The sequence below is a fragment of the Drosophila guanche genome, unplaced genomic scaffold (genome assembly GCF_900245975.1).
Source record: "Drosophila guanche unplaced genomic scaffold, DGUA_6, whole genome shotgun sequence".
NCBI classification, from domain to species: domain Eukaryota; kingdom Metazoa; phylum Arthropoda; class Insecta; order Diptera; family Drosophilidae; genus Drosophila; species Drosophila guanche.
The window spans coordinates 5,477,638-5,549,441 of record NW_022995748.1 but is presented as its reverse complement, the minus strand read 5'-3'; the positions used below and the strand labels follow the sequence as shown (position 1 = coordinate 5,549,441).

Below are 71,804 nucleotides of genomic sequence, written 5' to 3'. Positions count from 1 at the left end.
CTCTCCATCTTCATTTCGCCCTTTCGTAAGGTTGCTTTAGTGCAAAAGTTGTGTGGGGTGGATTAGACTAGACGAAAAGATAATTTAAATCGAAATAAATCTTCCAAAGTAATGGCAAATATTTTATATTAAAGGACATTTATATGCTGATAATATTTTTGCATAGATTTGTCTTTGGTGTTTATCATGTTGAAATGTCAATAGTTTCCCACCCAATGGGTATACCTTATTCCATCATCCGGCAAGCAGTTCGACCTCCATTTTATTAGCGTGTAAAGTTTGCCTTTCATTTCGTGTCGCCGGGTCGCCTTAAGTGGCCGAGTCTCTATGCACGTTTTCAATATATTTCTCATATTGTTTGGCCGTGCTCGGCGCGTGTTTATTTGCTTTGTGGTATTTATACACGATCTGGCTGCGGCTGCGGCTGTGACCATAGTCTTGCGGCTTATGCATAAGATATTGAAATGGCCCACTACTTAGCGACACAGGACACAGGGTCCAAGGAGTGTTATTAATAACGTTGAGCGTACAGTAAGGTGTGGCAAAGCCTTCATTCCTAACACTATCTGCATCTGGAAAGCCATTCCAATACCAATCCCCAAGGGATTGCCAGCTCATTCGCTGTAAATCTTTAATGTTTAGTTCTGGCTCCACCCCCCGCCCGAAACAGCGACAGTCATAAAAAATGCTCAGAGATAATTTATGTATCACGAATTTGCCTTCGCCTGTCAGCAATTTGTTTGGCATTATTAGCTGAGTTATGGGGCAACGCCCACCTACCGCTGATTGGTATTGGAAGCCCAGGCCCATGGCATGTCCTGACTCTGATTAGGAATTATATAATTTATATGTTGTTTGCATGATTTCATATAATTTTCCTACCATATACGTATTTCTAATCAAATTAAACCATAAAAATAAGCCACTGTTTTAGTTGATTAAAAAATGAATAATGGTTCAGTCCGCAGGATTGATAAAGTCAGCCCCAGTTTGGGTCTTTGTTTCGTCTGCAACAATGTGCGCAGACCCCGAATGAGATGAAAGCCGAAATCAAGAAACATAGTTCATCAACAGACTCCGAGCAACCCCCTTGGTAATAAAAAGTCACATCAGTTTTCTAGCTCTGACCGCAAACGTGCGAGGACCCCGAATGCATCTGTCTATTGCTGCTGGAGTCCATCTACGAATCCTGTCCGTCTGTCTGCCTGTCTGGCTGTGTGTGGTCTAATAAAATGAGTTGTCGAAAACGCTGCACAACAAGCAAGCTGCAAATATATTGACTGACAGGCAGCACTGTCGCATCGAATGAGAAGGAGTAGGAACCAGGAAAGAGAACGAGAACGAGAACGAGGACGCCATGCGACTGTTGAACATTGACTTGGAAATTGAGTGAGTGCCGCTCACTGCGACTATGTCCGGGTTGTATATGCTCATGTGTGTTTGTGTGTAAATGACTTTGCAAATGGACATGCCAAAAAAATGTAAAGCAGTCGCCTGGGCCTGCTGCACGGACTCTGTCCAACATGAACATTTCTCAACTCTACTTCGGGTGCTCTATATTCTCCTCTCTCTCTCTCTCTCTCTCTTTTCTTTTTTATTCCGGCAACAGTTACACGATGCCATAGGGGTTTGTGGGGTGGGGTGGGGGGGTACACTATTTTCAAAACCCACAACAAAGCGGAAACGTATTGACATCGAAGGAAATGGACTTAAGCCATGATTTATAGTTTACGGATTTTCCATTTAAGTTTATTGGTTTTCTGTAAATGCAACTAGCAAAAAGGCAGGCAGGAAGGACAGGCGGTCGGGCGGTCGGGGCACTGTGGGCACTCAAAAAAGACATTCAAGCATTGCAAGTGGCCAGCAACATAAGCTCATTGCAACGGACTCTCTCTCTCTCTCTTTCTCTCTTTTGGGTTGAACTTTGCCAACCCTCTTCCTATTTGGCTTACTCTTTTCGGCTGGATGTCCTTGGCTTTTGCAAGTTTTGCCTTAGGCGAGAGTCAGGGAACGGGTTTCGATTTATGCTTTTGAGTTGCAACTTTTGGAAATTGCTCATGTTTCACACATTGGCCTCGCCACTCGGTGCTGAAGTTGTGCGGAAAATAGATTTCTGCCGGCCGGGAGTTTCTCTCTGCCCGAGCAATTCCCACATCGAATGCAAAGCTGCAACTTTTACACTTGTCCCCGGCATCCGTTCGAAACAATGTCCAGCAGCAATTGGCAATTTGGAGTGTAATTTTTGATATACGCATATGTATCCATGGGAATGCAATTTAAAGATATTCCCCAAACAATTCACACAAAATAATGCGACATAATTTGTTAAAGGTATTTCTGTGGACACGATGGCATCTGTTATGAGCAGCGCAGAGCTGTGTACACAGCATATGGGCAAATCTATTAACACATTTTACAAGCAAATACTAAATGCCATAACAACTTGGCCATATACAAATACCATAAACTGACTTCCGCTCCGTAAACTCAACATCGGCACGCACACAGCTGCCATCCTGCCATCCTGCCATCCGCCTGCCATGCCCAGTGCCGAATGAGCTGTTGGCTCTGCTTTTGCTTTTGCTCTGCTCTGAGGATGGATGGATCAGGGCCGGGCCGGGCCGGGCCACACTTCTAAAATGTTTACACATTTAACAATTTGCTAGATTACAACTTGTAAGTGGCAGCCCTCGAGGCTGAGCCATAAACTTTCTACTGCCACTCTGCCCCTCCACCCCCCTCAATCGATACAATTTTCCATTGACCCTGTTTTGTGGGCGGAGAGAGACTTCACCTTGTGCTTCTGCAAGATGAAAATTAATTTGGCAAACGTCTTAGTTACACAACCAACCAAAATACCTAAGCAAAAGCAAGCAGGTCATGTTTATTTGAGAGCATAATTATGTGCAAAACAGCACTGAGAGAAATGACTTTAAGAGAATCTGTTTTGTGGCAGCAGCAGCATCGAAGAGCAACAGCAGCAGCAGCAGCGAAGAGCAACAACTCTTTACTCTTGACTCCAACGCAGAATTGAGCAACTGCTCTCTCCCCCTGTCTTGCAGTCAGTCGATCGGATATGGATATTTCTCTGCTGGACCAACATATGTACATAGTTATATATGTATGTACATAGTTGCTTACAATAGTTATTATTTGGAAGGTTGAGTGTTTTCCCTGTATTAATGTATTTTAACTTCATTTCTCTCAGTGCAAATGTGTGTGCCAAAGTGTATTTATAAGTGGTAGAGCATCACTGTGCGTGTGTGTGGAGACTCCTATCTGTGTGCATATTAGTTACACGTGCCAAGTGCTAGACGACAACAATATTAGGCAGCCAAAAGAGCTGACTGGGGCTAGTGTAGGAAATATGAAAAATCCATTTTGCTAGGCCATCAATCAAGCCACACTCCTCCCACACACAGTTGCTCAGTTTTGCAGGCAACTAATAGACATGCATGACCATCGGATACACCCTCATTCCCGCTCTCTTCAGCAGCTTCTTTTGGTGAGTGTGCTTATTAAGTGAGTGCCATATTTCATGTTAGCCGAAAGACGACAGAGGAGAGACGAAAATGTTCCCTGATAAATTTCTGTGTGACATGCGTGAAATCCGCGTGAAATGTGTGAATGCAAAGGACTCTGAGTGCGGTGCGGGTTTGTGTCCTTCAAAGTCTCAAATGTCACATAACTAAAACATCAAACGGTCGAGTGGCACAGTCACAGTCGTGGTCCCAGCCCAAAGCTTTACAAATCAAGTGGGGCTTTAGTCCAAGGTTCGTGGCGGTTCGCGGTTCGCTGCTCAAAGAAGTGTCAGGCCACGCATCGCCTGACAATGACTAAGGCCATGCACGAATATGTATCCACGGTATGTGCGAGTATATACGAGCTGACGAGCCGCCCGTGCAATGCATAAATGATAAATGACTTGCGGCCCCTGAATGAGAGATAGTGATGAAGTAACTGGGTGTGCCACGGCGACTGCCGCTCCTGCCGCTCCTGCGACTACTTTGACAAATGGCCAAAGACAAGCAAGGATGCTCCTGCACCCATAAGTTGTAATCGTAATCGTAGTCCTGGCATCCTGTCAGCCCTTTCTGCATGCGCTTCGTCGGCTTTATTATAAACTCGCATAATCGCTGCGCATTTGGCTCTGGGTCAAAGTTCTTTTACCCCCCTCTCCACCCTCTGCCACCACGCAATCATACCCATTGAACTTGTCAGGAGTTGCTTAGCGGAGGACTCGTTAGTGGATAGCTCCTCAGGGAAGGCAGAACACTAAACAATAGGGGCTTGAGGAGAGCAATATTCTCCATGGAAAATTTAGCATTCATTGTATGCAAAGATGATTAATGTGCCCCAGACAATCCCAGACTCAAACTCAAACTCGAACTCAGACGAAGTCCCAGTTCCAGTTCCAGTTCCAGAGAAACGAGGGAGCTGCTTCAACTTGTAGCCAGTTAATTGAGCGCTTGATGTGCTCGCTGGCAAATGCTTTTACCCATTTCTTGTGACAACGCCTTTTCAATGGCTTTCAATTGCAGTGGCGGTGCCTAAAAAATGAAGGCAGAGCGACACAGAGCCATGTCGAAAAGTCAAACTCAACAAATGGCAGCCAAAACTTCATTAAAAAAAGAACAGACTACGCCCTGTGGCCCCACACAAAGGGAAGCCCCAGCATCAGGAACGAAATCAGAATCAAAATCAGGAGCAGAAGGCGAGGCCGTGCCTGGGCCATGACTGCAGTGCACTCGTGTTTTTCTGGGTTATAACAATGCGGCAAGCAGAACTTGACTTTTAATGTTTCCTCAATTAGAAAGCACACAAAAGCGCCAGCCAAAAAGGTGAACTCGTGTGGCACGGCCCCTGCCCTGGACAGCAACAAAAAATTGACAGAGTAAAAAAAGGAAAACTTAAATGCGCATTAATAACAAAGTGCAGACCGCTCTGAGCTGGAGTAGTGGCAGCTCTTGAAGCAGAGCTCGGCAATAAAATACTTGCAAAATAGATGCAGCCAGGGGGCAGGGTTTGAATGTTGAAGTCGACGACTGTCGACGGGGACAACAAAAAGTAGCAGCCCCCCAGTGGGTGCCAAAACGGTTAGAGCAGCCAGCGATGACAAAAATTGTGATTCAGAACTTCAAACTCGGAGCTCCGAACTCCCCACTGCCTGTGTGGCTGGCTGGCTGGCTGGCTGGCTGGCTGTGTGTGTGTCCTGGAAATGGCAGCACGTTCGGTACACAAAACTGATGCAGCCACAACGGAGGGAGCGCGTGGCTGTCTTAGAAGATTGATGATGTGCAGCCGCAGAGGTGCATGAATCCTGCATGCAGTGTGCCTGCTCCTCCAAACTGGCATCTGCTTAGCCCCGGCTTAACTTTCTGCTGACAGCGCCTTGGCTGGCACTTGCCAAGTACTCCGAGCTGCTCCAGTCTCCTGCTTAGCTGATTTGGGGTGTGTTCCCTGCATTCATTGTTGCTGATTTTGAATTTGCACTTTTGCCATCATACATCATTGTGGCCGTTGCCGCACCCAAGGGACTTTCCTTGCCATTTTGAATGGCCCGTGCATGTGGCCAATTGTGGCCCTCAAGGTGTGATTGTTTGACGGGATTGAAGCCATTGACTTGGTGTTTCTGTGACCAGATACGACCTAGTCAATCATTGACTGCTTTCAATCCCTCTAATCCTTATCAATATCCAGTTAAACTCTATTCAATCTGTCTCCTGGCTGAAAGTTTGCTTTGGCAGCTCCGCTGCGGGCTTGAATAAATTCAATTAAAATTGTCAGCAATCGTCAAGTGCAAACAATTGACATTTTCTGCGGTTAACTCAATTATCAATTTTACCTGCCCACAGTCTTAAATAAACATTCAAAAAGGTTCCGCAGCGAAATCAATACTGGAAGCCAGTCCTCTCCTCAGTCCTTTTATTCGGTCTCTGCCTTGTCCTCCATCCCACTGCTGGTTCAACTGCCACCTGCAGCGGCTAAAAAATTACCTTTAGAAAATGGCCAAAGCACAAAAAGGGGTAAAAAAACACAGGCAGCCCTTTGCGACATGTTTTATTTGCATCCTCAGCCCAATCTATGGGATACCCTGAGAAAGAAAAAGCCATGGCAACTGCCATAGAAATTGTTAAATATTAGATGGGGGAGAATTTGTGGCTTGTAGTAAGGTAATCACATCAGTCCTGGCAAATAAAGCTCTTGTTGGATTTTCTCAATTTCTTAGCTGGGGTTTTTTTCTGCAGAATATCATTGGAGCTTCGTAATACATTTAATGCTACTGTTTTTAACGATGATTCACAGTTTTCACAGTCTGCCCTTATTTATTGTTGCTTAAATTTTCTTTGCAAGAAAAAACAAACATTTTTGAAGGATATTCAAGGTTCGTTTAACATTTTGCTGCATTTATATTTGGAACATAACGTGATATTGAAAGCTCTCTGCAAAAACGGCAGACGTAAGGTGCAACAGAGATGGAAACTATGTGTGCAAGAGACAGCGTCAAACAGTGCGAAAGAGAGAGCGGTGCACAGAGAGCGCATTATTTATGCATAAAATGCTCTTTGAGTCTGCCGCAGTTATTGCCGTTCGTTCGATTCCGTGGCTTTTGCATTTTACTTTTACTCTTATTCTTATTTGCGTTTCTCTTTTTTTGAATGCTGTCTACATCTGTATGTGTGTGTGTGTGTGTGTGGTTTGTCGCAGACTCNTTTTTTTTTTTTGTTGGGGGGGGGGGGGGGGGGGGGGGGGGGTGTAAGTCTAGCGTGTCACTGGGCAATTTTTATTGAACTTCAATGGAGCCCTTGATCTTTTGTGCCAGACTTTGTTCATGGCAAATGCTCGTTTTAGTAGCTTTAAAACTCGCAGCATTTCATTTCAGACTCGGCACCAAATAAATTTGCGAGAGACAGAGCGAGCGGGCGGTTCATTGAGCCCCATAACTCAGGCTGTTTGTTTAATGTTGTCAGCGGCTGTCCGGACCCGCACCCGCACCCGCACTAGATGGAGCAACTCCTTCTGGCTAACAATAACAATAATTTATAAGAATTGATTATGCTGAGTGTGCAATCGTAAATCGTCGCCAGTTCCCATAGATAAAATGTCTACTTCACTCTGCGGCTTTAAAGCCCTTTTGCGGTTTGATACAACTTTAAATAAATGATTGCAGCGGGCATCTTTTCTCTCTTGCTTTGGGCTCTCTCATTCCCCAGCAAAGTTACGACTTTAGCGGCTTTCAATAAAAGTTTTTATGCTGCTGCAGCAGATTTAATTAGAGCTATCAATCAGCTCCACAAAATAATCTCTATAATTTCTGCTTGACTTGAATTCTTCTCTCATGGAAAATTCACCCTGGGGGTTTATGGCTTCTCCGGTGGTTGTTTAACTAAATAAAGCCCGTTCTCTGTTTGTTTTTGGCCAGGCAAAAGTCTGAGACTTTAACAAAATTTGTAATTTAATTTAGTCAACGAAAAAATCAAAGCCATTTCATTACAAACAAATTGAAGACGTGTGAAATTATTTTTAGCAATTTTATGAGCCATCAAAAAAGGTACTTTGTCAGCCAGGAAACTTGTAGCGTCGTAAATTAAGTTTTTATCTATACATCCAAATGGGAAGCCCGAGCGGCAGCCCCAACTCTGGGAACTTCCAAAGTTTCCTCACGTTTTGCACGGGCCAGTCATAAAAGCAAATCCTGCCTGCAGATGGAGCCCTAGGTAGGCAGATGATGCATGAAATTAGAATTGAAAGTGTGACAAAACTTTGTCAAACAGCAAATACAATTTTTGGTGCAAGCTGCAGTTTCTCGTCCTGCTGCCATATGGCAGGAATCATGAGAGCAAACTCAATTACTAAGCCATAAAGAAGAGTCCTAATTGAATGCCATTGCAGTAAAAAAAGCATTTTGCTTGCAGTGCGCATTTCGGATAGCATTTATTCTGTATTTATGTGTGCGCAAATCATTTTAAAATAATTAAATTGCAAAATAATAAATAGGCAAAGGAATGGCTGCCAAAAGGGTCACCATGCATGGCGGGGAATGAGAGCGGCAAATAAAAACCATAATTCGTCTATAAAAATCTCGTAAAAAAAAGACGGCCCAGAAATGGGAACAAGCACAGCCAGGAACAAAAAAAGAGAGAGAGAGAGAGAGGGAGAACAGGCAGGACGAGGCCGGAGGACGAAAGAGACTGTGTGACTGGGGCGGGCACTTCTGTGTTTCATGTTGCGGCTGCTGTAAACCGAGCCACTTAATGACTTCCGCCATAAACTATTTTCGGTTCAGCTAAATTCCAACAACTTTATTGCCCGGCCTCCGCCCAAAAAAAAAACCAAAAACAGGACGATGCGAGTCGCTCAGGGAAAACGACAAAAATTGCCAATGTGAATATATATTTATATGTGTGTGTGTGTGTGTGTGTGTGTGTGTGTGTGTGTGTGGCAGAAAGACTTCCATGTAAGAAGGAATTTTATGTTTGCACAACATAAACAACATTATTTCTTATGGTGCAAGAGCCAGCCCAAGCCAGCGCCCTACCTACACGAGCGTGAAGCGGCCAGAACTCAAAATTAATGATGCAGAAGCTCTCAGGGAAATAAGTATCAGCCGTATTGAATACTTCATCAGTTCTTTAGATTGGTCTGGCTTTGGCCGCCTATATTTGTGGGAATTTATTAATTTACTAAGCTTGATCTCTCGCTGTTCTATTTAATGTTTGATCAATTAAATCGAACTTCAGTTGATTAAGCCAGAATTATTCGCCTCTTATGCTGTCTTGATTGCAAAGGCAAAGGCAGCTGCAACCATTTTGCATTCAAATTAATTATTTATGTTGCTCCAAAAACAACAAATTAAACTTTGATTTGCAAGAAAGATTTATGTGCCTGCCAACAGTTTCTTATTAATTGAATTTAATGAAATTAAACCTAAATTTTGCTTGTGTTATGTTCAGAAATTCTCAGAGGCGGCTATCAGCAGCAGTTAATCATCTAGAAATGGAACGACAATCGTCACGGATGCGGATGCGAGACACACACACACACACACATCATTTCCTGCTGCTGCTGCTGCTGAGTCCGTTGTTCTTTTTGACAAATTGAAAATTTAATTCGTAATTTCACAAGCACATAAACAGCTTTCAGGTAAATAAATGAAATTAAGCTGCCAACTCACATGTCCTTGGACAGAACTTGCAGTGCGTGCCGTCTGTCTGTCTGTCTGTCTGTCTCTCTGACATTTCCTTGGAACTGTTGTTGTTCTGTATCCATGCTGTGGCAAACAGGAAGTTCCTCCTTAACTGTGTCGCTGTGCTGTGTTTGCTTTTCCGGCTTGTTTAAGTTGCAAGCGTTTTGAGTTGAAATTGCTTGGATTTCGCACGGGACAGCGCACAGAAGCTCCTCCACGAGGAGCTACCAGTCAAGCTCAGCTTTTGGCACTTTTTCTTTCTCTTCACTTTGGCGCTGATTGAATTATTCCGCTTCACGCCACTGCCAAGGCAGAATATGATGGCTCAAAACGACGAAGAAGAAGTTTATTTTATATTATTACTACTTCAGTTGGGATCCGCAGCTACGTGAGACCTTTTCCTTTTCACAATCTCTTCCCTCTGCTCGTTTAACTGTTATTCAAGAAGAGCTTTCAATTGCGGAGAAGCTTTCACCCACTCTGCGCAGGGCAGGGAGAAAGAATTTCATTAGCAAGCAGACTAAACTAAAACAAAGTCTTTCTCGGGTTTCAAGCCAGCTAAGAGCCTGCCAACTCGTTGTAAAACAAAAGGCCCCTGGAAGGAATATATGTGTATGTGTCTGGTGTGCGGCATTTTATTTCATTTATTAAATAAACATTGTGCGAATGGCTATCAATCAAAGGCAAGAGCACAGCACAAGGCCTGCCTGCTACTCTGTAGTCTGATCTGCTACTTGAGTGCATAAAATCCATTGCTTTGTCTCTGAAACCCGTCTAGAACATGCTCTAAAAGTAAAAGGTATTCCCATTTCGCTTGTCAAGTGACAGGCAGTCAGTTCTGTTCCGCTCCCTCCGGCAAAAGCCAATGGACATTGGACATTGTAAATGATACTTTCGGTTTCGGATTGGAAAGAAAGAAAATATAGGCCTGGGAAATGCAGCAGCTGCTCCCAAGCAAAAATGGAAAAATGAAATAAATACCAAACAAAGCGAAGGCAAACAGCAACAGCAACTGTCTGCATTTCAATAAAGTCTGTCCTGTGGGGAAGTCAATTTGGCATAACTCAATTTCAGCCAGCAGCACATGTGCTTTGTAATGTTAATAAGTAATAGCTGAACGTGGAGATAATTTTGTGAAATTTTTGCAAAGACTGCCGGCAACATTTACCCCAACACCAGCAAGCCGGCAATCAGCAGCCAGCAACCAGCAACCAGAGGTCCACCGCCCTCCCACCATTTGCAGTGGCAAGAGTGGAGCCAACTTTGATAAGATAACATAATTTCTGTCGTTTGTCACTTGCTGAAACTGACAATTAGAAAAGTTTATCATACAAACCCGGGGGGGGGGCTTGTGGGTGGGGCGTGAGGGTTGTACAACAAAGGGAGTGCCCCCCGACTGCTGCTGGTCTTATTATGTCTGCATATAAAGCGACAGACATTTGTTTGCCACTCTGCCACTCGGCTTCTTGTGGCAGTGTGGGACCAAGCCCACCAAGGGCCAACTGTTTGCGCCTCAATAACTTTGAGCATCGAACCAAGTTTATCTCGCACGACAACGACAAGCGTCAGTCAAAGTTTGGGCGCCCCACCGCCATCCCAGCCTCCGTCTCTTTTGAAAAATTGCCTTTGACTTTCCAATACGAAGCTCTTCTCTGACTTCTTAGCCAGCCTCCTGTTCGTTCGTTCGTTCGTTCGTTAGTTGGTTGTGCCAAATGATTTGTTCGAAACAAATGACTTTAAGCATTTGTGAATGCCGTGGCAGCGGATGGAGCACCACAAAAAGCATCCGCATTCCCCCATCAACCGCAGCACTTGGGCTGCAAGTAGGCAATGCTTTTTATTTCCGTATGTTTTTTCGAGTGCATATTTGACTGACTGGCACTCTGCATTTCCACTGCAGTCATTCCCTCAGTCAGTCACTCAGCCATCCATCCATCCACTCACTCACATTTCACGGCAGTGGCAGCGGCGGCGGCAGCGGCAGCGGCGGCCGTATTTTGTTTTGCTTTATTTCTCTCATTCGCTTTTTGGCAAAAACAAATTTCACATTCCGCAAAGCGAAAAAGTGTGTCTGAATGAATGAGCGACTGCTGCAGGGGGGGTTGCGGGGGGTTACATTAATACAAAATGGAGTAGGCGGGCCAGAACAAATTGGAGTTTTCATCAGCCTTTTTGGGAGAGAGAGAGAGAGCCTGCCTGATAGAGCCTACTCAAATATATTAATATCACTCTCCAATTAAATCGAAAACTATGCCCAAATCATCACTTCAACTTGAATATAATTTGGGACTGCAAACACGAACTCTGTGAAGCACTTTGCCCCCTTCTAAGTGCCTCGAGCGTGGGGCTACGCTCCTGGATATATTTTTTATTAGGCACTATCCTGCAGCCATGAGTTGGAGCCGTTTGCGGTGACAGCAATTATATTAATTAATTTGTACAGCAAACAAACAGAAATTGCGCAGAAATACGGAGACATAAAAATGACGCCAGATTAATATCGCTGTCAACGGATTTGGGCAAAGAAAGGGGTTTAATTGAATATTTTATTTGTACACAGCCCCCCACTCTACCGCACTCTCGCAAAGGATCACATGCCGGCTCTCGTTTCACTTTGGATGTAATTTTGCATTAAGCGCTTATCCCGCTGGAATATAAATGACGTCATTTAAATGTATACAGCACAAACATAAAATGCTCACGAAAAGAACTGTTAAATTGGGTGAAATAATTGTGCGCAATTATTTAAAAAAAGAAAAAAGAGAGAACTACATCAGCAAACGGAGACGGCGACGACAGCAAATAAAATTAAATTAAGTAGCAAACGGATTGCATTGCATTAATGAAACAATTAAGAAGTTTTCGGCTGCCTAATGAAGCCTTAGAAGGGTGCCATTAATATGTGTGCTGCTGAGATTATTCATGTCAGACTCGTACTCGTACTTGTGCTCTAATGAGCAAGGGAATCATGTTGAATGGTGAATGTTGTGAATGGGTTATGTCGGGGTAAAACATCAAATTACATTCATTAAAATCGTAGCTGGTAAGTATCTTCAGCATAATTGAAAATGAGCATCGAGCCCTTACCCTGCCCCTACCCAACAAATATCAATGAGCCTAAACAATTAAAATTTGCCCGACACTGGGAGAGTCTACGTTTGTTCTATTTTCTAACGAAAAACAACTTTGATTTGGGTGCTTAGTGATGCCAGGCAACAGCATTCAGCCCAGACACTATGCCAGCCACACTCACACACATGCTGCGGTTGTGGGGCCAGAATCTTTTAGCCAGCATTTGCCGGCCGAGACCTCGGTCACAGCCGAGAAACCCTAATCACGCCGTTTGCGCCGGCTACGTGACCGGCCTCGCCATGGCTGAATTATGCAAAAAGCCATCAGCCATCAGCCGACGATGCTGGGATTGGCAAAAATATGCGCCCGGCATGGGAATGGCGCAACTTAGTGACGCAAATAATTAATTACGCAGCGCATGACGAAAATCTAGGTGAAAGTTTAGCCCTCCTCCTTCCACCCCAACCAAAGGCTGTTCTCGAATTTCATTTCCACCTTTTGGTTGGCAGCCTTAAACCTGATTGAAACAACAATGGATGGAAAATTTTATATTCTTCATTCAATTATTGGAGAAGAGAGTGAATGGTGGCCATTGACCTCGGTGTTGAAAGCGCCATCTATCGGCTATCAGAAGAACAATTACAGGGTGTTACAGGGAAGTTCAATATTTCTACAAACAAACACAGCAAAGCCGCGGTCCACCTGGCTTATGAGCAAGTGGTTAAGCGGCTAATGTATCCAATTCCTATAGAGAGGATACAGATGCTCGTATGGAAAATCTTTCTGTAATTGTGTGCGTGCGCCAATTAAAGTGGCTTTGACAGGGAGCTCCCCTACTTTTTGATTTCATTCCAGGGACACATATAATTAGCTACTGGCCAGAGCTGCCAGAGCTCCATCATCTGTCCGCTGTGCAGCTTTGGCGAAATTGCTTCATTAGGCTTTGGAGCGGAGAGCTCTGGACATGTTTGTGGACCAAACTTTGGTTTGTGTGTGCTTGTGTGCGCGTTGACAGCTCTATGAACCACACATGGAATTATAGAAAAGACCTTGTGGACTAAGCCTTTGGCAAGGCTGTAGTAAAATGCTGAGGTCGGGAATTAGTATCGATTGTTTGGCAAATGGTTGTTGATATAATTAATGAAATCTGTATATTTGCAGTGTATTCTTGGATATTAACTACGAAATTGCTTGCAGTGTTCCCTTTCGTTTTCTTCTTTGCACTTTACCGTTTGATATTGGTCACCGCTAATAGCATAGCCATGCACGCACCAAAGACAATAATGTATGTATGTAGATACATATGTACTTACATATGTAAGTTGAAAGAGAGACGCAAAACGCCACGCTGCCTAATTTCACCGCAAAGCGATCTCTCTCTCTCTCTCTCTTCGGTACTTGCTTTGGCCACTCTTCAATGCGAGCGAAAGTAAAAACAGTGCAAAAGCAAGCTTCGCTCAAAGAGAGACCCAAAACGCCACGTTGCCAAATTTCGCCATGGATCAAAAGAAACCAAAGACAATAAAAGAATACTTATGTACATATGTATGTATGTACATATGTTGTCTATGCACGCACCTTCTTGTCAACTGTCTGTCTCATAGCTGCGTTGTTGTTGGTGTTTGAGCGTAGGCAGCGTAGGGAGAACGATGATGTTCAAGGACAGATCAAAAGGGAGACGGTAAATAGAGAGAAAGCGCTACAACTACAAAGCTACAAGCTGCAGACATTGAGAGCTTGAAAGGGAAGGTCCAAGCAGTTGGGGGCAGGGGAGTGCTGCTTATTATACGACCTCGAAAGTGGACAGCAGCAAGGGTGTGCACCGTAGTGAGGAAAAAATGAAAGCTTAAAGTGGATTAAAGAGACTTTCTTATCATTATACCCACTTTTAAATAGACACTTTTTAATATTTTCTTTTAATTATTCTTAGTTTTCGCTCTGTATCTTTTTGTCTTATCTTCTTGCCATCCTTCTTCTCAGTTTTCACTTTAATCATTTCCGCTCTGTGTCTTCTTTGATTTAACCATTTTTAATGGGTTTCTGCTCATCAAAGCGTTGCATTTCCATTCACTCCAAAGCAGGACGAGAGCAGCGAGAGATCTGAGAGCACTTTAATTTATGTTCACACCATTTCACTTCCTCATATCCCACTCACGATTCACGAATCCAGTGCATTTTGTTTGTAGCTGAAACATACCGGGAGAAAGAAACCAAAAACGGACATGACCCAGCGCACTGTCCCCGAGGCCATAGACAAAACATGACTCTACCACACACACACACATACACAGATGTACTACGAATGCAGGAGTGTGCGTGTGGTATATGGGAGTGCAGATGTCAAAGGCAGATGCCGAACGAACACCTAAGCTCATGTAACGTCAACACTTGGAAGTTCAAGTAGAGACGCTTAACCTGCAGCCGCCGGCAATGAAGCTGACAGTGTACTGGCTGGTTTGATGCCAAGACAGCAACTGAAACCGAGTCTGACTCTGGCTCTGGCTCTGGCTCTGAAGTCCCATGGAGCTGGAGTAAATTAAAAACAGACTCAGACAAAACAGACGCATAGAAATGAGCGAGAGTTGAGACTCTATGGCCAGACTTAATGAAGATAAAAACCGGAGCCACACGCCAAACACTTGACAAAAAGAAACAACAAAACAAAAATCTGGCAAGAGATTGTGGAATCGTACGTTTGAAACGGAATTGAAATTGGATACGCATACATTTTGGGAATGTGTTACAAAGCTGCAGAAAAGTAATGTTTTAAAATGATGAAAAAATATGAAAATTAGACTCTGATTCCAAGAATAAATGAGTTCCCAGATTGGTTGCTTGGCCTAATCTTTAAGAAGTTTCTCTCAAAGATGCTCTTCTCGTAAGATCTCTTTACTTTTCACCCTTCGTTGCCTAATGTTTGGCGCGTGCTGGCGAAAGGGATGTACGCAGACACTCGTACGATACAAATAATGAACCCAATGTGCTGATAATGCCCAGCCCCAAACACTCACAGCTCGAGAAAGGGGCTGAAACAAAAAGGGACCTTGATAAATGATGCTCCAGCGAGCCGCTCGCAGCCTTGTAGTGGCTTGTTCTGCAAGTAGATTAGCATTGAAATCGAATGGAAAATGAAAATGTTTTCCACACACATGCATAGAGAAAGGAAGGAAAAAATAGGCAAAAACCCAGACTGGGTTTTCCTTTTTCCGCTGCGTGTGTGTGTGTACCGTTCTGGATGGCAATAATCAAATGAACTAGATTGTCATAAATCAAAGTTTGTTTGATGGTCGTTATTCGGACTTGGGTCAGAGGCATGCATAGATAAAATTTCGGCAAACAAAAAATGCTTTTTGCTCGCTGATGTCCGACTATTTGTCAGATGCTTGGGATGGGCTCGGGACACCCCCTAATCGATTGGGATGGGTTCCGGGTATTCGATTACGTTTGTTTTGGCCCCACATATTTAATGGATATTCACGTTATTTTGGGGTAAATCGAAATGGAAGCAGGAAACACTCACTCAAATGAAACTGAATGATGGTCGAAAAATAAAATTTGGTTGATTAATTAGAAGTCTGCTTGACCTCTCCAACTAGAACAAAGCCAATTTGATGGAAAGACGTGTGTGTGCCTCAAGCTTGGAGAGAAAAGTGCATGGGAGGCAGCCAACAAATCGACAGACAACTCGGAGAACAACCAACTGGACTGCCTCAATCCACAGATGCACCTAATTGAGCAATTTTGTGAGCATATAGAAAAGAGCTGAGGGCAGAGCTGTGGCACTTGCAACAACCAAATTGTGTCTAAACACTTTACATTGCAATTAGCAAAAGATGGATGGCAGGCAGAAGGGGGCTAGACACAAGTCATTTGGCCTAAGGACTGCTCCATTTTGTTGCATGTGGCAGGAACATATTGGCTGTGTGACAGCAGGTATTGTCGCAGATTGCAGGGGCTTGGGGGCCACGTCAAGTGGCTTGCATTGACCTGTCAAGTCGAGGGGTTAAGTTGTCTTTGAAGCTCCGACTGATTAACGCGCTGAATTAAAAAGCAAACTTTTTATTGAACAAAGCCAAAGAGGTTGGCGCTGGCGCAAGTCAATGACTTTTGTGCCTTTTTTGTAGCCGCTGGCCATTCATAATTACCGACAAGCCACCGCCACCGCCACCGCCACCGCCACCGCCACCTGCCGCAAAGGAAGAAAAGGAGTCGCTGCTGTGGTTATTTCAAAAAAGAGCAAGTCAAAGCCAGTTTCAGTTTCAGGCAGGGATGAGACGCAGAGATACCTCTTTGGAGAGTGCTGAGAATAATGAAGTGAAGGGATAATTAAAGTGCTATTTTGTCTCGAACATGCCCCATTCCCTAATGGGTATTATGTGCAGCCGAAAGGCATTCCGAACATGCAACATACAACAAAGAGGAAGTTGCTTTTGGTGTTGCTTTTGGTGTTGTGGGGCGCCTTTTCATGTTGTCTGCGTGGGGTGCAGTGAACCTGTGTATAGAAAATACGAAGAGAAAGTTCCCGGCGAAGGTAGAAAATTGTTAAAATGATTTCCTGCATTGCACGCTACAGAAACTTTAAATGCAACATGAAGCAGCTGCAACATGCAGTTCGTTGGCAAGTGTCTGCCACAGGAGTTGGGCCAAGAGGCCGGAGGAACTGGCAACAACTTGCAGCTGATTATGCAGCAGCCAGTCTAATTAAAAACAGTTAATGCCGGCATGTTGCCGTAAAGCGCACATTAAGCACAGTTGAAATTCCATTTGTAATGTTTAAGCACTTACAGGATGTATTGCCTGATAAATGCCCATAAATAAGCATCAAATTAGCAATAAAATTCATCAAAAATGCGCCAGCAAACAGCAAAGTTAACTTTGCTCAATTGAACAGCGCAGACATTTGGGCAAAAAAATATTCCATATTCCAACTTGTACACAGATCGAACAATGGCAAAAGTAATGCTAATCAATTATGAATCAATGTTCAAGAGCAAGGCAACATCCAAGGCAACATCCACGCACAAAAAAGCGCCGACGAAATTGTACAATTGTGCGGAAAAAGGACGATGGCTTAGGGCGGGTTAGCGCTACAGAATGGAGCCATACACAGACAGACGCACATATGTCGTCATTACGCCGGCATTGTGTTTGTTTTAATCAGCCATCAGCGGTGAATGTTTGCAGCCCAGCAGCCAAGGGAGCACCGAAAAAAAGCGAACGTCAAGCAAATCAAATCAAAAGCCAGACCCACAAGAAAGCATCGGGTTTTTCCTCGAGTATTGCCAGTGAGGGTTGCAGCGACTTGCCATGGGGTTTGCTCGGAACTATTATTGGGCAGAATGTGCTAAGACTCAGCCATAAAGATACATAAATATTCGAAAGGGTATGCCAACTTCGAGCTCGAACTGTGCCCAGTTGTCGACACTTGTTTTTACCGATTCATCGGTGGTGCCACATTCCCATGCTTTTTTTTCATTTCAATTCAAGCTGAACACCGAGCTGCCAGCCCGCTTGGACTTTTTACATGGCTGCCGCTTTCTTTTCTTGCTGCCTGCTGCCTGCTGCCTGCTGCCCGCCATTTTTATTTCCAATTGGGAAGCAATAAATGTGCGCGTGCGTTGGCAGAGACAGGCACTGGGGCGGCAGTCGTGCCAAACAATGAAAAAGACAAACAATCAGCAATCATGCCAAAATTTGTTTTCATTTTTGTGGCACATGATTGCCGGCACAACCGTTTGGCATTGATTGAAGTGTATTTGTTATGCAGCCGAAAAGTGTTGTTGCCACTGCCAACATGCCTCAGCCGCAGCCGATTACCAGCGATCCCTCAACTAGCGAAAACCCATGCTGGGCATGGCCATTTGGGTCTGCGAAGTTATAGTTTTAGGAAATATTCTGTGAGCAATTTCGAAGGAATTTACTTTGCCAATTCAAGTTGCTTGAAATTCCTTTGCTGGCGCTTTAAAATTAGCCGCAAAATACAGCAGGAGAGACCGATTTTAATTGCCCACAGAAACTGCAGAAGGATACCGATATTTGCTGCGACTTTGCGACCCGCTCCTAGGTGCAGGCATTAGCCATAATTTCAGTGCCGCGTGGCATGACAACCGCAAATTTTAGAATTATGACATGAGCACGCCACACGCCCACTGACACGCCCATTTATTTTCATTTCGGCATTAGCATTTCGGTAGCTCTGGCCACCGTGACAGGGCCAAAGAAATGCAAACAAATCCATTTATAGAAATATATGGCTGAGCGGCTGCAAGTGCAAAATATTTTCCCACAATTTATCCAATCAAGATTGGAAATGCTGGCTTTAATGGCTTTGTTTTGGCCAAAGTTGGCAACAGTTTTCTTTGCTTTTGGTGGCTTATGTTGGACAGTTTTATGTGGCAAATGAAAGTGTACAAGCCGTGTCATAACTACCATTTTGATTTGCATTTAATCACATTTGCGCATATTAAATTGGAACAAGCTGCTGGAATATTTAGTGCGGAGGCAAGTGGCATGCGACACGATAGAAACACATTAATGGAGCGGCCGGCCGCTGATAACTAATAATAAAATTGAGATGGGACACGCAAGGAAACGCTTTGCATTCGCCATTTGCCATTTCCCATTTGCCATTTGCCATTTCCATTTCCCGAATGGACACGCGACTGTGGCAAAGTCAAGCGCCAAAGCCTCAGAAAGTCTCAGGACGTTGCGTATGGAGAGGTGAAGAAGATCATTTGGAGGTGGTGGCAAATACTCATAAGGAAATTGTCATAAATAACCCAAGGATAATGGTTTGCTGGGAAATGCTTTCCGCTCTTTGTTTGGCTGTACCCTGGCAGCGCCTAGCGTCGGGGCATATTTATTTTGTAGTAAAATGCGTAAGAAATGTTTTACCACTCATAAGGATTTGAATGCAAGCACATTTCAGGCTTTTGTTCAGGTATATTCAGGGTATCCTCCAATCCCATAACTCCATCGATTCTCGTGCGGTATTTTGTGAGCTTTTGACACTAAATTCCGTTTGCCTTTTGCCGGGCATCGGACGGATGCCAGAGCTTCGACTCTGCCGACGACTGGCTAAAGTGAAAATCACACTATATTTCAATTTCATGCGGCATTGCGCACAGTGCGGCGGCGCGTCTAACAGATTTATGACTAAATTCGCATTCACATCCCAGCGGCTAATAAAATGCCGAGCTAAGCATCCTGTTTTTGCTCAGCCTTTACTTTGCTTTCCCCATTGCCTTTGCCTTTGCTTTAAAAACGAAAACTATTTGGGCAAATGTTTGCCCGCAGCTGATTGCGTATACGCAGCGTGTGCCCTAAAACTTTATGACTGCCTTTGTCGCCGTTAGATGCCTTTTTCTCCCAGCCCACACACTCTTTTTTTTTTTTTTTTTTCTCTCTGTGCGATGTTCTTGAAATATTTCTTGTGTCAGCGTTAAAATTTCAGCGAAGTGCTCGAGCCCTTTACTCGAGGGCGCTACAAAGAGTTTGCTGCTCTCACTCTCCCCTGGATCCCTTAATGCCAATAAAACGTTCACATGTCTGTGGAGCGTGTTGCGTCAACTTTTTATGTGCCACAGCTCCCCAGTCGCGGACTCAGTCTGTTTTTTTTTTGTTTTTTTTTGCATGTGACGAACTGTCTGAGTGCCGCGCTCCTGCCATGGGCCTGATAAGCAACACTTTTGGCGGCTTACGGCCAGGGCTGAGCTGTGGATAAGCCATTGCCACAGCCATTGCCATTGCCATTGCCACGGCTCGAAGCTCAAAGTTTATCTGGCACAAAACCTGGCAGCACTGAAAGGCGCCAAATGAGCGAACTCAGGCGCACAAAGCTCGCTAATTATGACGCGTGCAAAAGGGCTGTAGCGAAATGCTTACGCAGCCATTTAAGCAACGTGATGCAGCAACAATGATGCGTTAATTGCAGAAATAATTAATAATGTGGCCAGGCGGACAGACTGCTAGCAGCCAGAAACTATGGCCTCATAATACAGATCCTTACAGAGCGAAACAGTGGGTCCAAACGTGTTGAACTGGAGTCTTGAAGTCTGTTTTGAACCCTGGAGTATTTATTCCGTAATTATTTACAACACTAGAGTTCATTTTCGATGCACTGTGCGGCTGCTGCGGCACCCTGCCAACTGCCCTTCAGCTGTCAGCCACTTCAGTCTCGGCTGCTGAAGCGCCTCCAGATTCTGGATCTTTTGGCGTTTGACAAGTCGCTTATGTTGTGGTTCTCGCAGCGTGCTTAGAATGCGTTCGACGTCAAAGTGCTGTCAGATTTGTGTCAGAGCAGGGGCACCATTCTGTTGGCTTATTGCACATACGCCTGGTGGCTGCTGGCTGGTGGCTGCTTAATTCATATTGATGCCGCATTAACAATGTGTATTCTTGGCCGCTGATTAAATCGGACTGATGTTTTTTCGATGCCAAAGCAGCATCGAAACGAGCAACGAACAAAACGTCTTTGTTTGGCAGCAGTTCCCTAATTAAGCAAAAGTCCTGGCCGGGCCGGGACAACAATCGCTCATTGTTGGCGTTTAAGGCTTAATTACGGACAAGGCCAAGTTGGCTTTTGTGGAAAGTTTTCACCGACTTGGGCCAAAGACTTGCACTGCAATTGTTGCGACAGTTTCAGCTGGCTCGAGATTATTGAAACGTTTTTCTAATCAGCAGAAAGTGCTCAGATTCGGACAGTGCTCGGCCATAAACTGTGACTGTTTGACTTTACCAAAAGGCACTTTCGGGCAGAGCAGCTCCTGGTTGTGAGCTGACCCCAGAAGGTCAGCAAAAGCAGCTCCTGGATATGAATGTGTTCTAGCTATTTGCAGCAGGACTTGGCTGGAGGAAAGGAGAACTCTTCCCTGGACAGCTGGCAAATTCATTACAATGAAAGCTCTCCTCGGCCTAGGGTTTATAGCAGCTGCCTTCAACTATTCTGTTTCTGCGCTAAAATTATAGACACAAACTGAGTGCCAATCCTTCGCTCCTAACAGCAATCGAAGTGGACAACAGGAAGAGCTATTCGAGCTCTCGCTGGCTGCTGTAATTATGTAGTGAACTGCACGATGATCACGGAACCAATAAGCGTAAGTTGAACACTTTCAATGGCGTGCCAAGGCAAGCGGAAGGCAACACGCAAAAAGAGCAAAGCCCCAAGGAAAACGATTTTGAAAGTGGACGGCGACAGGAGGAACAGCATCAGGGCCACCGGTGGTAGTCCTGGTGTCAGTAAAGGATAGTGAAACCTACAAGCAAAATGAAAATACAATCGCTAGACGTGCACCGACTGGGCTGTCTGGCTGTGGCGAACAAAAGGCAATGGGGATTGCATCAAATGAAGCGCATAGTGTGGACTACAAAAGCTTTCTTCGATATAAGCGAATGCCTTCCATTGTTCAAGGCTCGAGCTACAACGGTGCACGCTGCGTATACGCACTGCACGTGCAACGTTCCATGTTGCTGGTTGGTTCGTTGCTGGTCGATGGTCGAAGGGCAATGTGCAACAAAAGAGAAATTGTTCCTGTGCACTCTGGCGTCGAATTTCAATTAACAAAATCATCCTAATCCAGATAACAGCTGGCAAAATGCAACTGACGCATAACCAGGAGCAGCAAGGAGCTGAGACAGAACAGAATCCCCTGGGGAAGAGCCTCTTTCAGCTTAAGGCCCTACCTCACTAATTTGCTTGTCAGCACAGAACAAGTATAACTCATCTCGCCAAGTTGCAGACCAACTACACAAGCTCCATTTACTACAAATCATAAAGAACCTCCTCGCACAGCCATGGAAACAATTAGAGCCAGCATCACGTTGATGGCAACAAAATTGTATTAAAATGCAGCAGCAAATGATAGAGAGTGGCGCGTTTTTAATTTGTGTAGCAACAGGAAGAGAGGTCAGAGAGAGAGAGAGAGCTGGAGCTGGAGCTGGAGCTGGGATAACATTACACAATACCCGAAAAAGGGAGCGATGCGAACCTCAACACAGCCCCAAGTACGTGTTGCTAAAAGTGCTACGTGAGTGTGTGTCTGTAGGTGTGTAGATGTGGGATGACTGTGACCCAAAATCATTAGCAATATGAGCAGCAGTTTGTATTAAAAACAGAGCCAGTGCCAAGGGGGAATGAGCTGTGATGTGCAAAAAGTAAAGTGAGCAAAATAAAGCAAGGAACAGAACTCAGCAGTACCCTGTAAACAATTATCGAAGTGATCAATTCCATGTTTTCCTGCTTTTTATTCCGCACTAAAGACTATAATCGGAGCCTATCAGTTTTACTCATTCGTTTTACTCGTTGATATAACCCAAGGGCTACGAGCTACCCTCTGGCCACAAATGATTCTGCTCTCTTTTATTTCTGGTGGCATGTGTGCGCCGGGCAAAAGGTTAAATTAAATGGCTAAATGATAAGCATTTGGGTTAAACTGCTGCCGAGCAAAACAGGAACGTGAATATATGCCAGAATGACTCCCTGCTTTGCCTTTGCCTTTGCCTTTCTCTGTCTCTCTTTGGCAGTCGCTTCTAATGTTTTTAATGGCAAAAGTTATAATGAATTTGTTAAAGAGCAACATGGAACCATTCCCCTGATTGTTTAGCATTTGATTTGTATTTGCATTGCGTTTCTGTCAACTTTTCATCTTGTTCCTTTTTTATTCCATGCTATTTTTTTGGGTGTTTTGTGAGCTCCGTTTCTGCGGTTAACCTGAAGCCGAGCCTGTCAGCAATTTGTGTGCCGTGCATTTTAATGGAGCCTTTCGAGCCTCCCCTTTCATCTAACTGTCTGTGTGTCTGTGTGTGTGTGTTTGGCATTTACTTAAATCACGCAAAATATTGTGCAAATATTTAATTATGCGCTTGTTAACATTATTTGTGTGCCCAGGGGAAAGTCTTGTCTGAATGGCGATTAATGCCAGTCTCGTTGGGGGACTTTGCGGTGGATTGTGATGATATCTGTGATATGCCAATCAAATAAATAACATTCCCATTTCTTTGACCATTTTTGCTGCGTTTCCTGGCTGCTTGGCACACAGATTTTGAATCAACTGCCAGCCAGGCGCACATAGTGCCTGATTTTTATGAATTTTGTGTGCCTAAGAAGCGGACAAAGTTTTTGGGAGTAAACAACTCGTTAAGCTAATGAAATTTCCGTGTGGCTGGGGTCCTCACTCGATGGCCGGCAGCTTATCACAGCTGCCGCATCAACAGGCTGCATGGAAAATTCAATTTTGCCACACTAATTGAATGGTTTATTTTGACAAGGTGGCCCCATGTTAGCTGATAACCCCCAAGGGGTTTGCCGCAAATATGCAGACGCACACAGACACACGGACACAGGTGAGTGTAAAAGGAAAGCAACAAAAGTGTGCCTGCTGCACATGGGTTTTGTGGTGCCAAAATTGATGGCCAGGCAAATCGCGTGCCACACACTCTGCACTCTGCAAACACTTCCCAAGCAGCCCTGTGGCTGAAGGGCAAGTGTAGGTTTGCCATGAGTTTGGAATTTGAATTTGATATAAAACACTGTTAGTCATAGTCAAGCCATTGTCAGAGATTTATGGGATTAGAAAGGGTAAACATATACTGAGAGAGCTGAGATTCCACTGCATGCCAACGCCCTGGCATCGGTTTATCTTTTTGTGTGCTGTCTGGCTGCGGTTGCAGCTGCATCTTCGGCTTGTTGTGGCATTAAGAGAGTCGTTGATCTTGCTGCTGTAGTGCCATGTGTTGGCAGCTTGGCTCTAATTGAAATATTTTTATTGCCATGGCCAAGACCCCCCGCCGGGCTGCGTGCTGTCATTAATATTCATTAGTTGCCGCAAACGCATTAGCAGATTGCAGCCAACAGTCCGATAAACATGGACAAACAGCTGGCTGCCTAATGCCTTCAACTTGTCCCCAAAACCGAGCCGAGAACAAAACATTTTATTTGCGGAAGTCATTAGGTGGTGCAACGTCTTGGCTCAGCTCGGCTCAGTCTTGGAGTCTTGGAGTCTTGGTCTCTGATTGCGCTTTACGGTGGCTATGCAAATTTGTTGTCGCCTCTTGCCGGGCAGCAAATGAAGTTGAAGCAAAAAGGCGACGTTGCAACAATGAGCGGCGGCTTGCTTTTACGGCTCTGCGGTGGCATTTGGCTTCCGGCTTAATTTAGCAAACGTTTGCGACTTTATTTTTGACAGTCACAGAGGACAGCAGGCAGTGGCTTCAGGCTGCCAAATGCAACTAAAGACATCAGTGGACTTCCACTGCCAAAGGCAAGTTTGGGAATTGTTTTGCAAGGTTTTCAAATTAATATTTCCGAGCCAACTTTGGCATACAAAAATCAGTTCTGCTTTATAGCTTTATAGCTTTAAGAATTGATTAGAAAGGACTTTCATTTGATGTGCTAGAAACAGTCAATTATCCACTTGCAGACACTCTAAACAGATTGCCATGGCCATGGCCCCCCCCCCCCCGCAGCCACATACTTTGTGTGCAAGGATATTCAGCGAGCGCGTTTTGTGCGGATACATATTGGCATATTGGCGATGTGCCGTCATTTGTTCATTAGCGCAGCGCATAAAACTCATCAATGGCAATTAACATTAACGAAGGCAATCAGGGCTGCGTCCCACTGTGCGTCCTTGAGCGCATTGTTTCGGCCTCTGTGCGCATACTCCCAGGACATTAATTATCTTATTGGCCCGTTTCCGCACTCAAAGTGGCAATATTTGAAAGTCTAGTGCCAGTGCCAGTGCCAGTGCCAGCTCCAGCGCTCTGGCAATCAAATCGCCACGGCCCGCCATTAGCCTTGTGTGGCCAAATTATTGAACATGATACTGAATATGAGGCAGTGAAATCAAAGCCACAAAAGAAATCCCAGTTTGCATATTAACAGCAGCTGCTGCCGGCTGAATAGGAGTTGGGCCTGCTGCCCATGGTCCTGCATATCCTTTGTCAAGCTGAAAATGCAAATTGCCATGACATGCCCTTAACCATTTACCACCGGCTCTTCCTTCTTTGCTCCATCCACTTCGGGCCTGGGAAGGCATAAAGCAAAACGCAAAAGGAAATCAGCCAAAGACATGCAAGACATGTGAGCAAAAGATTGGGCTTAAGCTGGGGGAATACCCTGTAGCAGGAGCCAACTAAAGCGAGTCACTTTTCACTCTAATTCAATTGAATTCTTCGAGAAGCTCCACGTCCTGCAACTGTTCGACATACCCTCACCTTACAGGATATGATTTTTGCAAAAAACATGAGCCAATTCTCCGGAGCTCTCTGACCGTACGTCTGCGGTTAAGTTTGCCCCAGCCACAGCCACAGCCAATACCCTACAACCAGCTGACCCAGGGGAGGTCCAAGGAGTGGCAACAAAAAAAAAAATAGAGAGAGAGAAATTGTTTGGGACGTCGTCGTCATTGTAGTCGCCGGGAACGCTGCGTGAACCCATGCAAATTTCTCCCTCAGGTAACCTTTGTGCTGTGATTGATTGATGGACAGAAGGAGCGAGAGCGAGAGCGAGAGCAAAGGCCAAGTCCGAGCCGCTGCAATATTGAATTTAATTTGTGGACACGCGTAGCCCGAGAGTCCTCTATGTAAATTTGCGGCCCGGAAAGTAAATTGAAAACAAAGGTGCACCATGGAGCCGAAGCTTTGATGCTGATTGCGTGGCATTAACAACTTTTGACATTGTTCTACATTGTTTCTGGGGAAATCAAGAGGTGGAATAAGGTTCGGCTCGGTAATCCCAAAATCAAAATCAAAATCAAAATCAACCAAGAGCTGAGCAGGCAGTCTTACCCTTGCCAGGTCCAATCAAACTGTCAGGGAAACTGTTGGACCGTTGGCCAATTCAATATATTGTCAAAATTAATTAAAAATTGTAATGAGTTCGGTGCGGCTTTGGAAATTGAAAGGAAAAAGCAAAAAGGGAAAAGGGAAAAAGGAAAAATCGGCTCCAACTTAAATACATTGATGTCGATTCATTTGTTTGGCATTTCGCAATTTGATTTAAAATTAAGTTGGACTCTGGTGTGAATTTCAATTAGATGCGGATTTCGGATTTCGGATTTCAGTTTTGCGGATTGTCAGAGCGGTGAGTGTGTGTGGCTGCGATTTGATTGGCTTGTCAGCGGGCACAGATTTTAGCTCTTCAACTGGCAATTGGCCATTTGGCAATTGGCTGCCCAATTCGATTTAAAGTGAAATTGCTTTAATAAAGAAAAAGTGGCGCCAAATCAATGGCTAAATATTGCACACAAAACACCGTGCAATGCCCCAAACTAAGTGCGAGTGCTCCGAATGAAAAGCCATTTACATACTCAGTTGTTCACTCAGCTGTCCTGCCAGCCACTCTCCCCTGGCAACCAACTGTTTTATGGAACCCACTTGATATGCAATACATTTTTGGGGCTGCACACTGTTGGACAGTGCTCCCCTGACAAGTGCAAAAACGTGTTAAGTTAGAGGGCAAACTGTGCCTCCGGTGCACAAAACAATTTCATCTGCATATGCACAAAAATATGAATTCCGGCAGGAGGACATGGCATATGAAATTTCGGTTCTCAGTGGGTGACAACGTGGGTTGCTACGACGACAACTCAAATGAAAGTGCAAGAGACCATTGAGCAAGCAGAAAGTGCAAACTTTTGTAGCTAATATTTGATTTCAATGCCTCTTTCCAAGGACTGCCAGTTGTCTCACTCTTACGGTCAACCCTCGCTCTCTCGACCAGCAGTTGACCTTTCAGTTGAAAGAATTCAATTTTTGTTGTGCATGTTGCACATGTCCCGATTCTGGCATGTGGACTATGAGAATTATTACAGCAATCTACATCCAAAGAGTCCTTTGACACACACACACACACTTCTTGTAAATGACCGAAAATGAGCGAAGAGAAACTCTGCTGGAGGTATTTTCATTTGGTCAATTATTTAAAGTATTTGCCGATTAGCTGAGCGCGTATTGAGCAAAGTTTTTCAATTAATTTTGCGCTCACCTTTGTGTTGCCTGGCTCAATGTGCTTCGTCGAGGTCCTTCGGGAGTGGTGGGAAACCAAGCGGAAATCGAAGCTTGGCGAAGAGCAATTGCGGTGGCAATTTGACAAATTGTCCAAGTGAGAGAGCCCTTTTGTTTTGCTCGGGATTCTGGGACCGCCCTCAAAGCCACCCTCCGGCTGTCTGACCAATTCATTTTATATGTAGTTTCGCCCCACGATTGCGGTCGGCGCCTGCAGGTGATAAATGGCAAAGAAATCATGAAATAATGCCACAACATACACCGGCCAGCATGTGGGCATAACTTCAGCCACTCACACAGTACATGGATTGAGTGAGTGTCCTTTTTCCTTTTCTCTCTGTCTTTACATAAGCGCATGTCGCGGTTTCCCCTGTACATAAACACGCACACTCCCATGTGCCAGTGCTTGACTCAATTATATGGTAATAACGAGGCAGCCTCATGGATACATATTTAATTTAATAAGCATTTGCATTTGCCTCTTTCTCTGTCTGTCTCTATTTGTATCTAAATCTCAAAGTGTGTGTGTGCGTGTGTGCGTGTGTGGTTGTCTCTATTTGCGGGATGAAACACATGGTCGCATATGCGAGATGTCTTGTTAGCAATTAAGGACACTCGCATGCTCCTAATTAAGAAAATTAATGTTCGGAATTTACACGCGGCAGCGACAAAGGCGCAGCAGCCGCTGCGACACTAATTACAAAACGAAATGCTGGATACACTGTACATACGGTGTGTGTGTGTGTGTGTGTGTGTTGTGTGTGTGTGTGTTAAGCTAAGGGCGGAGCCTACCGCCAAAGAGTTTTCTATGGCAAAAATAAATCTTTAGGCTCATCTTTTATGGTTTGCAACTGCAAAATATGTAAAGAATTGCTAAAAATTATTACTAAAAACTAATCATCATCAACGAATTTGTCTATAAGAACAGGTTCCCCTTAGGCAAACTTCACTGTATGCATTCCTGTCTTTTGTTTCACCAAATGAAATGTATTTCATTATGTTGTTTGCTGGCTGCTTTATTTGTACATATTTTTTACATTTTTACATTTTTACCGCTTGGCAAATGGCAAGTGGCAAATGGCGCTGACAGGCGGCTGGTTTTGGCCAACTCCCACTAGCATTTACCAACTGCGATTCGTCCGGTTAACAAATGTGTAATTAACGTGGGCTGTCTTGCTGTGCGAGTGACGTGCGGCAGTTACATGAATATTTGGTTTATTTTATGTAATTAAAATGAATTTGTGTGAAGTGTATTAATTAGGAGTTAAATGGGTTAAACACGAAAGAGTTCCAGTGCCATTAATTACGCTTCCAGCACGGACTTGACCTCTATAATGGCTGCGATGTTGACCGCATGAAGGAAACGGCTTTGTCCTGCCAGGTGGAAAGTTTCATGGAGCGAATAAATCAAATTATTGATAACTCTGTTGCACTTCAATCTACTCTCCTATGCCGTTGGTAGGCGCAAGCCCAAATTGAACTTTTGCATCCTTCATTGCACTCCTTCGACCATCTTAAATGTAGCACAAATTTACATAAATTCTCAGCTGCCTGCAACTTGTGTGTGCCCTCTGAAAGAAGAAAGGAATGGCTAAGGAGGAGACGCGGGAATTCAGCTGAAAGTTTAAACTTGTTGAGAAGTCCTGGTGCTCGGCTCTCGTGCCTGCTTTTGGCCGAAAGTGTACTCTGGCCAACATGTCGCCTGCTTATTATTGACTGCCACGAGCGCCATGTCGGCCCATTTGGGCCATCAACTAATGTTGTTTGCCAACTTCGTCCTGGTGCCCGTTTTGCATCTGCTGGAAAGTGTCGCCAGTTGGCCAAGAGCCCAGCGACGAGCGACGAGCGACCAGCGCATAGAACCTCCAGGCAAAGGGCAACTTTATCGTGCGAGTGTCGTCTCTTGGTGGAGTTCTCTTTGTAGCATCGCAAACTTGTAGTTTCTTTCTTTCATTTTATCTGCACTTCTTGCCATGCATTTCGTTTCCCAACTACATTTTTCTTGGGCGTCAGTTTCTCTTTATCGCCTGTCCGTCGAGCCTCGAACTTGCCCGAAAACTTTCGGTGCGTACGAATAAATATCTGGTGCATGGAACTAGTTGGATTCTTCGTTTTTTGTTGGCCATTTTATGGCTTTGGTCGTGCGCTAAGCATCTTAAGTAGGTACGGTGAGAATGTTCATTTAAACTTTGTGCTCTGCATTTGTTTATGGGCATGAAATTTGCGAGCAAGCAGCATCCACATAAGCCATATTAATTAGCTGGGTAAAAGCAAATAAAAGACGAGATGGGGGTATTCATAATTGCCATACAAATTTGTGCTTTGTGTTTGTCGATTCCGTTAGTAACCAATTCCGCTGCTCTGCACTAGTTCCTGCCCGCAAAAATTATAAAAAGAGAAGCACAGATACACAAAGAGAGTGAGAGAGAGAGCGAGAGAGTTGCTAAGCCAAAGCTGCTCCCTGGAGATGGCCGTAACGGAGTAAAGTGGCGAAATTAATTAGCCCCCAGTGCGGCAGCCTGATTACGCGCGAATTCGCCGGAGAACAGCGCCAAATCCCAGCAGTGCCAGTGCTGAAGCACGCGTGAGCGAAGCAGAGCGTAAAAATATATTTATCACGCGAATTTATCTTTCTCTTTCTCTGTTTTTTTTTTTGTTTTGTTTTTGCTCTGATTACGCGCGTAATTTTAATTGCATGCAACTTAATAAACCCGACTCGGGGAGCGCCACATTTTTAGCTAACAGAGAGTCGGAGCGAGAGAGAGAGGGAGAGCGTGGGAGAGGTAGAGCGTGGGAGAGCGTGGAAGAGGTAGAGCGTTGGAGAGCGTGCGAGAGCGTGGGAGAGGCGGACAGGCGATAAAGAGAAACTGACGCCCCCACCTTTGAACTGCACCTAAGCACATGTGGGCACAATGGCAAGGAACAGACAATGCAGCTGGTCGAGTAGATGGACAAGAAGATTGCCCCTTAATGCAGCTTTTGACTGGCCCTGGCCATTGATTAATATTGCAAGTACTCTCGCTTGTATGGCTGTGGCTTAGGCTGATTGAAGACCATCTGGCTGCCTGTTATTACCAATAATGAAGGAAGACTTACACCAAACTAAACCAGCTCTGCCTGTGCCTCTGCCTCTTCCATTTAAGGCCTGATGCCGCCATTGAATACTAATGTGAATATGAGACCTGCGCTTGTGCAATGAATATTTTGATCGATGCCTGACGAAGACAAACTTTCGTGGAGTGAAAACTTGAGAGGCAGCGAGCGCTGCTCCTGGAATTGATTTGATTTCACATCGACACACATGTGCGTTCGGCTGACAGCTACGCAAAATGGGAGAGAGACCGCGTAAAACGAAAAACAAGGAACAAAAAAGGGAACAGGAAACGAGCAGATATTCTGAGATTTACGAGCTACCTGCCCAGACGTTATCATAGACCAAGATTGATGGGACAGCCAGTGGCCTGGCCGCAGATGGATGCCATAAAAAATGAACTGCCGAAGCGTGTATTTATAATTTCCCAATTGATTTTTTTTTCTGTGGAAAAGGCATGAGCTGAGGTTGATTGGCAATTAGAGCTGCCAGCCGACAGGCAAGTGTCAGCCATGTGTCCGACAAACAATTGTTGGGTTTCTGCCCACCCAAACCCAAAAAATAGCCTTGAATATTTGATAAATTATAAAACTTTTAATAATGCTAAAGCCCGAGCAGCCCGAGCGTGGGTCAGATGCGTAAAACTTTTTAATTTGTCTTTTGCTGACCAGAGTGGAGGAAAAGTCCGCGGAAAGTGGGGCGAAAATGTTGCCAAGCATGAAATTGCCAGGCCCCGAAGGCTGAGAGAATGCAAACTGTCAGCAGATTTCCCTTTGTGACTTGATTGCCGACATGATATATTGAGGGCAAGCCACCAAAAAGAAATTAAGTCGCATTTAATGAGCGCCAACAGAAGCTCAAGCTGAAGCTGAAGCTGAAGCAGTACCGTACCCAGAATCTTGAAGCACTTTTCCCAGTACCGGAAATGGCATTCGAATCCCAGAAGCTGGCTGCGACCTTCATGCCATATGTGTGGGCATGCGATAAGGAGTCGATGTCGTTGCGATGGCATTCGCTCTCGCCTGCAAAACTGTTATAAATTATTTCCAAGCTATTGCACAAATTGAAGGTTCCTTTTAGCCTGGCTCTTTGTTTTAACATATAGATTGGATGCCTGCCAGGCAGACAGGCAGACAGGCAGCCTGTCGGTTCGCCTGCATTGCCGTGTCATTAAAATCTCTGTCGCTGCTTCCATTTTGCGGAGTGCATTTGCCGGATAAATCAAAATGTTAAGTGCGCTCAAAGGCCAGGGGAAATATTTGCAAAATTNGTTGCCGGAAAAAAAAAAATTGTGGGGGGCCCAAGAGGCCCGGGGAAAATATTATCAATATTTTTGAATTTATGGCCCACACTAAAGGACAAACCCCCCCCCCCCCCCCCCTGCTGAGGCCCAGGACAACCGCAAGTGTTATGCATCATTAACTTTGAGTCGCAGTTGCCGCTTGCCTCGAACAAAGTAAACATCTCAACACCTTGGCAAACCGCACTGACTAGCACACAACCATCGCCACCCTGGTGGGCCCAACACACCACAACACAACCACGTGTGCATTTGGTCAATTGGATGTGTGCTAAATAAATAATTATGATTGTCCATCAGCCACTTGACCGGAAATGAAAAGGGGTCTTCTTCGGGCTGGCCAAAAGTTTGTCGCCTCGACAATTAATATCAAAAATAGTTGTGGATCTCACTGCTCAGTCGTCGTGTGTGTGCACACACTTGAGTGCCTTGTCTCGGAGTTATTTATGGGTCAGCGGTGGTCAAAGAAGGTTGAATATGCATTAGAGTGGGTAATTCTGTAAGCAGTCCTTTCACCATCAAAGTAACACCAAAAACGACTGAAATAATAAACGTAAATCGAGGAAATCGTGGGCCGCAGCAACCTCATCAATTCTAATCAAGTTTGCTGGCTGGAGCCAATCTAGGCTGAAAATTAACCACACGAAAACTGCCATCTGGGGACACGGCACAGAGCCGTGACCAAGGCTGAAAAATTACCACAATACGCACAAAAACCAAAAACCAAGCCCAGGGGGACTGCAAAAGCAAATTTATCCAAGACACGCATGGCCTGGCCCTAGCCCAGGGATAGGCTTACACACACACACACACACATGTATAATTCATAATGAATCCTTTCTATTAGTCAAACGTAAAATGAAATGGTTTTTGCGGGTCCCCCGTATTGGTTTGCCCAAAGCCCACAGAATCCCACAGAGCTCCCAGCTCCCAGCTTCCAGCTTCCAGATCCCTGAGACCAAAAACGGAGCTCAAAGGCGTGGCAGCTTTTGTGGCATTGTGTCCTTGGAGGATTGTATGACAACTGGTGGCAGGATGGCTAAACTCCCCAACAATAGTTGGCGAAATCAAAGATATGCAAATTGAAACAGATATCCTGGCTGCCTTTCACTTTATGGTAGCAGCAGGCACACTATAACGACATTTCCCCCGGGCGCATCGGCTAAATGGAATGAAACAAATTTTTATAAATAATATAAAAGCTGTGGGGAAATTGTTTATACGACTGCACATAGTTTAAAGTTGAAGAAAATTATATTTAAACCGGACTCACATAAATTGCCACGCATGAGAAATGTCATTGAGTCCGGATTCCTTCCTGTATATGTTGTGGAGGCAAAAGCTGCAAATTGCCACGCATGACTTGGCTTAAATATACTTTTTGGCACTGCCTTTGGCATTTAACCGAAAACCATCAACACCAGCCTGCTGATGCTACAAAAACTGACCTTGTCCACAGACCTAAAGCATGGGTTAATTATGCCCAGAAATCCATTAGGGTTCGCCACCACAAAAGCCAGCCATTGACTTTGTTTTGCTCGGCGGCAGGAACCTGAAGAGTTCTCGGTATTTTCTAAACTGTTTGCCCTGAGCATATTTCCTTATTCTGATGAAACGAGCTTCCCTAATTAGTGGAAAGAGCTCCAAGAAGGAACTGCAACATTATTAAGGTGATTTTCAGTGAACGAAAAACCAACTTAAAACTCAAATTTATCTTTATTTCGTTAAGAGTATTTAAACTTCTTGGCAGTTTTTAGAATATATTCCATTCGAGTTCTTTTATTGCCACTCACGCTTGTGTGCATTTTGAGCTTTCAATTTCTTTTCTCTTGGCAGTTTTTTGTTTTTGTTGTTGCTGGAATTTTCTATAAATATTTTTGCGGCTGCTTTTTGCTCCTTACCTTGCTTTGGCTCAGCATTTTTGCTGTTTTGTATTTGAAGTTTGCCCCTTACCTGACTGGCACCCAACTTTTGCACACAGTTCGAGCTGTGCCATTGCACAGACAAAGTTGCGTTTCGTTCTGCGTTCTTGCATTAATAACCATAAATTAGAGTTCGATTGGCGATTCAATTACGGCAAACAGCCACGACTATGAGCATGATAGCAGCCGGCATCAGCCGTGTCTGTCAGCCTGTCAGTTGGTCGTCAAGCTTAAGGCGTATGCATAATTCGCACTAGCCACGATTCGCCAGCTGCTCCTAATGCCAATGATGACCGACTCACTGACTGGAATAGCCCCAATACCCACTGGCACACCTCGCCCACACTCCAGCTGGCCCATCGACTTGTCAGTCAATGCAAAAACTTGCCATGTTGCATATTCAGTTGGGGCAGTGGAGTCTCAGTCGGGGTCGGGGTCGGGGCACATAATTAAGCCAGCGAACGATCAACATACGCAATTTCGATTGGCCACAAAGTGCAGCGAACTGTTATGCGCCCTTTGGCAAGCCCCAAATATCCCCCAATCATCGCTTTCATCAACCTCATCTTCATTATCATTATGGAAATTGACAGCGGCCGAGGCTCGGAGTAGGAGCAGGGCGCAGCATTGCCCGGCGGCCACTGACCATATGGGCACGTGCTAAATAGCACGTAAACCCTGCTGATAATTACACTGGCTAACACAAAAATAAACATAAAAGAGGTGCCGACTAAGCGGAGGGTTTAGAGAAAATTTATTGAAGGAATATTTTTGTGGCATAAATGTGGGGATTTATGTTTATTGTTTATAAGTAAAGTTTATTAAGTGATGAAATATAAAATAACGGTACAAGAATTCGATTTCTGGTCTCCCACCTTTTACGGCGCTCTCTTGCGATCGGTTGTCCGCTCTCTCGCTCTCAATTCGCTCTCCTTCGTTTTCTCTTTGCATGCGCTCTCGCGTTTGGAATTCGTTTTCTCTTTGCGTTTGCTCTCGCGTTTGGAATTCGTTTTCTCTTTGCGTTTGCTCTCGCTTGTGGAATTCGCTGTGACGCGAATTTTGATCGCAATTTTGATTTGCTTGTGAAAAATAACCTTCCGATGTTCCATTGAACATTTTATATTATTCTCCACTTATCCACATTATTTCCTCATTGAACTTTCAGGCTGGCTGACCAGTGTCAGTGGCCAATTGGCATTTAATGATGAGTGCCGCATTAATGAAGCGCACAAAACGCACCACAAAAGACGCTACAATTAAAAAATCATCAGCAGTCGCCGGATTCGGTGGTGGGGGGTGGTAAAGTTGTAAAAGTTGCAAAGGAGCCGCAAGCAAAGTTGTACAACTGAATGGCAGACATCCGCATCCGAAATCGCCTTCGCAACGGCAATGGAAATGGCACAGTCCAAAAAACCCAAGACCAGAATGCAACAGAATTGCAAGTAACAAACGGCAGCCACAAAACGGACCGCAATTGACGCACTTCCACTCCCACTCCTCGCTCCACCCCAAAACCCCAAACCGCAGCCAGTGGCACAAACGAGCGACCTCCAAGCAAAGTCATATGCACAAACAGAGAGAGAGAAAGAGAGAGAGAGAGAGAGAGAGAGGCAGAGAGAGGGAGTGGAAAATCAAAAGCTTAACAAAACAAAGCGAAAGACAATGACAGCGACAGCGACAACAATTTTGCATAGTTATGCGAATGTTGCTGGCTGTTGCCGGGTGCCAAAATGAGCGCCGGCAAAAGGATGTGGCCGCCATTTACACACACAGATACAACAAGGAAAGGCTAACCCAGCGGTTGACCAAACATTGAAATACCCTTGAAGAACTTTGCTACAAGCTACCAGCAAATGTTGGTGCAGTATCTGGTCACACTTCCATGCATCTGATCAAACTAATAATACCCTTGGAAAGAGCATGAAAACACCCACACACACACACACACACACACATGTAACACCGCAAAAACCGAAAACCCGCCCACACACAAAAGTCGAGCCAAAAGCTGTCGTTGTTGTTGTTGTTGTACTTTTCATAATAACAATAAAAAGTTGTGTCTTTTTTTTTTGTTGAATTTGCAGGAAAACTTGAAATGATTGTTATGCAATTGTTGGTAACACAATTTTGTCGTTTTTGTCAACACTGGCTGGCAGCAGTAGTCCATGTCCTTCCTGGCATATTCTGCAGCTATCCCCTGTGTCCTTTTTCCTTCTGTGTGTGTTTACACTATAAATTCGCATTAAGTAGCGCCAAAAGTTTTATTGACTTCGTGTTCATGGCTTCGCTTGATTTTCCTGCCAGTCGAAACAGATAAACCAACAGCAAACTTTAATTGCAGAAATTTTGTGGCGAAAATTAATGAATGTACCCAGTGTCCCGACGTCCCACACTCCGTTCGACTTGTGTGTGATGCTGTGGACACTGCTGACCAAAAGTCAAATTGCCAAAGTGTTTGCTTGCCAGCTTGGCCAACTGTAGGATTTTGGACATTTTTGTTGAGGGAATGTCAGAGCATCGGAGCCCAGGGAGCGATTCAAATGTGTTTGATTTTGGCCAAAAATCAATGACTGAGCTACACAAGTTGTCAATGCAATCAGCAGGAGTGCAGGAAACTTTACTTGATTCACTTTCCTTTATGAAATCTCCGACTCTCAGGGAACACTTTAATGAAGTGCCTCGTCATGGCCATCAATTGTGTGTCAAAATTAACCAAATATTGTGAGCTTTTTTGAGCCAATTAAATGTCGTTGAAGAGCCTCATGAAAACGAATTTCATGTAACTACCCGCCGAGAGCTTTTACATTTATTTTCGATGCATTTTTCAAGCACTCAAACAAAACCGCATGTGCATCCATTCACCCATCCCTTTGGCAGTACTCAAAACAAAATCTCTGCCATTTGTGCGAAATTTTTGTAAATGAAAATGGGATTTGCATTGTAAGACATGCACAGGTGCACAGCTATAATTAATTTGGTTTAAAAATAAAATGTATGCTGGGAATTTGGTTCAACTTACGGCAGCAGTGACGTCAAGTTTGCCTTTGCTTTTGCTGCGCTTCAATTAAACTTGCAAACAAGCTGGCGGAGACCTGGTCGGGCTGTGACACGCCTGCCATGTAAAATGTGAGGCAATGTGAGGCCTGGGCTCAGCCCCAATGTTAGATCCGTTTTTAATTAAACTCAACTGCAAACAAAGTCATTCGGAAGTCGCACACACACTCTGCCCTGCTCCTTGTCGCTGCGGAGCTGCTTTTGACACGCAGCTGAGGTTTTGGCAGTGCATTGCACAGAGACACAGAGCAAACAGAAGGTATACTGGGAGCAGGGCCAAGGCAGTTATCCCAGCTGAAAGTTGTTTGCACCTATGTATGCTCAGACATCGTAGAAGTCTGCCTGCCACCCCTGCCTGCCTGCCTGTTATCCTGCCAAAGCTGCAGCTGCGCTTGGGATTATGACAAAATGCAATTTGCATTTGCAAAGACGTTTGTCGGGTCTTACCAGACGACAGACAGGCTGCAGTGACAGGCGCGTATTAATTTTAAATTGACTGTGAAATTACGCTGAGCGCTTTCCATGAGGCAAACGATGTGTCTGCCGTTCTGGGGGATTAATTATTATGGATTCCGACATGAGCATTATTAATGAACAATGTCCAATCAGATGGATATTTCTTACGGCAATTTCTTTGAGGCTGCCTTTGATTGATTTTATAAGTAGGCTCACAAGTTAATGACATTCAAATCGGCTTAACCTTTGGCTAGAATATAGAATATTGTGGCATTAAGTTGAAATTTGGCTTACTCCCCGGGCATCCCTTCATATTCATATTTTTTTGTGCGCTTTGAGCACAAATGCCACTAAAAATAGTGCTCATAATTTCCTTCCCGGCCCATCTCTTCTGACAGCTGGCTGTTGGCTTATAGTTCAGATTTCTATATGGCAGCGGGTATCGTTTATAGGAAAGAGTTTCCGCCAGCCAAATTGCCTCGCATATGGGCACATGGATAAAGCGACAACAGCAACAGCGAAATCTTGATTATCTTTTGTGGCGCCGCAAGCATTTTGCTAGACTTTCAGATATTTTCATTGCATTGAAGCGACTTTCGCCTGGCTGCGCATTTCAAGTGCCTCGGGGCCCTCGTGGCACTGGCACTGCAGCTACAAATATTTAGCTCGAACAACAAGGAGCTCCGCCCAGTGACATAGATTTAGCCGCCAGTAACAATAATTTTTATTATTATGAGACCACCTCCACTCCGCTCTGGAGTTTACTTGGGCCCGGAGCTGGCTGCAGCAGCACAGCCACTGATTACTCTCAGTTAGCAAATAACACTGCCACACAATGGCCACAAATGCCAGAGTGTAGCGCAGTGGAGTGGCATAGTGGCAAGTCCTGACAAGTCCTCGACGGGCGTAAGTCAATAAAATCGAACAGCTGCCATTAAAATCATTTAAATGTTATTGTCTCTCTGTGCCACTGACTCTCTTCCCTTCCCTTTCCGCCTGCCTGCCACAAGTTATTTCTGCTTTGGTGCCTCTGCGGCATGCCCGAGTTTCATTCTGCTGACGCAGTCCAAGTCTGGCAGTGCTGTAGCTGGAGCTGAAGTCAGTTTTGTTTTTTGTTCCCCACTGCCATCGCCAGCCGAATTGTGTGTCTGTCAGCAAGTTGCAGTTGAATAATACACAGGGGCGTAATTGCTTTAAATGTCCTTGTTTGAATGCGCAATGAGCCGCTTCCATTTAAAGGTAACCTACCCCAGGCACGAATGCCCGAATACCTGAACATTTATGCAAGAACTCTAAGATTTCTGTTGGGCTGTCAAATAATCGTCTCAAGGTAGGGTTAAACATGCAAGGAGTGGGCTAATAATTGATGCAATTTAAACATCATTTATAAACGGAGTTTCTGCTGTTCAATTTTGCAGTTTTTCGCCACTTAAAAGTCATTAAATGGCGCCATCGATTCTTTACAATCTTTTAAATGGAAATACACGGTTAAAGAGTCAACCCATAGGAAATCCAATTTTGCAGGTGAAAAGCAGCAAATAAAGAGAGGCAAGAGCGTACGACCAATAGATAGAAGAAAAGCAGCAAAAAAAGAAAGAAAGAAGCAGAGGAAAACATGAAATTTGTGGCAAAATTTGTTTTTAATTTTCCGCTCTACTTAAAACTGAAAATTGCAAGCGAGTCCCCAAAGCGAGAGAAACGAGAGACGAGTTAAAACGGGTTAGATAAAGAAGCTGTTTACAGTGGGAGCAGACTGGAGAGCAGAGGGGCTGCAAGGGGAATATGTCGAGGGGTTCCATGTGCGGCTGTTGGTAAGAAAAAAAAAGAGAAGAGAAATCGAATTTGCATATGCATTTTGCTGGCTGATGCTGCTGCGGATGCGGATGCCTTTCTTTTGTGGAAGATGTTCTCTGTGCAGAGCGGGCAAAGGGAGATCCTTGTGGCTGTTGGCACTGAAACTGGCATTTTTTCTCGTGCATCCTGTGCCTGTGTGTGTGTGCTTCTTTGTCAGGCATTCTGGCATTTTTTGCCTTCTATTTTGGCTTTAAAAACGAGATTAGCATTCCTGACTCTATAAGCCAGGCCATTTTGGGGGGCCTGCCGACCAACGCATGTTGTATTCCATGTATTTTGCAATTCAATTTCATTTGTTGGCCATAAATACGCACTCACAGATGCTGCTGGCACGCACATGCCCGTCCGCCCGAGGGCGCCTGTCCCCGGCCATCCAGCATCTCATCAGGCCCCGGGTTGCGGTACGCTGCGGTCCGATGGCCACAGAAAACGCGCTGCGCATACATTAATAAATCCAGCCGTGCTGCGGCCAGGCCATTGCCTTACTTTAAGTGATGTGTCCCCCCCCCCCCCCCCCCAACGAAGTGGATTCCCAGACACGTTTGCTCCCCGCTGCGTGTGCATTGCGATGCATTTGCGGAGGCTGCTGCGTGCCAACGAAATCGAATTTCCTCATTATAATGTGACATTTGAAAGCGCTTTGAGCGCTTTAAGCATCCCAGACGGAGAAATGTTTTTAGGACAAATTATGAACAAATAAGCAAGGCAAAAGCCAGAGGCACAAGTCTCTTTCTGGTGTACAAGTTTATGGATGCCACTCCTTTAGCTTACTTTTTTTGTTGCTGCTGCTGCTGCCAATTCGTATTTTGCCGTCTTCTTTATGACTTTGTTTCTGGCTCTTAATTAACAAACAAAAGCTTCTGGCTCCTGGCTCCTGGCTGCCTGCTCTGCCGTGTGTTTGATTATCCCGCTCATGTTTAGCCCCAAGACAAGCATTTACATGTGCGCGTGTGTGCGGCAGTTGTCTGAGTAAAAAGTGTTGCCCCGTGCCAGCTTTAAGATGCAGCAATAAAGGCTGAGCTAAAATGTACAAGAAGGTTGAATGGAAGCCTCGGAACTGGCGACACACGGCTTCTCCTTTGCCTGATTCAATCATTTGAGCAGCATTCTAAATAGTTGAAGTTAAACTGTGTGTTTGCCTTTGCTTTTGGGTGACTGCCAAGTTCGAATTGCAGCTCATTGGGAGACCTGGAAAACTGTCAATTTGTAGATTGGCGTTTAATGACAGCTCAAAGACACTTGGCCTGAATTGGATGAATTCTGTCGTTGCAGCAGGACCGAGCAGCTGTGCCAGAAGCCTGCAATTTGCAAACTCAACGGCGAGCCCAAATGCAGCTCGCTCTCTCCGCTCTCTCCGCTCGCCCTCTGGGGTGGTGTGGCCGCCTTTGGCAGGACCCGAACCCGGACCCCAATACACCTTAATTAAAGGCAATTATGCGCTCAAAGGCATAAATGATGGGCTGGTCTGAGGGCGGGCCAAGGGAGCTGCCAAACTGTTATGAGTTTTAGACCTGAGAGCTGACAAAATTGCTGCACACTGGCCAGAGCAAAGAGCCGGGCCAAAATCGGTTTGCAGTTTCTTTTTGGGTGGAAATTGTATTTTATTTTCCGAAGGAGCGTTATGTAGTTAAGCGAGTGCAGGTATGCCGAGAGCCAAAGTACTCCTAATGGTGGCCTGCAGGGCAATACTCCGTTGAGCATACGCCCGAGTGGCCTGTAAGCTGATTTGCAGAGCCAAAGCGGATAAGATGTCTACCAAGAAGTTGTTGTGTTTCGAGCCAAAAAGCAGTATGCAAATAGACCGAGTTCAACGAGCTAAGCTGCAATCAATATTCAAATCCACTTTGCCATTTCAATTTGATGTAATCAATTGTTTGCCATTTTTGATGGAGTAGAGACGCCACGCCGTTGAGTACTTTGACTCTCTGTCCACTATTTATTCTAATCGCACAGTTTTAATTTGTAGCAGCAGCGACTGAATCACATTCAGATTCAGATTCAGATTCATCCACTTCAAAATGAAATGCAAATCCTTTACAAAATCCGGCCGCACTCCAGTGGCCCGAACCCGAACTCTGTCGCCGTCTCCGTCTCCGTCTCCGTGTCTAACTCCAGAGTTCATTATTATGCTGCGGAAATACGAGTAACCTTTGTCTCGAATTAATTAAAATGGATTTACATGAGCTCAGCATGTCCACAGAGGCTACACCTTTGTGTCCTTTGACCATATCCTGGATGGGCAATGTTTTGCATGCCGATGCCTACCCGACATCCCGACTTCCTGTCGAGCACCGCAGATAAATATTTATATTTCGCTTTTTAATCTTTTGTAATTTCAAGTCGCGCTATTCACTCCCCTGTCTCCCTGTCTCCCTGTCTTGTGTGCTCAACTTTAGCTATTTTGCACTGCTCTCTGTTGACTTTTCAATTTGAAAGTTGAAAGCACTTAGGGTTATTAGAATGGGATTCCAAGGAGTAAGCTTCAAGTGGCTTTGGCTCGGGGATTTTCTGTCCCAGCTTAAGCGAAAAAATAAGAACTTCTAAAACGAGCATTTAAAAGTCAAATCAATTAGGTTTGATCCATGAGATTTCTTGTTTCGTTTCAAATAAACGAGTTTGAGCAAAATAATTCCATTTATTTGTGGGCCCTAGACACAACACCAAAACGAGGCGAATTCGCGTCACAGCGAATTCCAACCACGAGAGCGCACGCAAAGAGAAAACGAATTCCAAGCGCGATAGCGCAAGCAAAGAGAAAACGAAGGAGAGCGAATTGAGAGCGAGAGAGCGGACAACCGATCGGCGAGAGAGAAATCGAATTCTTGTACCGTTATACCATATTTAATCACTTATGAACCTTTACTTATAGGCAATAAACATAAACCCCCACATACATGTGAAATATTCATGCGAAAGAGTTGGAACTTATTTGAATACTCAAAACCTTACAATGAATCCATCAGAATGGCCTGCCAAGTGTCGATTCCATCACCTTCAGCCGAACTATGACCTCAAATATTGCTGGTTGCTGCCCAACCCACATCAACCCCCGGGCCAAGGTGGCCGTTTGGTGCCTTTTGCATCGAGTGAAATTAATTTCAATTTACATTTAAATGCAGTCGCCCGTCGACTGGCGACAGGCGGGTTCAACCTGTGACCCGACCTTGCCATAACTCAGCTCTCAGGCCCCTCCGCCCCATACTCCACCCCAATTCCTCTTGACTTGTGCACATTTTTAATGCCTTCCAACTTTACGCTCTTTTTTTAATACCATAATTGGCTTACAGACGAAGGTTAGCAGCAGGAGAGAGAAAAAAAAAAATAGGAAACGACGACCGAATCGCACACAAATTATTCAAGAAAAATTTTTGACAGCACTCGCGCTTTCCTTCTGGTGGTCCTGCTGCTTTTTGCTCCTCTGCTGATGGTTGGCACTTGAAAGGACAACCTTGAAATGAATGTCCGCCATTGCAGAAAAATGTTGGCAGCATTAAAGATTTATTAGCTAAGTGCACTCGCCGCTCTTGGCGTGTCGGTGGCCAGTCCCAGTCCCCGCAGCCATCGCCAATTGTTGGCCAATTTTGAGTTGGGTCACCGCAGCGGCGCCTTCTAGTTGGCCATTATTCAAAATATTTACACTAAAAAAAATACGAGAAACGCAGGAAAACCCAAGCCGGAAAATATGAAGAGTTTTTAAGGTGAAAGAAAACGCTTTAAATATTTAATGGAGTCCCAATTCATCGCATACTCAATATTAGTTTAATTCCTGTCTTCTTTTTTTCTGCCTGATTGCAATTGTGAATGCAGAAGGAAATTCTTTTGCATTGCGCATTCCCCATCAACAATTTCCATTTTCCATTCAGCCACGACTTCATTTGCCAGCGGAGCGACTTGGACTGGACTTGGACTTAGACTCAGACCCAGACCCAGACCGAGACCTCTCCGATCTGTGTGCATTTTCTGGCAACGCCTTGCGCTCTCTCTCCCGCTCTATGCTACATCAATTTTATTGACTTTTCCCATCGTTCCACTCGATTGAATGCACAATTTCATTAGCAGGCATGCCACAAGCAGCAGCAGCAGCATCAGCTCAGTGGAGTTTGGGGCCTCTCCCGTCCGCTCTCCATTGAACTGCATTTATCCAATGTCATCAAAGACAATGGAATGCTGCCAACAGTTTCAATCAATACTTTTTGTGCCACAAATAGTGGGCATAAGTCAGTCATTCTCTCATCCCAAAGTGGTCCTTGTCCTCGGCATAATCGTGTTAACAGCAGCCAGGGCCAAAGTTTTAATTCAATAAACGCAAGTCATGAACATCACCAGCACAATGGCGTCGGTAGGCTTCTTAATAAACTTCAAATCCCGACAGGCCGAGTTCCATTCTGGTTTATGGTTGCCTGGTTGCCCGGTTGCCCGGTTGCCCGGTTCCTTGTTCCCTGTTCCACTTTCCTGATTATGACTCTGCGGAAGCCAAAAAACTTTTAATTAGTAGGCTGGTCGAAAGTTTTTCAATTATTGCCACCTGCACTTACTTACATTAACCCGTTCGTTCCGCCCCTAACGACCAACTCCCCAGCCACCGCGAAAGATTAGACAAAAACCATTTTGATTTTAAATCAACTACCAATACCCAAAGGGCAGAGCCCACCACTAATGAGCTCAGCTCGAGGCAGGGTCCCAGCTAATTATGCCAGCAACGAGTGCAAATAATGCTTGGGGCCCCTCTAGAGTCGAAGGTTATCTGGATTATGGACTTTAAAGTTTGTGGTCCTTGCCTGAATTCGTCGCCCAGCCCCAGGCGGGCAGGCAAATAAATATATCTTTGGCTGCATGACAAATGCCGTCTAGACGACAACAGTCAGTGGAGAGCTTAGCGGGGCTCAGTCCCTCCGTTTGGTGGCATTTTTGATTGCCTGCAGACTGCATCTTTTGCCGGTCCTGCTCCCTAAACTACTCCTCCTCCTCCCGTGAGCACCAGATTGAAACGTTTTTGGCTGGTAGGTGCGCTCTTTTTTTCGTGCCACAAATCACTAAAGTCTGTCTATAAATGGTTGATGTTGATGGTGAAAGTCAAGCGGCTTTGGTGACTCTATGTTTTCCAGCTAGATAGGCACTAGAAAAAATGGTTTTAAAAGCAGAAAAAGACTCGACACACAGGGGAACAGGACATGGCGGCGAGTGCTTTCAAGAGTCTGTGGTACTGGCAGCGATTACAATCTGTTTTCCCTAGATATTTGGCTGTGCTTTAGGAATATTGTGAGCACATCCCAGGCTTCTTCCATTAGGCTTTGAATCCACAACAGTTGTGACTGGAAAAATATAATTTTATTTGGAATAAATATTTGATTTTAATTCTAAAAATCTACCATTCAACCAGATTAAAGGCTCTCTTTGCAGACTGTTCCCATGGAGAACTAGAAAGAATTAAAAATAAGTTATTCTTACCTTGATGTTGGAGAAATCATTACATTGTCCATAGAAGCAGGTCTTTGAGTGTAATCCTCAATTCCGCAGACTCTTTTATATTCATTCATTATGTGACGACTGTGTGTGGCTCTACTTTTTCTACTCTTTCCTAATCCTGCGCGTCATAATCATATATCAAAGCGGCACAAAAGCTACCACATAATGAGCTGCCAGCAAAAGACATCACGCAGCAGCATGGGTTGAGGGAGCGAGGGAGTTGCAACAACATTGCGTCTACTTCTACTTTGCAAATTACTTTCACATTGCATCCACACACGAACACACACACTCGATCCCAAGACCAGAACCAGCAGCAGCAGCAGCACCAGCACCAGACCCAAGTGCTGTTGTTTATGTAGAAGAAACTGTCATGAGTCTACTAAGTACTTGTGACATGGCCCATGCCACATGCATATGCAACATTTGCTTTCGCTGCGCCGACATAATTTGCGACGAAGTGCTCTACAAAATATGCAGATGCAAAAGGAGAAGCAGCAGCGGCAGGAGCAGGAGCATATGTGAAGGAAGAAACAGCAACGCCAAGCTGAGCAGAGGTGCAGTGGAAAAAAAGGCAAAATAATAACGGAATTCCTTTAATTTTCACACCACTGCAAGGCTTGTGGGTTGCAGGACCGCCCAGGACCACCCAGGACCACGACCAGACATGGTAACAGCCACAGACATTGACGACAGTGGCCCAGAGGCGAGCAAGCCGGAGCCTGGCAACTTGAACGGTTAAGTACTCCGCACACTCCCAGAGCAGTCAAGTCAACTGAAAACGTGACAGGATATCCTGCTGCTCCCACTCCTTCTGATTCTGAATCCTTCCATTCCCTTTCTTTTCTCACTCAATGATTACGCCAGCAGCATGCAAATGATAAAGCGAACGTGTCGCCTAATGTGCACCACATTATAATAGGGCATCTGGGGAGTTGAGGCCGGAGTAGTGCCTGCCCCACTAACAATTTAAATCCATTTGTATTACCTTCTACTCAGCGTGTTGCACCACATATCACGGCGATGCAGTCAATTAGGCTCATCATTTATTTACAAGCATGCAAGTCATCAAGTTGTGACCTCTCTGCACTTCCTCTCAAATACAAAACTCATTAAAAAGAGTTGCCATTACCCATCCTGCGAGCTGAGAGCTGAGAGCTACGAGCTACGAGCTAAGAGCAGACATCCCTTCCGCTGAACAAAGTTTCGCAGCATGAGAATATTTTTCGGGTGTGTCAACATTTACATAAAACTTATGACAAGCTCAAATTGAAAATTATTTTACGTGAAATGACAATTGCAACTTTCTGCAACCTAGAGTTGCGGAGGGTAAAGGCATATTGGTTTTTCCATATCGTCTTAAATGAATGATCAAACAATTGTTGAAGACTTACTTTCGTGGCTGGTTCTAATAGAGGTCTCCACATTTATATTTTCTTATTTTTATACCCGGTACTCGAAGAGTAAATAGGGTATATTGTATTTGTGCACAAAGTGGATTTTGTATTTGCAGATTTCAAAGCGAATGGAGAATGTACCAAATATGTGAAATCACCCTACACTGATTTAGTCGGCTTGCACGGAATTCCAGAGACGGATAGTCAAAGTGCTCGACACAATAAATGTGCATGCGATTTGTAAGTAGGAGAGCGAGTCATAAGCCACCAACACCAAGAATCCAATTGTCTTTCCTATTCACTCATACAAAGCAAAGAGAACGACAGAGCTGTCCCGCATTGTTTTGCCGTTACTTTGCTCTCTCGCTCTCGCAAGAAAACCAGGGAGAACCATAAAGAAAAAGAAACCATCAAGACAAAACGGCACATATTGATAGTTTATTTAAAATAAATTATAAATTTAACTCCCTTTATATTTTCCAATCGACTTTCCGATTGGATTCAAGCCAGCACTCCAGCAGCTCAACATTTTCTTATTCTTTCTCCTTTTGACTTTCTCATTAGTTAAATGTAAAGAGAGCGAACATTCCAGATTCAAACTGTTTCAAAAACGTATGTAGCTTCACCCTACACTGATCTGGTAAGCTAGCACAAAATCCCAGAGAGCAATAGGCCCAAGTGCACGTCAGAATATATGTGCATTAGTTTTGCGAGTAGGGGAGCGCGGCCTAAGCCACCAACACGCAGTTTATCTCTTTTGCAGCTTCCTCATCCCCATTCCATTAGTCAAAAATCTGTCAGCGCGCAGCGCGTTCGGTCCGGTACGGATTCGGTCCGCTAAAAATCGGAAAAATCGGGTAAAATACGGGAAAATTCGGGCAACTAAACGGGAAAAGGTATCGTGCAGCTGTGAAGTAATGTGCACTGTAAAACAACAAGTGTGTGTTAGTGAAGTGCAGTGAAATAGTTGAGCATTTAATGAGAAGCACAGCATTTAATGTGGTGCAATGGTTGAACATTTAGTGGACAAAAAATCCGAGATCATTTGCGAAATATGCGACAATATGTGAAAGTGAAGTGTTAGAAGTGTATTATTTTTTGTAAAAATATATGTACGTACATAGAGAAAAAATGTTCTAAATTTGCACCAAGGGCTTGCAATGTGCGTGTGTGAAAATGTGCCAAAAAAGGGCGCGAAGTTGCCCCCTCCCTTTACCAGGCAATCATATAAATGCGCAAGAAAAAAGAAGAGGCGCAAAAAGCAAAGAGCGAGTGTATGCGCTCTCATTTCAAGTGTCTCCTAATAGGGTGAGGCAACCCAATTCGTGCTAGTCTGACTCTCTCTCGTTGAGTGTGTGCGTACGAACTTCCATCCCAATGCCTCACCCTAAATTAATGTGCCCAAAATCTGTGCTCTTGTTAGACTCTTTCTCTCGATCCCGTTACATTTATTTCGTTTCGTCGTATCGTCGCGCGGGTTACGTATGCATGTGTGTGAAGAGGACAATAAGTACTTCACGACACATGCGAAAAGAAGATGCACAGTGAGGAAAAGAAGAATGTAAAAGGCAAGTGAAAATTGATTATTTATGTTTGCTTTACAGTTTATACTCTTTTTTCGCAAATGCTCGTATATTTTTCTCAGTGACGATTATTTTGTTGCTTTAGTTATTTTGTTTTTGTTTATGGCTTTACACTCTCGAAATTAACCAAAAACAATTCTCCTCACACTTGCACCTCTCGATAAGTGAGCGTGGATGCAGATATTTTAATATGGGTTATTTCAAAGGTTATTTCAATTTAGAAACAATTTTACTCATATTTTGTATCCCAAACATGTTGTCGTGATAGATTTAAAGGTTTTCCAGTTGCCATTTCTTATGCATTTGCGGTTTGATGCTGTGTTTTGCTAAATAATTTTACAAAAACAGCAGCAGCCTGACAAACAACAGTCATGATAAACGGTTGCTTTTGTCGCTTTTGTGGTTGTACGGCCTGTCTCTGGTGCTTACCTGTCACACAAATGGAATTTATGTCCGACTGCGGTCGGCCACATGGGCAGCAGTGGCTAAAAGTGGGTAAGTGGGTAAAAATTGCATTGATTAAAGTTTGTTATTTGAATATTCATTGGCAGAGACGACAGCTGTTAATGCCAGCGTAGCATATGAAATATTTATTTATTGTACGGCCCATTGCTATTATTTTTAAAAATTTAGTTTCTTTAGATTTATTTGTCGCATTTGCATTTCTAATGGCAACTGATATTGTTTGTGGTTATAATTAGAAATGTAAATGGCATTTGTTCGAATGGAATCTTTAAAAACAAATTTGGAAATGCAAAAACATTAAAAAAATAGCCACAAATGCGTGACGCGAATAAATTAATTATCATTAATTTTTGGGCAAACTTTATTTAAATGATAAACTGTAAAAACAGCATTGCAGGCATCGCTGCGTATGTGCAACAATTATGTTCATATTTTTGCATTGTGCTGCTCAGCATTTTTCGCATTATGCGGACCGTCCTTGGGGCCCAGCGGCCAACTAAGCAATAATACGAAATTAATTTGTGTTTATTTTGGCACAAATTATACGAGTGGAAAATTTATGTTTAGTGTGCAGAAAGCGAGCTGAACGGGGGCCGGGGTCAGGCCGCATATCAATTAAATGCATTTTCTGTCTCGCTTTTCGTCCAAATTGAATAAAGTATTTTCGATATTTATCGCCTGGATGGGGCCTATGTCGGCTTCCAGGATTTATGGCAAATTTTTAGCAAAAGACAAACATTTCAGTGTCCTTGAGTGTATCCCTCTCTGGCTCTGCAATATTTATTACACACAGTTGCACACATGAACATGGCGTTTGTATGTATATGTAATATCGAATTTTGTGGCCCACAGCCTTCTACCAGTTATTGTTTGGTTTCCCACTCCCCACTCCCCACTCTCCCCTCTCCACATACTGCTAGCTGGCTCTTTCTCTCTTTGTTGTGTTTTATGTGTGTGCTACATTTGTTTTCATTTACAAGTATTTCACTTAAAATTTATTTGCCATACACATTTTTATGGCTTAGCCCCGACTTTGGTCCCCCACTGACACTGCAACAGTGCGGACTTGGGGCTCTTAAATTATGTATTTGGCGAGTAGTAAAATTACAATTTATTTACCATTCTACTGTTTTATGGTAGACTCAATAAAAAGTCAAATATATAGACGCCACATCCACTGGAAGGTCAAGCATATGCTTTGCATATAACAAAGTAGACCGCTCGGCACGTGATTTCCCTGTGGCCGTTACGGCCATTTTAATTGGCAATTGGAAGAGTTAATCAAATGCATGCCGATGGCATTGTTTCGCTTTTTAATGGCCAAAGTTTCGGCGTTTTACCTTTAATTTCAATGAATTCATTTCGGCAACAGTTTGAAGCGACATAAAAACATTATTTGGTAGGACTAGCGCAATGGCAGCTGGTGCTGGTGCTGGTCCAAAAGCATCAGCCATTATGACATGCCAGTCGCTGCCTCCGCTTTGCTTTTGCCTCTCTGCCTGCGAGGGGAAAAACAGTTTTCTGCTCTTAGTGAAACAGAAAAAAAAAAAAACAACAAAACAAAACGTAAAAACCTTTGCCAGGCGCGTTGCTTTTAAAATCCTTTCGCTTAAGCTTTTTGCATTGCGTTTTTGCCTCTGTCTCAGGCCCAACCAACCCGTGGGAGCCCCAGCTCTGGCTCTGTCTCTGGCTCTGGGAGTATTTTATTGTGCAATTGTATTTGGTGCTCATGAGAAATTGTATGCGTGTAAAGACGCTTAAAACTTTCGCATCACTTTCCTACCCGATAAGAGCCCTGCTGCACTTGAGTCTCAAGTTTCATTGTTTGTCTGCCAAATGCCGGCTTAAAACTTGCTTGCATTTTTCGATTTAATTTTTTAATGTTTCTTACAGGACTGCCAAGCATCCTCTCGAGCACTAAGCCTTCCGAAGAGCTCTCCCAAATTGGCAATATTCATATAGCAAATCGATTAAAAGCACACAAAATATTGTTCAGCAATTGCAATATTTTAGTCATATTCTTTTCACTTTTCTCCCGTGGCATTTTATGGACATTGGAATGCATTTAGTTTAGAGATGATTGAAATTCTCCCGGACAACATACAAATATTCGATATTGTTTCTATTCGATTTTCAATTTATTTTTTATGGTTTTTTATTTCCTCTTTTGAGAGGATATCGGTTGCCTAATTCCGTTATTGCCTATTTCAAAATGATTTCCCACATTTGTGGGGCATAATAAAAGCAGCAGCATCCCGAGAGCTGTCAGCACATTTTGCTTCCAATTCAGCAGCAAGAAAAATTGTTCAAATGCTCAGAGAACGAATTGAAATTGGTCCGGACATGGCCAAGGCAAGTGCACTGTTTCCGGCTCCATTTAGATGTCCAACCTAATAAGCAACACCCCAAGAGAACATTGGAAATCCGACGCTTCGCCCATTGTGCACAGCGATGAAGGAATATTCTCTGCTGCAATTCGAAAGCTTGATGTCTTTGGGTTGAAACGAGTTAATTACGGCACTGCATTGGCTGTATAGCTGGGTAGCTGGGTTTCTTTGTTTTATTCCCCGGAGTGGATACATTTCTTTCGCTGGCAATTTTCGCGCCTTTGCCTTTGAGTGGAGTGGAGGAAACGATAAATAAAATGTTTGTCTTGGAAGCGACTGACAGCGTTTCCCCTCTTCCATTGGAGCCAACAACAATGTTGACACTTGCCAAACCGTAAAAATGTCCAGCATTTGCCTCCGACTGGCGTGTGGCAACAAAACCACCCTGACGAGCACGAGGACGAGGACCACTAAAAACGGAGAGTTATGTACCGCGATTTCTGCTGCTGCGGTTTCCCCATACACTAACAGGAATGTTGGGTTATATGTGGCATGGAAAGGGACTTGTCGGCATGTAAGGCATGTTATAATCGAACATCCCTTGTAAAGAGAGCATTGAACATTCGTTTCTTTGCAGCGTTGAATATTTTTCACTTGTTTTAGTTTCCGTTTCCGCCTTGCTGCTGGCAGCAGACATTGCGACGACCACCACAACAACGGCACGGACACGGACACGGACACGAAGAGGGACAACGGGAACGACAACTACAAGGAGAACGACGCGCCGTCGTCTGCTTTCATCGTTGTTAGCGTCATCAGGTCTGGGGCCGTCTCCGGCTTTGTGTTACGTTAAATCAATATTTCTTACCCATATCACTTGCAGTCACTTTCGAGCAGCAGCAGACCAAACCTCAACCTCAAGCTGAGCCACAAACTTTTCTACTTGCCATAAACTTGGCAAATATTAACTAAGCAAAAGTCAGCAGCGATTTCTCGTGCTGCTCGCACACTCGCAGATCCAACTGGCTTGCCTTGACTCTGCTTGGGGAACAATGACTTCGTGCATTTTGCACAAAGTTTGCAGCAAACTCCACTCATTAACAGCTGTTGTCTTTGGTTTACTTTATTTACTTTTTAGAAAGTTAATTATGCCCGGGGTTGGGTTTGGCATTTACCATTTTTCGTACAAGTATTTATCCTGCAATTAGTTGCACTGCCACTGGCACCCTCCAAAAATTATGAAATTCGCATTGCAAATGGCCTGAGAAGTGAATGTGTCGAATGCTGTGAAACTTGCTTCCCATTGCCAGTGGCAACTAGTTCCCAATGTGCCAAACTTTCAGCGAAATGAGCTCCAGCTGTCTGGCGGCGAAGGGCCAGGAGTATTGTGAAATTTAAATTTGGTTTTCATTACAAATGGAGGAAGTATTTTGCGCATTATTAATTGAGAGCCAAAGGGGTGCGAGTGCAGTAGAGCACAAAATGCTGGGCTAAAATAAATTAAAAATTACACAAGAATGCATTTGGCCCGAAAAAGTAGCGAAGAGTCCAAAACCGAAGCCAAAATGCAACCGCGAAGCCTTAACCAATGCCCACATATTTACTTTTATCTCAGCAAAAGCAGCAGCCAAAGCCAAAGCCAAACCCGAGCACGCACCAGCAAATGGGACTGGCTCCGACTCCATCTCCAGCCCCAGCCTTCAGCTTCAGCTTCAGCTTCGGCTCCAATGGCTGCCGCTTTGCTCTGGTCAGACTATAAATGAGCTGGGACTGTGGAGCTCCTTTGGCTCTGGCTCTGGCTCTGACAACGACGATGCTCTCAAATTGTCGGTCGTTTAAATACATTTAAATATAAATGCAGCGAGCGCGCGGCGCACAGATAAGAAAGCTCCAGTCATGGACATGAATGTGGTGCATGGTGGGAGTGGCACTGGCAGTGGGTTTGGGTGTGTGTGGCAGCTGCTGCTGCTGCTGCTCCTGCATGGGGTAAGTGAAAATTCTTCATTCATTCATTTTCATTCAACGGCAACTGCATTCTATCAGCGTGGAAAATCGTATGTGCTCGCTTTCCCCTCTCTCTCTCTCTCTCTCTCTCTCTCTCTCTGTCTCTCTCTCTGTGGTCAAAGACTTGCCGCAGCCATTTTAAACGGGCTGCAAGTCGGGGCGAGCGATAAACAAATATATATCCAACACTTGTGATGCGCATTTTAAAATAATGAACGTGAAAGAAAGCCAAGGGACGCGTGGCAACGACTAATGGATACCCCTTTTAGGAGCAAGAGTTGACCTGCCTATATCTGTGCTAGAGAGCTTTTCTCACACGATCCTTACTTATCCACCTTTAAGCCATCAACGGAGTGTACTACCTTGTCCATCCATTAGTCCTGCGCCTCATAAAAACCTTCTTCGTTGTCAGCGTCATCGCTTGGGCGCCGGCCATGACAAGCGAAAGAAAAATTTAATTACATATTTCCTCACAATACGTGTATGCCGCCCCACTATGCCCCCTCTCCACCCATGGTCAGCTGGTCCCTTCCGCGCTCAGCTGGTGTCGTCGGGTCAGCGGATGCGATTCATTTCGTTGCCGTAGCCGTGATTAAATTTTCATTTTAATGCACGATTGAAGAAGCATTCGGCGAATTTAATTGAAAAACTCAGCAGCAGTAGAGCTAATATTTGGTTTGCTGCAATGCTGGACCAAACCACTCGGATTCAGTCCGTGTCCGCGTCCGTGTCCGTGTCCGCGCCAGTGTCCGCGTCCGTGAGTATCCCACATCCGCATGCATGTCGGCGCTTTAACGCTTACACGAAACGAGCGCCGCTTGCCAAATGAGTTTCTGACGTGTGTTTTATGGAATGCTGAATTAATTTCATATCTCATATTTTGCATGCATAGTTAATCAGATTTGCTGCCACCAGAATGGAGCAGAGAAGATACTTAAACGCTTTTACAAATCGCATTAGTCCCACCCCCAAACGGGAGGGAGAGAGACCGATTATGGTAGCACTCGCTGTTAATGTGGCCCATTTGGGGTGCCAGTCGAATGTAACATTTGTCGGGTGTCTAGACTTTTGACTCTTGCTGACCTCTCTGCCCAGTACGACCATATTTGAGGCAATTAGAAGGAGCTGTTATTTGTGTCATGCCTCATGTCCACATGTCAATGACTTGGAAAACTTTTCATGCTGCTCGTACATTGTCTGTAGTTTACGTAATGGTCTGCCCATTGATTTGATATTTATGGACAAATGTGCAAACAAGTGAGAGACACTTTCATTTTCTTTCAACGCTGCATATAACAACATCGTTTGATGCCGCTCACCTTTAAAGTCCGGCAGTCTAGGCAGCTGTCTGTTTCAATCTCTTCATCACCTCGCCGTCAATTATGTGTGACACACAGCAGGACTTTATAAACTGGCACTTTGGAGGGCAACTCGGTCCTGCCCAAGGTCCTGCTCGGGGAGACACTATATTCATGCAGCAGCTTGCCCAAAGTGACATTTATTGGCTGTCAGGAAGTCTCCGAGACGGTGCGACAGTCAGACAGACCAGACAGACCAGACGGTCGCAGCCGGAGTGGGTCATTGGGAAAACACTTTGTCAGCCTTTGCTTTTCGCTCAATGAATTGATGTGTCTTGCATGCGAATTACGGAGCTCTGTCAATGTGTCTGTGTGTACATATGAGGGTGTGAGATGGATTGTGTGCTGCATATTTAAGCAGCCGACTGTCTGCAGCTACTCTCATCAGAGTCGATATAATCCGAAGACAGTCCTTGGCTGTCTGTTTGCATACTGCTGTTAAGAGTGCCAAGTGGCCGTCAAAGCTATTCTAATTTTAGAGCAGTCGCAGCAGCAGCCTCTTGTGGTCCATCATGGTTACACAATCCAATAAAAAAGCTGACATCTGTGCCACTGCCACAGATGTTGACTATCCATACCATGAACAATATTCCACGCCCAATGACGATCCATCATGGCGGCTCTGCCAAACAATGCCATTAGCTGCATTTCGCACAAAAATACTCCAAAGAGCACAGACACACACATGGCGGCAGTGAGCGTGTACACGTGCCAGACCCTACACAGACCACAATTAAGATAATGCAGAGTCAACAGGGAGATCGAGTGCTGCGACAGACGCCATGTGAATGTCGTTGAACTGTCGCTGATTCGTGTCCTCAACAAGTTTATTGGCAAGCGCGGCACGGCGTATGATTAATGTGCACCCTAATTGCGTGCTGCGACAATGTGAAGTGTGTGCCCCCCGATACGTTTGCCACTCAGCGCAAAGTCTGAGCCGTGCAGTTCGTTTGCCTCAGAGTCAAGTGTTTGTGCCACGAAATTTCCCCGTTGATTTGGAGTATTCAAAGGAAGAATTATCTTTCAGCTGTTCTCAGAAACTGTTCTTAGAGCGGCAGGAAAACCTCTGAGAAAGCAATCCAAGTATCGATTTTTCATGCAAACGTTGATGGCAGCTTCCTCTTATTTAAAAGCATTTCAAACAAATGGCTCAATTCGAGATGGTTATTTCCGAGTTAGCACAGCAGCTGGATTGAGGACTGAGGATGAAAGCTGTTTGCATATGTGCAAAAGTAGCTGGATGCAGCGTCAAACGAATGCAAACAAACAGGCAGTAAGGTGTACGGGGAAAATAGTCGCCTTAACTTAGTATATAATGCCACTTGAATACGACAAGTAGCGAGGGTCGAGAGGAGAGTTGAAGTTGTAAAATGTAGGGCACATTTTGCTCACATTTCAGCTCACATATCTTTAGGGATTCACCTTATATTTCAAAAGCTTAGAAACTTCCGCCTGTTCCTTTCATTTATGCTCTCACACGTATGCTCCTTTCAGAGCAAAATGCAACGAAATAATACGCCCAAGACGTATGTACCAGCGCCAACAATGGACAGCGTAACCCGAGAAGACGCAGGGATTGCCGGATGGATAGAGCCAAAGGCAAATACCAGGCGACACGTCAGGTGTGCCACCTGCGCAGCCTCCCGCATTGGCCCTTTTGTATGCAATTTGCCATTTATTCAATTTATATTTTCACACCCCATCCATTGTGTAATGCGATCTCGCGACCATGCAACGGACACATATATAGAAAGGAAAAAGGAATAATAAGAAATTCTGTGGCACAATAAGCTGCTTGTATCCAAGGCAGGGACAAAGGAAATGGCAAATTAAATTCAACCGCAGTCAAAATATCGCAAATATATAAGCAAATAATGCAATTCCATGAATTACATTTACTATTTATGGGCCATAATCAAATGGCATAGGAAGCTAATGTTTAGTGCAAGATACTTAAATAATTGATGGAAAATATGTATGTTTAAAATAATAAACAATAGTGGCACAAGGTGGGCAAGTTACAGACTGGCAACTAATATTCTTAAAGGTATTCACTTCAATTTTTAATCATTGATAAATCAATTCAAAGGGTGCTCCAATTTATTCAAACACAATTTATTGAACTGAATATTTTGTGTCAAGCGCAAATTTCTTTTCATATTTATTTATGATGTTTATCGTACAATAAGCCTGATGTTTTAATCCACCAAAGCGTTGGAGCATAAAGTCCGGTTTGGCCAGCCGTACATGGAATTAATCATTGGCGTTTCTTTTGTTATTTGACTAAATGTAATATTAATTCAATTTAAATTCATTATGCGATTAATTTATATTATTTTTGCTTTTAATCGATTCACAGCAGTGCAGTGTGCAAATGCGCTTAATAAGCTCTGAAAATGAAAATAACAATTAAAAAAGCACAGTGCAAACATAAGAGCGAGTTTGTGCTCCAGAGAGTTACGCTCCAGCAAGCGGACAAAATGCATAAAATAAGTTTTATTAAGCCAACAAATGGCACGAAACTCTAGCTTGGATTGCCCAAGTTTTTGGTTGCTCATAATATATATACTCGCCACGGCCACTCATCGAAGTCTTCACTCCACTTTTTGCTTACTTTCTTAATTAAAAATTTCATTTAAGCTCGCAAACAATGGAGCAGAGACGTCCGAGGCAACTAATGAAATGGAAAATGTGAGAAGCAAAACATAATCACCCAAGCATATAAGCTAAATGCAAATTGCTGAGCATAAGTGATTTTTTTTTTCCAGTTTCAAGAAGTATGTCGGCAAAGTTTCAGGCATTTCTCTGCCACTGCTGGCACTCAGTGGCGCAAAATGCAAGTGGTCCCAGTACGTCTCTGCATTCCTAAAATATTTATTATATTATATCATCATATTTATCATCAGATCTGTCCGCTCGTTCTTTATTCCCTTTGAGCTTCGTTAATTAATGGGAAGCGCACAGCTCCTAAGAGTCTCATTTACAATTCAAAGTTGTGCTTAGTACATTGATTGCAGCTTAATCATCTATCGGAAAATCATCTATAATCCCCTCAGATAAATCACGAGTGAGTGACGTGCACACAAATGTATGTGAAGCACATTTTCCTCTGCAAGCACTTTATATGTCATTTTGAAAGGGAGTTACACTTTCATTAAAACATCTTTTGTGGCCGCAACTCAGCCACAAATATGTAAATGGGTTTCTCTTTGTGGCACATTAGTGTGCATTAATATTATTAAAACTAAACAACAACGAAAAATGGGACTCATGTCCTGGAGCACTGACCCCATTCGTCTGGCCGGAGGGGACAGATTCAGATGGAGCTTGACTTGATGGAAGTCCTCTGTTGATTTGCGACGCCTTTTGCTTTTCGCTTTATGCGTTTTTCCCATTTGTTTGCATTTGCGTTGACACTCACTTCATTTAGCAGCCCACAGCAGCTGCAGCTGCAGCTGCAACATCACAAAGCCAACAACAGCAGCTCCTTCAACAGCCACGTCTCCTGCCACAATCCCTGCCACAGAAGAGTAGCAGCAGAATGAGCTGAAGGACTGTTGTACGTGAGTGCAAGTGGAATCCGCCCCCGGCAGCAGGTTAAGGACCTTCTTTTGAACTTTAAAATGTTTGCTTTTGGACATGTGGGCAGCAACGTGATGTCGGCACACATAATGCTTCGCTCCCACGATACCCTATAAATGTCACAAGATACATTTCATGGAACCTCTCAAGCAATAGCAGAAGTATTTAAATTAATTTATTTTTATATAAATCGAAACTGTATTGATGGTAAATGCTCCTTTTCAAGTCATTCCCATTTCAATATCGGACTTGGGGTATTGCCATCGTCGACTACCTTGCCCGAAGCACTCACATATTTATTTTGTCTCTCTCCCGTGCCTCTCTCAGACTCACCCTCTCATTGCCCCTCGCAGCAGCTCACCCTCTCATCTCTATTTGTGTTTGTGTTTGCTCTGTGGTTTCAGCATCGTTCCAGTCCATGCGACGCTTTTTAATCTTAAGCGCCTTCCATTTGCCACAAATGTCCAGGCCTGTGGCAGCCAAGCGGGCACCAACTGCATCTTGGGCCACCAACAGTCGGCTGGCTGTACACATATATGCCAACCCTTTGAGGAGCCGAGCCCTTAACCCGCCTCACCTGGGCGACTTATGGGCGGCTTATGTGCTCGCAAACCAATTAAAATGGCCAACGCAATGGCAAGTCCTGAGACACTGACACAATGCCAACAAATTAATTTCAAAGGATTACGACTGCGAATGGAATTTTATTTAGTTGATCTGGTCTTAGCATTTGGGATTTTTTCGGTGGTACTAATCTGGGCAGACCCAATAGTTGGAAGCCAAGTGGGAAAGAGATCCACTGATTAAATTTGTATTCCATTTCCATGAAATTTGTTCAAGTCTTTGGAGATATTTTGATACAAACTGTCTGATTATGCAGCTTGCTGCAGAGATGTTTTGTTTTGTGCCTGGACCAAAGGACAGCAAAATGTGCATTGTTCCACCCACCAGCCACCACCCACCACTTGGGGACTGTGACACAAGACTTAAGACCAAGACGGAGCCTGTTCCTGACCGGCCCTCGAGGGTTCAAAAGGGCTCTTAACCCGCTGCTTGAGGAAAAACACATCCAAGTTATTTATACACTTGCAAAGGGTACATCTGCAGCGCAGAGATCATCAGCTAGTCTAGTATTGAGAGTATCCTTTAAAAAGTTATTCCAAGTTGAATTCAAATGGAAAGTGGAATGGCAGAGTGTATAGGGCTTTCATTTCTTCTTGTATTTGTGTGCGTATTTCCCTGACAGAAGTGGCATGAAAATAAATTAAAAATGTGTTAGACACACACACACACACATGGAGACGCATAAAGCCACAGACGCGTAGACATAGGCGACTCGGACACTTATCCTGCCCGTCGCACACACACACAAAGGCATATTAAGGAACGTGACTTGCACACACACACACACCAAGATAAGAGTGAGAGAAAGCCACAATACATACACGTATTTAGCATGTTATGAAAAATGTATACACAGACTGGGAGGGAATGGGAATGGGAATGGGATTGGGAATGGGATTGGGAGACGGGAGACGGGTGCTTCGCCTCGTCGCCATTGTCTGTCCCAGCACGTAGCAGTGCCACGCCCAGTCTCCGCACCAGGATTGCTTTTAATGACAAAAGTTATGACGACAAATGACTCGGTTGACTTTCACTATGAAATCAGAGCCGAGGCTAAAATCTGCCAGAGCCCGTGCCAGGACTTGTGGCACAATGGGACCGGACCATGAATCATTTCCCGTTGACTTCGCTTTGCTTTCGGAAAATTCACTTTTGCCACTCTCGCCTTGATTTGTAGTCCGTTAAAAAGCGTTCTTCATTTATCATAATGCAAATTATAAATTAATTTTAAACGAAACTCAAGCGAGCGTCCAACAATGCTGCAGATAATGTTAATGTTTTAATGCCTCGCCGATAATTATTCAAGTCGCTGCATTTGCGAAAAATTCACGCACAACCACAGACTCGGCCGCTGTGTGCAAATTGAATCTGTTAATCAACTGCATTTAGACTTAATTGAAAATGTGGATAGAAAAATAAAGAGAAATTTTTGTGTGTTTTAAATGAAATTTAATGAATTGAAGCGAATTGCATGGCCAAATTATGCAACGTGTCTCCCGGGGGCTTATCGAAATCAGACAGTTATTATTTAGGACGACAAACAGCACACATATATTTCAATGCTGGCACTGGATACAATTTTAATACATTTAAACTCTTTAATATATCCTGCTGACAGCACCATGAAATCCATTCACTGATTGTTTGAAAGTTCTTCATTGATTTGTGCTCGCCCCAAGGCAGTCATAAGTCGACTAGAGCAAATAGAGTTTGCCATTTTGGGAATCAACAAATTAAATTCAATCCAAACGAAACTTCACACTGTTAATTAAGCTCGACCAACTTATTTCAATACGACAAATGGCTTCGAGGCACAACACTCTCCTTTGAGCCGACAAATCAACGGCAAATGGACAATTGTATCTGCGATACTCATGTACAATTTATGTACTTATGAGCAGAGTATTACATCTTTTGTCAATAAGCAAGTGGAACTAATAATAATTGTAAAAGTAAATCAGCAGACAGCTTGACAAGGCTGGCGGCAGCTTGCTCTAAATTGATGTTTTCATTTGGGGAACATTATTTACCGGACAACCCAAACAAGTGCCTGCGGGCGGCCCTGTGCCACAAATTGCGTTAATTCAATTTTATTACGCATACGCAATGTGTGTGCCATGCACAAAAAGACATGCACCATGCTAATATCTGCATTGCGACAGGCTTGAAGTGTGCTTTGCAAGAGAGTGTTGACTCAGTGCCAGCAGCCCCTGGACAGTGCAAGGGCAGCAATTAATTAGTGGGGTTTTGTTTGATCATCTACGTACACGGACGCTCGCTAACAGAATCACTGAGAGAAAAACTTATAGCTCAAAGGCAGTGCAGATTAGATTTTGATTATGTTTAGAATTGATGTATAAATATGCCAACCAAACACAGCAGTCGTTGCGTTTGCTGAGACAATAATAGTAACCACAAAACAAGTCAGACAATTCCGGCGACAGAAAGTTTTTTGCAGGAAAAAACAAAAATGCTTACTTTGGAAACAATCAGGATCCCTAAGATCTTGTCCGCAAAGAAACTGCTGGCCAATAAGCACATTATTCTCGGCCTAATCATTTTAGTGCTCTTTCTGGTGTTCTTCATTCAAGCGGGAAATTTCAAGCCAAAAGCAGCTGTGGCACCGAGTTCAGACAATCAGCAGAATGGGGAGGATTATTCAACTGAGGAAAGGTTCCTAATCCTGGATCCCAATTACGGTCGCGAACTATCAGCACACAAAAATAAAGCGACTAAACCGACTGTGCTAGTCACAACAACTAATACTCCGAGACCGGGATTGTGGGAGAGAATTCAGCGGGACATGACCAAGGGCGAAGCGGAGTACAACTTGTTCAATAATTTGTAAAACCATTTAAACTTTGTTCAACTCCAGGCCATGATCGAAATTCAACAATATTGCAACTAAAATGATAATAATAAGAAGTTATTATTCCGCTGTTAATCAAATCATTTGATTACCACCATTTTGCCTCAGATCATCCTCAAATATTGTATATTTGATTTGCAAATTTAGATAAAGTTTTGCAGCAGAACTGCTGAAGAGACTTCCACCAACAATTTGCCAACTAATCGCTCTGCTTCCACCCAGTCATATCCATTCGAAGAGCCAAGGTAAATATCTCCAGCACCTTGTGCATATTTTTGTATAGTTTTTAATATTTTATGGGCTGAATGAAGGCGCTGAATGGTGCGGTGCGGTGGTGCCATTTGTGCCTTTGTGCAATTGCTTTTTGCGGATATTGTTTGTTAGTTTTACTTTGGGGATCTGTGGGATCTGTGTTGGTTTACGCTGGCTGTGTTTTTTGCATTGTACACGATGGTTCTTTTGTTTTACACGGCCTGCATTGAGATTGTGGTGGAGGAGGCGGCTCCTGGTGCCGTGTCCTATTTGTATCCTGTTTGGCGGCGGCAACGGCTGCACACACACACACACACAGTCGCATTTATGTCTATTGGCGCGCGTCCATTTCCATTTCATTTCCGTTATTGCAAAACTTTTCGTATTAAATATATTTTTCTCTCGGCGTTTGCTTCATTTCGTGGCCCTTTGCCGCTGCCGCAGCCGCTATTTCTGTTGCTGCTTTTTGCACTTTAGCAAAGTTGTTTGTTGCTATTATTTGTGGTACTTTATGCGCCGTGCAGCCATTATTGCAGTTGTTTCCCTTATTGTACAAGTGCGCGCATAAAAATCGCTGTATTTCCATATAAATATTCTGCCGACTCGCCTCATTTATTGTGGCCTACTTGCGTCCGAGAGTGCCCGGGCCACTGGCTCACAAATTGACATGCAATTAAATGAAAGCCACAAGCATTTGTTATAATTGTTACAACCCAAGTCCCGGTGCAATTTTGCTCTTGGCCAAATGCTGACGCTGATTAGGCCAGCAACTAACCAACTGTTTTTATGTTAGCTGCAATTAGCATTCTGCACTGCAATAAATAAAATACAACTAACCACAATACCCCAAACAAAACGGCCCAGCGGCTTTTCCCCATCGGCGGAAACGGCAAAGTTGGCCAAAACAGTTTGTACTCTTTCCGACTTGAATTTAATAATAAATAATGCCAGTTCAATTATTATTTTTCTGCCCGTCAAAGGCTGAACTTGGAAATTGATGTTAAACCTTTTATGGCATTCGTTATTAATACTTGATTAAAGTAAATTACAAAGGCCATGGCAGGTTAAATATTTAATTTTCACAGTTTTAATTGCAATGCAAAATTAACCAGCCGCAAACTTTTACTCTCTGTGCTGAACCAACTTCGTTTTAGAGTTGTGTCTCTTCTGGCCATAGTTTTTCCACAGCATTAATGACAAAAATGTTGGCCGAGGTCAAACCCCATTTAAAAAAGCAACACCAAGACCCCAGAGCACCTTCATGCGGCTAATTTGTATGTATTTGTATTGCTATTGCCATAAACTAAAGCACAGCGTCCTGGAACCAGAAGGACATGCGATCCTCTCGGAACAGCTTCTCGGGCACCCTCCTTGAGTAATTGTTCATCAGCGAACTGTAGCGTCTGAAGTTATCTTCATCGCCTGCCTTGAGGCGTTCGGTGAACTTAGCTGCCTGATCGATCAAAGATGTTTCCTCAGCCAAGGTCTTTACCGACTTGATTTTGTTGGCTGGCTTGACCTTGTCCTTCAACGAGGCCTTTGATGACGCAATTTTCGACTTGAGAGTGGCACTTGATTCGTTCTTCTTTGACTTTGGAACAGTGGAAGTAGCGTCTTTGGTCTTGGACTGCACCGAATGTTGGGATAAGTTCTCGGAGGCCCTTTCAGTTGGTTTCTCAATCGTTTTGGAGGTGCGAGAAGACCTTGACACGTCCTTTGAGCTTGAGGCCTTGACCGACTCCACCTTGGAATGTTGTTTAGCCAGCTTGGACGTTAGTGTGACGCTCGAATCGGTGGTCGAACGAGGATTCAATTTACTGCAAGCTCTGCTCGAGGATCTTCCCAGAGAGGCAGCGGTGCTCGACTGGGCATTGCTCGACTGTGATTTTTTGCTCTGCTTGGAGGCGGAACTCGACCGTGACTTGATGCTGGACCCTGTGCTCACCCGACTGCGAGTACTTGCCCTTGAGACCTTGCTCGCCTTCGCGCCGACACTGGACCCTGATGTCGATCCATTTTTGGCCTGTCGCTGCGACCTCACCGGCAGCAGCGTTTTGACAGACACTTTGGACTGGCCCTTCGATGTTGAGTCTATGTTGGACTTGGAGTTTGGCAGCCTCAGCTTTGAGATGCCACCCGCATCGAAGCGCTCCTCATCATCCAGGGCAGCCGCCTGCTGCTTGGCAGCGGCCATCTCCTCGTTGATTGCCTGCGATACGGCCACTTTCCCCATTTTAGACTGGCCAAGTTTCAGGCGGGATGCAGGCGCCGACTCCTGCGAAATCGATTGCTTGACGTACCCCTGCTTGTCCTGTGGCATAATGGCAAACACCGGCGGCGGATACGTGGGGCTGGTGGGAATTTTGAACTCCACCCGTTGGCCGCTGTTGGGCGGACCAACATTAAAGGGATTGAAAGGCTCGCAGTCAATGTCGGCCATGTTGACCAATTACCAATTGCTGCCAGAAGTTTTTCTACTAACGTGTTTGGTCCGGGAAATGTTAGCGTTTCCGTTTGGGTATTTGTTGGAGCCAAATTTAATTTTGTAGTGCTGGAATTTCAAAATGTAATGACACACAAGTCTCCGCACACTTTACCTAAACGTTGCTTGAAGGTTTGCCTTTGGTGAGAAGAATACTCTAAGAAGTTTTCGGTTTAACCATTCTCTACAGTTAATTGCGTCATTCTATAATTCTAAATGGTTTTTATTTTTATTCAGCGCTTGAGGCTGAATGCAGATTTTTCAGTCGATAAATTGCTCAGCAACTTTGTGCCTACTTTTAATCACGATTAGCCCTGGCTCCGTGTCCTTTGTTGTGTGCTCTGGCATCGTCTAGGCAGCGCACTTCAAGTCCTTCACTCATTTTAATTAAAAATGCCACCCGGCAAGTCTCTGCGGCGTGTATGTGGAGTGTACGTGCTGATAAGGCGTGAGATCCTTTGACTGGCAGTGCCATAAACAACTCTTCAAAGTCTGTCGCCTTCTCTGGCATGTGGCAAATTAATGAGCACTTATACCACGACTCTGGGTTGGGCATCGCAGTAGGCTTTGCTCTTGCTCTGGAAAGTATTATTTTGGCGAAGTCGAACATCGAAATTGAGCAGCGACAAGTGAAAAGGAATCATGTCCAGGTCACAGCAGCAGCAGAAAATGCCGCAAATACCGCCCGACGGCCTGCTAATATATGGCAGCGGCCTCGTCTTTGGTGGCAATGTTTATCCGGTTTGGATGGTGGATGGTGTGCCCATGCAGGCGGCCGCCGGTGCTCAACAGGCTGGCCAACAAGGCCAATCCATGGCCCAGAAACCAGTCAAAGCTCCTGGCCAACAACTGCAGAAACAGCAGCAGACTGGACCGAGCAGCATGTCCCCCCCCCGCAGCATTCAGAATCCTCCAGACCAAAAACACGAGCGCGACTACAGTACCAGCCGCCACGGAACTCCGAGCCCGGTGGTTTTCCACTGCAATGCCCTGCACCAGCCAATCCACCCAACATTCCTGCATGCAACAGCAGGGGGCCACAACAGCAGCATCAACTCCAATCAGCCATGGGCGTGCATTACGACTACGGATACACGACCCAGGGCAGCGATATAGAGGGCTGGAGCGGGTATGTCATGATGTCGCCAGCGGATGCAAATAAACCGTACTCATTTGGCTGGAGCGCCACGGACTGGGGCTGACATGTTCCGTGGCCAAAAGTTGGAATATTTTCACTTGTTTTAGGAGCAAAGATATCGCGAAAAACAACAAAATTAAATTTGCATGGCAGAATTAGCTTTAATCACATCACTGCTCTGCCCCGCCTCTTTGTGTATCTCTCAACTGGCAAATGTTCCATCGCATGAGTCTCCGAGTTCGCGGACTAAGAGCTTTTCAACTCCTTGCGCAACTCCAGTGCGTGATTCAACTTTCTCTGGGGAATTTCTGCATTTTTCATGCACTCATTTGCAGCAAAGACTCTTTTTTAGCAAGACTTTTCTTCTGCTTACGCAAAAGTTTGCCATAATTTGCCGTAACTTGGCCGCCTTCCGTTTTACACATCATCGAGCACTGACGCAGCCCCGACTCAACTCCCTTTTGGGGCTATGCCCAGTGATGGGCACACCCCAACCTGGGCGTCATTTAGTGGTAAATTTCCTTCTTAGTTGCCAACGAACGTCATACGTGACATTTTGCAAATTCCGTTTTATCTCTAGCTCTGGGTGTGAGTGTGTGGGAGGAACTCCTTCTGCCCCTGGCCGATGCTGATGCTGATGCTGATGCCACTGCTGCTGCTGCTGCTGACACTCTGGCAGTGCCACGGGTGCAGGTTGTCGCACAAGTACCATTATTAGGTTGTAGCTGGCTGTGTTGCGGTCTTAGAGTTTTTTTCTACTCTCTACTGCCAGACACATGCTCAATGAAAAAGGGATAGATGCAGGCAAATATTTGCTGCAGGAATAGAATCTGCATTAAATTATAGCCATGGATTTGACAAAGGTATTATAAGTATTTGTTTGGGCTGAGATTATAACTAAATTATAGAAGAGACACCTTGATTTGACGAGAACTTAATGGCAATCGTGTGTAGATTTCTTTCCACAAATAACTTCCCTTTGCTGCACGTCGCTGCAGCTAAGCCCTGACGTCGGCAGGCATTTAACATAAGAAACTCAAACCGCAACTTGCATGTTGCCACACACACACTCTCTCTCTCTCTCTCTCTAATGATGATCCCCAAAGTCAACTTGCTAAAGTAACACACACACGCTTAGAGAGCGGTCTCATAAGCACACAGTGGTATTAACGCCATAATTCGTAAGTTACAACGCACAGAGAGAGAGAGCGGAGCGTGTGTGCATAGACGCCAGAGAAAGGATTAAGTTATATTTAAGTTGAAAGCGCTTCTTTGGCACTGGCAGCAGCCTCGGCAGGAGCCCAGCGGGATTCTAGAAATTCACACACATGGAATCTGGAGTGGCCATGCAGATTTCAACTGCCAAAGGCTGACCCAAAAGTAATACCCAGCTGAGCGGAGTTATTTTTGCCGAAAAACTAGCCCTCATGGCTTACCGCTTAAAATAATCGAGCTTCGAGCTTCGAGCCTCGAGCAAGCCATGAATGCAATATATGGCTGAAGTTTAGGCAATTCCATGTCCCGACCACTGCTCCGTCATTTGCAGAGCTTCACTTATGTTTGCCATATTTTTTAGCCCACACAAGTCACAGGTCAAGTGTTCATTTCGTTCTCTTATTTTAGTTTCCTTTGTGTCGTTTTATTTTATGTGCAAACTTTGCTTGAAAGTTTAATTTTAAAGAAAGCAAAGAGCGGCAAAAAGAATAAAAATATATCAGATTAATTGACTTTGAACGTCTCCAGCAGACTGGATTTAATTGCGAGTCAGTGGCATGGCATTTAATTGTTCTGTTCTTAGGCAAGGATGTACAAATAAAGTCTGAATAAAGTCTAAGCTTTATCAGGCAGCCAACAGAATGTCTGATTCGATTTTTCAACTGTCATATAAAATTCAAGCTGCCGCCGCATCATGGCCCACGCTTTTTAGCACTTTGCCGAAATATGGTTTACGACCCAACCGTGTCGAATAAAACTTATATGTCTGGGAGCCATAAAGCCCACAGTCACAGCGAGGATACAGTTCCAGATTAATCTGAAGGAGGGTAGAGAGAAAAGAGGCAGCCAACTTGTTGAAGTGTTTATTGTTTAGAATTTTCTTATTTTTCGTGTATAAAAGAGATACTCAGACGTGTGCTGGTAGGCAGGAGTGGTCTTATCTAAACAAATACGCAGGAATCAAAGCAATTCCTTTCAACACAGTAAATATTTAACAAGCTATTTCACATTTTATTTCAGCAATGGAAAAGACCAGAGCAACGAAGAAGTCATTGAGTCGCGCCTCGCGAGCTTCGAAGAAGAAATCTTCCTCATCCACAGTGAGCAACGAAAGCTCCAGCGTGGACGCCTTGGTGCAGCCGAAACCCAAGCCACCGCGGGTCTTTCTCTATATCCAACTGAACGAAATTAGCATGCTGCCAGAGACGCAGCATCCGCTGGAGCTGCACTTGTGCCATGCCAAGAATACGCTGCAAAAGATGCAGGAGCGCTACACAACGGAGACAATTATCTACCAGGACGAGTTCGACCTGCAGAAGCCCGTCTTTGCCATGGGTGTAATGCAGGATGATATCGAGGATATGAATGCGTTTAGCGATAATCCCTTGGTGATTACACTTTACCAACGGGTGCCCAGGCTCCCGAAGAGCGAGGTGCAGAAGTTGGCAAAGCCAAGCGATGCCTCGACAGGAACACCAGAGCCAGACTTGATTGGGGATTCCATAGACACGACATTAGCCGGAGCCGAGGTCAGTCCGGTTACTCAAACCCACCCAGAGGGTCCACCTAATGAGTTGACATTGGATGAGGACGATGGTGAGGAGGGAGGCTTTACGGAGGAACATTTAGAGCTGCTCTCGCGCGGTCACTGCGATCTGTTGCAGCTGTTCCAGCGGCGCCGCTTCATCAGCGACATCAGCGTCTATCTGTATCCGGAGCTGCAAGGCGCACCCGAGGGCAAGCTGACCACCTGCACCATCTGGCACATGTACTCCATTCTGCCGATCCTCAAGGATTTCAATTTCACCAACCTGGCATTCGTTACACTCGAGTCCATCTACAATGTGCCTGAGCAGCTGCACGACAAGGCCTCCGAGCTGGGTCTCAGCATATCCTTTCGCTCCCGAGAGCCCAACGACCAGGGTGTGCACCAGCTGGTGCCCTTCTGCGGCTTCTACGGCTTTGGGTCGGAGGTCATCAGCGAACAGAACACGAGCATTGTGTGGGAGAACATCAAGCGGGATATCAATCCCTTCCAAAACTTCAGCTTCAATCAAATGGACACCAATATCCGCGTGAAGCTGGAGCGCGTTTTCCGCCTGGTGCTGTGGGAGAAGGATGTCGACTTTAGGAGCAACGCCATCGATATTTTCATGGACCTGGCGCTCATCAACAACTCCATGCACCGCTATGTGCTCAACGAAGAGATGCGACACATCCTTGAGGCTGCTGTTGTCCACAATAGCTACGAATTGCTGCTGCAACTGTACCAGGAGACCCCGTCCAATGTCCTGTACGAGGGTGTGATTAATCCCAGCATCTTTGGTTATCCAAATGGTAAGTGTTTAAGGTTTTATTTGAGGAGACTTACAGCTGAAATTCCTTTACTTTTTCCAGTAAACTATTGCCGCTTTGCCAGTACTCTGCAACCCGTTTCGAGTGGCTCTAAAAAGCAATCAGTGCTGCGGAGCAGCCTTGATGTGGGTCCCATGTTTGCCACTGTCAAGATCTGCTTCTTTCAGTCGATCGCCCAGCGCAATGAGAACCTGGACAAGTACAACGAGAACATACTCAAGAGAGCCAAGCTGCTGCGCTGCTTCGACAATACGTTCCTCAACGAGCCCGAGGATGATGCGAATCTGATATTGGAACTTTATCGCTCCTTCGACGATCTAATAGCGGACATGATTGCGGTCATTGTGAAGCGGAACTTGAAGAACATTGCGCAGGGGCAGGATTACTTCTGCTGTCAGCTGGCGAATCTCAACAATCTGATGCTCCAAATTTGCGGCTGTGACTTCAATATTCGCATGCCAACCAAGACGAACCTTGAGTTCAGGGTGGGTTCCAGACTTGAGCGGGAATTTCAATGATTATGTATCCCCTTTAGGCGATGCTGACGCACATGTACGAGGAGCTAATGGAGCGCATCGAGAAGATTTTGAGCGCCTGCAGTTGGGAGAGTGTCTGCAATTGTGTGGTCAACTTTGAGTACGAGCAGCTGCACATGATGCACCTCATGGAAGAGCTGCGTCTCATGTGCCTCATCGGGGAGCACAGCCTGGCCGGGCAGATCTTCGAAGACCTCAGGGACAACAACTCCCATCCGCTGCTCTTCAATTTCTACAACTTTCTGAACAACCTGGAGAACTTCCAGTTCAAGCAGGCCTCGAGATATTTTAAAAACCCCACAGGCGGTGGCTGGGTCGGGGAATACTTTCCGTGAGTCAAAACCAACACAAAAAGTGGAGTTAATCCTGAGATAAATATCTATCTATCCCACCAGTTCCCTGGGCAAGCTGTACATTGACTACATGCTGGAACTGAAATCGGAGGACGAGCAGGTCTCTGCCCAGGCATATGCCAGCATGATGGAGAGTCTGCGGGTATTTGCGAGCAAGAACAGCCTGGACCTGGACGTCCATGTTCTGCTGTACTGCTACTACAAGAGAAGCGACTATTTGCCGGGCATGGAGTTTACCCGCTTGAGAATCGAGAATCTCTATTCAGTGCCGCGCAAGAATCTCGGCGGCACCCCAGTCTCACTCTTCGAGCTCTTCCTGCCCGAGGACTTTGAGCTGAGCACCATGAGTACCATGATGAACCTGAACTTCTATCCGGTCTTCACAACGTTTGCTCGATTGGGTGCCTATGGCTTTGCCGAGGTTGTCTTCAGCGACATTCAGCAGTGTTTCACAGCAATTGAAGTTTATTTAGTGACGACAACGCTGAAGATTCTTCAGGGGGAAATAGACAACGACTTCAGGGTGCTCATCTTTCCCACAAATGAAACTGAAACTGGAAGGTTGATGGTAAGATTTGCAGGAGTTATTTTGTCACAAAATTCGCATTGACAAACCCATTCCCAGCGCTTTTATCAGGCGCACATCAATGGCAATGCGGAGTACTCTCGTGGACGGTTCGACGAGGCCATGCTCTACTTTAAAGAGCTGCTAACAGTAGATGGAGAAGAGGAGCATGAACACTTTAAGGTGAGTTTCATGCGGCTGGCACACCTGGCCTTCGATCGAGGGGAATATGGGCTGGCCCAGCAGGCTTACGACATGTGTCCGCCACACTGCAAAAAGATGAACTTCCTGCTCAATTATGGAAAGGGATTGACCCTCTACTATGTAAGCTACTAACAGACTGTAAAGTGCAATAAGTGCTAGAGTATTTTGTAGCTGAATCGCTTGGAGGATGCCATTGAGTATCTGGCTCGCTGCACCGAAGTTGAGGTTTTTGTGCCCGATGTCTGGGGTTATTTGGCCATCATTAATTTGCGTTTGAATCGCAACAAGAGTGCGCTGGACTGTTGGAAAATGGCCAAAATGGTAAGTCTCTGATTTCACATAAGCATTTAAAATATTAATCAATATTCTGCTAGTATCCGGAGCTGTTCCTCCATGATCGCATCTATGAGGAGCTGGACAAGATAAAATACTCGGACGTGCATCTGTTGGTCGATGATGATGGCAATCCCGCCGAGGTCATGGAGAAAAGGGACTTTAATGTTCTGTAAAGACACCTTCAAAGACTCTAAATACACAATCTGAAACCGGGCTAACATATTTTCGTGGATGTCGGAGCGGTCCTAAGTAAACAAAGTAAATCAGTCACGCCTTTCATCAAGATTTAGCCACATTTATCACTCATGTGTGCGGCCCTCGAACATAGACAAAGCGCCTGCTGCATTAGTATAAATTAACTTTATGCATATGCTATGCATATGAAGGGCTAACTGTGGAGGCTGGGCGGGCAGTTCGCTCGGGCGTCAAAATTGTGGCCGCATAGCCGCGAATGTGCCAACAACAACAATGCATTTTTGGCCAAGGGCAAACCCAGCCACAGCAACAGCAATACCAACAGAAACAGAAACAGAAACAAGTGAGATACGTAGTTAAACCCTTTTGGCCAACACTCAACCCATGACAGGTGTATGCTTTTGAGTTTCGTGCAAGAGTCTAGAGAATTTGTCAGCTGGTTTGTTGTGTAAATAATATAACTCTGATTGGAATTCCTTAATTGTGAATCAATAATACCTTAGATAAGCAATTTATGGATGCCTCTATGCTGTATATTTTAGCTTTGTCGAAAGAGCATCGTTCTGTCGTTATGTTTGCGCTTTTGGTCCCCTGTTTTTGTTTACCTCGTAGCGAGTGCTCCAAAATCCGCTTTGACAGCTCGCCTGTCAGCTGAACTCAAGCCTTCCCCCAGGTCCGAGGCACACAGTCAAGTATGTGTGTGTGTGTGTGTGTTTGCTGTGCCGTGTAGGTGTGGCCGTGGAGTGCTGCACACTTTTTTGCTTGTCTTGTTGGGGAGCCTCAACTACATATGCTAATGACGAGACTGTCTGTCCAACCGTCCGTACCTGAGACTGGGCGACCGGGCGACTGGTAGCCTGTTGGCCAGCCACTCAGCTGGGGCTTTTGAGCTAGTTTAAGGCCAACTCTCGGCTGCTGAGCACACATTGGCTTCATCAAAATGAAATTTGTGAGCAAACAGCCACAGAGCTAAGCCGAGCCGAGCCGATCCGGGGCACTCATAAGGTGAGTGAAGTAAGCAAAAGGCATGGCTGGGACACATGCTGGTAATGTTTTAAGACGGCTTTAAAATGCGTTCAAGCTGGGGCACCATGGAAATCAGTGCAGGGAAGGGCACTCTGTTGTCGCCCGATGCAACAAAATCAATTAGAAACATGGATTTACATATAGTCGTAGCACTCCGATTGGAGAGCTTCTCCTCTTCCTCTCTGCACACAGCAATTGCAATTTAATGTGCTGCCTCTGCTGTGCTAATGATAATGTTGTTATGTGCCTATTATGCTCGTTGTTTGTGGCCTCTGTTTTGATGTCTGTGGGGGGCTCTGGTCCGGGCTCGGCCCAGAGCGCATGTCATTACCATTTGCACTATGCCAAAGTTGGTCGGTGTCTGACAGCACTCAAAGTGATGCAGTCCCTGGCGCACAAATGAATTTAAAGCCCAACCGAAACAAACCCAAAATTGATGAACAAAACCAGCAGCAGCAGCAGCAGAGCCTCGCTTTTCTACTGAATTTTATATGCCTAGTGATGGCCACATTCCAGGGCAAGGCCGAATGCCA

At 44.7% G+C, this 71,804-nt stretch overlaps 3 protein-coding genes across 4 annotated transcripts; 2 read left to right on the top strand and 1 right to left on the bottom strand.

Annotated features, from left to right (window-relative positions):
• The first annotated feature begins 44,717 nt into the window (after positions 1-44,717).
• On the top strand, positions 44,718-64,633 carry LOC117584542. Of its 2 annotated transcripts, XM_034273494.1 has the most exons (3): positions 44,718-44,731; positions 64,003-64,215; positions 64,389-64,633. In XM_034273494.1, the coding sequence occupies exons 2-3, from the start codon at positions 64,018-64,020 to the stop codon at positions 64,548-64,550; spliced, it is 360 nt and encodes a 119-aa protein (XP_034129385.1). In that variant the 5' UTR covers positions 44,718-44,731; positions 64,003-64,017; the 3' UTR covers positions 64,551-64,633. The 2 variants fall into 2 exon arrangements, with proteins under 2 accessions (XP_034129385.1, XP_034129384.1); XM_034273493.1 differs by having other exon boundaries at positions 64,003-64,546.
• Positions 62,125-63,403, bottom strand: LOC117584541. The gene has a single exon (XM_034273492.1). It carries the CDS (start codon positions 63,304-63,306, stop codon positions 62,170-62,172), a length of 1,137 nt encoding a protein of 378 aa, XP_034129383.1. The 5' UTR covers positions 63,307-63,403; the 3' UTR covers positions 62,125-62,169.
• A 2,075-nt stretch (positions 64,634-66,708) lies between the features above and the next one.
• LOC117584492 lies at positions 66,709-70,278 on the top strand. The gene is made up of 7 exons (XM_034273421.1): positions 66,709-68,038; positions 68,099-68,541; positions 68,592-68,923; positions 68,988-69,513; positions 69,571-69,834; positions 69,886-70,035; positions 70,089-70,278. The coding sequence occupies exons 1-7, from the start codon at positions 66,724-66,726 to the stop codon at positions 70,221-70,223; spliced, it is 3,165 nt and encodes a 1,054-aa protein (XP_034129312.1). The 5' UTR covers positions 66,709-66,723; the 3' UTR covers positions 70,224-70,278.
• The last annotated feature ends 1,526 nt before the right edge of the window (positions 70,279-71,804 follow it).

Excerpts from the sequence above, each read along its gene's own strand:
- LOC117584541 (XM_034273492.1), bottom strand. The coding sequence starts at position 63,306 with ATGGCCGACATTGACTGCGAGCCTTTCAATCCCTTTAATGTTGGTCCG.
- LOC117584542 (XM_034273493.1), top strand. The coding sequence starts at position 64,018 with ATGCCGCAAATACCGCCCGACGGCCTGCTAATATATGGCAGCGGCCTC.
- LOC117584492 (XM_034273421.1), top strand. The coding sequence starts at position 66,724 with ATGGAAAAGACCAGAGCAACGAAGAAGTCATTGAGTCGCGCCTCGCGA. Across the intron at positions 68,924-68,987 it reads TGGGTCGGGGAATACTTTCC|TTCCCTGGGCAAGCTGTACA; the intron begins GTGAGTCAAAAC and ends CTATCCCACCAG. Across the intron at positions 69,514-69,570 it reads CTGAAACTGGAAGGTTGATG|CGCTTTTATCAGGCGCACAT; the intron begins GTAAGATTTGCA and ends ACCCATTCCCAG.